This window comes from Salvelinus alpinus, chromosome 12 (assembly GCF_045679555.1).
Source record: "Salvelinus alpinus chromosome 12, SLU_Salpinus.1, whole genome shotgun sequence".
In the NCBI taxonomy this organism is placed as follows: domain Eukaryota; kingdom Metazoa; phylum Chordata; class Actinopteri; order Salmoniformes; family Salmonidae; genus Salvelinus; species Salvelinus alpinus.
Window position 1 is genome coordinate 59026826 of NC_092097.1, and position 72089 is coordinate 59098914.

The following is a 72089-nucleotide window of genomic DNA, read 5'->3' on the forward strand; positions in this document are numbered from 1 at the left end:
AAACACCTAAAGCCTATGGCTGCCTTAAATATGGCTCCCAATCAGAGACAACAATAACCAGCTGTCTCTGATTGAGAACCAAATCAGGCAACCATAGACTTTCCTAAACACCTACACTGAACACAACCCCATACATACTACAAAAACCCCTAAACAATACACACACCCTAAACTAGACAAAACACACAAACATCCCCCATGTCACACCCTGACCTAACTAAACTAATCAAGAAAATATATATAACAAAGGCCAGGGTGTGACAGTACCCCCCCCCAAAGGTGCGGACTCCGGCCGCAAAACCTGACACAGAAGGGGAGGGTCCGGGTGGGCCTTCCTATGGTGGCGGCTCGGGTGCGGGACTCCGGACTGAGGGGCAGCTCCGGACTGAGGGGCAGCTCCGGACTGAGGGGCAGCTCCGGACTGAGGGGCAGCTCCGGACTGAGGGGCAGCTCCGGACTGAGGGGCAGCTCATGACTGGCAGATGGCTCTGGCGGATCCTGGCTGGCTGACGGCTCTGGCGGATCCTGGCTGGCTGACGGCTCTGGCGGATCCTGGCTGGCTGACGGCTCTGGCGGATCCTGGCTGGCTGACGGCTCTGGCGGATCCTGGCTGGCTGACGGCTCTGGCGGATCCTGGCTGGCTGACGGCTCTGGCGGATCCTGGCTGGCTGACGGCTCTGGCGGATCCTGGCTGGCTGACGGCTCTGGCGGATCCTGGCTGGCTGACGGCTCTGGAGGATCCTGGCTGGCTGACGGCTCTGGAGGATCCTGGCTGACTGGCGGCTCTGGAAGATCCTGGCTGACTAAACAATACACACACCCTAAACTAGACAAAACACACAAACATCCCCCATGTCACACCCTGACCTAACTAAACTAATCAAGAAAATATATATAACAAAGGCCAGGGTGTGACACACCTTCAAATGAGTGGATTCTATTTCAGCCACACCCGTTGCTGACAGGTGTATAAAATCGAGCACACAGCCATGCAATCTCCATAGACAAACATCGGCAGTAGAATGGCCTAACTGAAGAGCTCAGTGACTTGCAATGTGACACCGTCACAGGATGAAACCTTTCCAGAAAGTCTGTTTGTAAAATGTCTGCCCTGCTAGAGCTGCCCCGGTCAACTGTAAGTGCTGTTATTGTGAAGTGGAAACGTCTAGGAGCAATAATGGCTCAGCCGCGAAGTGGTAGACCACACAAGCTCACAGAACGGGACCACCGAGTGCGTAACGTGTAAAAATCGTCTGTCCTCTGTTGCAACACTCACTACCAAGTTCTAAACTGCCTCTGGAAGCAACGTCAGCACAAGAACTGTTCATCGGGAGCTTCATGAAATGGGTTTCCATGGCCGAGCAGCCGCACACAAGCCTCAGATCACCATGCGCAATGACAATAGTCGGCTGGAGTGGTGTAAATCTCATCGCCATTGGACTCTGGAGCAGTGGAAATACGTTCTCTGGAGTGATGAATCACGCTTTATTATTTGGCAGTCCGATGGACAAATCTTGGTTTGGCAGATGCCAGGAGAACGCTACCTGTCCCAATGCAAAGTGACAACTGTTTGCAAGTTTGGTGGAGGAGGAGTAATGGTCTGGGGCTGTTTTTCATGTTTCAGGCCCCTTAGTTCCAGTGAAGGGAAATCTTAACACTACAGAATACAATGATATTCTAGACGATTCTGTGCTTCCAACTTTGTGGCAACAGTTCAGGGAAGGCCCTCTCCTGTTTCAGCATGACAATGCCCCTTTGATCAAAGTGAGGTCCATACAGAAATGGTTTGTCGACATCAGCGTGGAAGAACTTGACTGGCCTGCACTGAGCCCTGACCACAACCCCTCAACCTTCATATTAATGTCATGATTTTGGAATGAGATGTTCGATGAGCAGTTGTCTACATACCATTGGTCATGTAGTGTAGTTAGCAGACTGTCTACATACCGTTGGTTATGTAGTGTAGTTAGCAGACTGTCTACATACCGTTGGTCATGTAGGGTAGATAGCAGACTGTCTACATACCGTTGGTCATGTAGTGTAGTTAGCAGACTGTCTACATACCGTTGGTCATGTAGTGTAGTTAGCAGACTGTCTACATACCGTTGGTCATGTAGGGTAGATAGCAGACTGTCTACATACCGTTGGTCATGTAGTGTAGTTAGCAGACTGTCTACATACCGTTGGTCATGTAGTGTAGTTAGCAGACTGTCTACATACCGTTGGTCATGTAGGGTAGATAGCAGACTGTCTACATACCGTTGGTCATGTAGTGTAGTTAGCAGACTGTCTACATACCGTTGGTTATGTAGTGTAGTTAGCAGACTGTCTACATACCGTTGGTCATGTAGTGTAGATAGCAGACTGTCTACATACCGTTGGTTATGTAGTGTAGTTAGCAGACTGTCTACATACCGTTGGTCATGTAGTGTAGATAGCAGACTGTCTACATAACGTTGGTTATGTAGTGTAGTTAGCAGACTGTCTACATACCATTGGTCATGTAGTGTAGATAGAAGACTGTCTACATACTGTTGGTCATGTAGTGTAGATAGCAGACTGTCTACATACCATTGGTCATGTAGTGTAGGTAGCAGACTGTCTACATACCGTTGGTTATGTAGTATAGATAGCAGACTGTCTACATACCATTGGTCATGTAGTGTAGTTAGCAGACTGTCTACATACCGTTGGTCATGTAGTGTAGATAGCAGACTGTCTACATACCATTGGTTATGTAGTGTAGATGGCAGACTGTCTACATACCGTTGGTTATGTAGTATAGATAGCAGACTGTCTACATACCGTTGGTCATGTAGTGTAGTTAGCAGACTGTCTACATACCGTTGGTCATGTAGTGTAGATGGCAGACTGTCTACATACCGTTGGTTATGTAGTATAGATAGCAGACTGTCTACATACCATTGGTTATGTAGTGTAGATAGCAGACTGTCTACATACCGTTGGTCATGTAGTGTAGATAGCAGACTGTCTACATACCGTTGATCATGTAGTGTAGATAGCAGACTGTCTACATACCGTTGGTCATGTAGTGTAGTTAGCAGACTGTCTACATACCGTTGGTCATGTAGTGTAGTTAGCAGACTGTCTACATACCGTTGATCATGTAGTGTAGATAGCAGACTGTCTACATACCGTTGGTTATGTAGTGTCGTTAGCAGACTGTCTACATACTGTTGGTCATGTAGTGTAGATAGCAGACTGTCTACATACCATTGGTCATGTAGGGTAGATAGCAGACTGTCTACATACCGTTGATCATGTAGTGTAGATAGCAGACTGTCTACATACCGTTGGTCATGTAGTGTAGTTAGCAGACTGTCTACATACCGTTGGTCATGTAGTGTAGATAGCAGACTGTCTACATACCATTGGTTATGTAGTGTAGTTAGCAGACTGTCTACATACCGTTGGTCATGTAGGGTAGATAGCAGACTGTCTACATACCGTTGGTCATGTAGTGTAGTTAGCAGACTGTCTACATACCATTGGTCATGTAGTGTAGTTAGCAGACTGTCTACATACCGTTGATCATGTAGTGTAGATAGCAGACTGTCTACATACCATTGGTCATGTAGTGTCTTTAGCAGACTGTCTACATACCATTGGTCATGTAGTGTAGATAGCAGACTGTCTACATACCATTGGTCATGTAGTGTAGATAGCAGACTGTCTACATACCGTTGGTTATGTAGTGTAGTTAGCAGACTGTCTACATACCGTTGGTTATGTAGTGTAGTTAGCAGACTGTCTACATACCGTTGGTCATGTAGTGTAGTTAGCAGACTGTCTACATACCGTTGGTCATGTAGTGTAGTTAGCAGACTGTCTACATACCGTTGGTCATGTAGGGTAGTTAGCAGACTGTCTACATACCGTTGATCATGTAGTGTAGATAGCAGACTGTCTACATACCGTTGGTTAAGTAGTGTAGTTAGCAGACTGTCTACATACCGTTGATCATGTAGGGTAGTTAGCAGACTGTCTACATACCGTTGGTTATGTAGTGTCTTTAGCAGACTGTCTACGTGGCTTTAAAATAATACCCCACGCTACATTCATTCACTCTGTCATGCAAACTCTGCAACAGGAACATGATCAATATAAACTTTGAATTACTGTTTATTATATGAACACTTCAAATCGATATTTTGTATCAACAATGTAATAATTTGGAAGTACATGTCAATCTTTTTTTTATACAAATGCGGTCAGTCACTGTTCCAGACGATCCTAGCGAGTGTCGGTGACTTTGTTTCGGGGGCAGCAGCGGTGTGTCTCAGAGCTGGAGTCAGTGAGCTGCTGGTGCATGTGTTAGCAGCACGCCCTGATAGATATCAGAGATAGATACCATCGGCCCTGCAGGCGAGCACTCGGATCTGTTAGATATCTCTTTCTCTTACGCTACCGGAGACAGGCTGACCAATGCGACACAAACAACTCCAGATATACCCCCAGGATATTTCCGACGCGTTTGCAGAGGAACTTTCATTTGTTCCCCGGAGTCTTTTCTTTCTGTCGTCAATAAGTTTACCTGTAATTCCCGCCGGTCTACCGGCCCGGGCTGGGTGCAGACAGAAGAGAACACGGTCTGGTTGTAGCGGTCATATCAAACCCACTGGCTGGTGATCATGAGCATGAAAACGCGCTGCTGGATTTTCCACATGTTTCTCTGTTTGGGAATAGTGTATTTGAAAATAGGGTGAGTAGCACGTTGTGCATGTTGAGACCTGATAGCGTGGAATTAGGGATGAGAGCTGGGGAATGTTGTCAGGGGATAGCTATGAACACAGATCATATGGGACATGTGGGCAGGAAATAATACCTTCAGAATGGATTGTAAACGAAATAATATTAGCTAGACTAGTTTTTTATTTCATTGTCCCATTAATTGTGACACCTGTTTAAATGAGCTATTCGCCCTAATAGATATGTATTAGCCTACAGTCCTGCACAGTGGGATTTATATTATAGCTTAAATGGAGTTTTAACATTAAACAGAGAATGACACATGAAGAATAACAATAACTCGGATTGAAAATATGTTGAATGGTTTTGTGTTGTAATGTATGTATGATTCATAGTCCCTGTAAAAACGTCAATATACTCGCATGATTATCATTCTCCCCTATGTCCACATATTTTGAAACCATGTTGATGACAAGTATCCGACGCATTATTAATTATTTGACATAATTTAATGTAACTAATACAATTCACAGGGTTTTCTCGTCCGTGGTGGCATTAGGCGCGAGTGTCATCTGTAACAAGATCCCGGGTTTAGCTCCCCGACAGCGGACGATCTGTCAGAGCCGACCGGACGCCATCATAGTGATCGGAGAAGGAGCTCAGATGGGCATCAATGAGTGCCAGTTTCAGTTTAAAAACGGACGGTGGAACTGTTCTGCCCTGGGAGAGAGGACCGTATTTGGAAAAGAGCTGAAAGTGGGTATGTTACAATCATTTCAGTTTCACCACTTACAGAGATTAAATCGATATTATTAGGATACACCTGCCAAAGTGACAGCACTCCGTTCCCAATGTATTTGCCAAGTGCTCAGAAATGTTCTTCCCTTTTTTTGAATGTTATAACACGTGTTCAACCTCTCACTTTAGTTCAGTTTGACCATGACCATCATATGGCATTAGTCCAATTAAAAAGCTGTTTACACTCATCATGTCTGGTATCCTATATTATAGACATCAGATAGCTGAGCAGTGATAGACTTTAACATGTCTGGTATCCTATATTATGGGTATCAGATACCTGAGCAGAGATAGACTTTAATCATGTCTGGTATCCTATATTATGGACATCAGATAGCTGAGCAGTGATAGACTTTAATCATGTCTGGTATCCTATATTATGGACATCAGATACCTGAGCAGTGATAGACTTTAATCATGTCTGGTATCCTATATTATGGACATCAGATAACTGAGCAGTGATAGACTTTAATCATGTCTGGTATCCTATATTATGGACATCAGACATGAATTAATTCACCGATTTCTTCCTTTCATAGTTTTTATTCCTGAGATCAAAGTGTTAAGTAATCAGGTGATGTCAATGTCTATGCTATTGTAACAGTATAACTTTAAACCGTCCCCTCGCCCCGACACGGGCGCGAACCAGGGACCCTCTCCACACATCAACAACTGACACCCACGAAGCGTCGTTACCCATCACTCCACAAAAGCAGCGGTCCTTGCAGAGCAAGGGGAACCACTACTTCTAGGTTTCAGAGCAAGTGACGTAACCGATTGAAACGCTATTAGCGCGTACCCGCTAACTAGCTAGCCATTTCACATCCGTTACACTATAACCAACTTGACTTTTACTGAATGCTATTCCAAACGAATCTTTCCACCTGGCTCAATCTGTAGGTCTAGAATACAGAGGTATGAGAGGCTTCAAAAGCACAGGCAGCTTAAAGAGGCAATCAGTTTCACTGAAAAGCTGAGGGGTGGGCTAGGCGGAGTGCGTGGCTTCCGGGTGGGTAGAAGGATGCTGGTGGGTGGATGGGGACTAAGGGGAAATGAGTTATCTTTGTATGCATTTCTTTGATTGATTATTTTGTACCTGTAGCCCCCCACAAAACAAAATATTAATCACAAAAACAAACTGATGGATGATGGGGCTGGAGATACTGTATGTAACCACTCTCAGATTCATAGACTGTATGTGACCACTCTCAGATTCATAGACTGTATGTAACCACTCTCAGATTCATAGACTGTATGTAACCACTCTCAGATTCATAGACTGGTAGACTGTATGTAACCACTCTCAGATTCATAGACTGTATGTAACCACTCTCAGATTCATAGACTGGTAGACTGTATGTAACCACTCTCAGATTCATAGACTGTATGTAACCACTCTCAGATTCATAGACTGTATGTAACCACTCTCAGATTCATAGACTGTATGTAACCACTCTCAGATTCATAGACTGTATGTAACCACTCTCAGATTCATAGACTGTATGTAACCACTCTCAGATTCATAGACTGTATGTAACCACTCTCAGATTCATAGACTGTATGTGACCACTCTCAGATTCATAGACTGTATGTAACCACTCTCAGATTCATAGACTGGTAGACTGTATGTAACCACTCTCAGATTCATAGACTGTATGTAACCACTCTGAGATTCATAGACTGTATGTAACCACTCTCAGATTCATAGACTGTATGTGACCACTCTCAGATTCATAGACTGTATGTAACCACTCTCAGATTCATAGACTGTATGTAACCACTCTCAGATTCATAGACTGGTAGACTGTATGTAACCACTCTCAGATTCCTAGACTGGTAGACTGTATGTAACCACTCTCAGATTCATAGACTGTATGTAACCACTCTCAGATTCATAGACTGTATGTAACCACTCTCAGATTCATAGACTGGTAGACTGTATGTAACCACTCTCAGATTCATAGACTGTATGTAACCACTCTCAGATTCATAGACTGGTAGACTGTATGTAACCACTCTCAGATTCATAGACTGTATGTAACCACTCTCAGATTCATAGACTGGTAGACTGTATGTAACCACTCTGAGATTCATAGAATGTATGTAACCACTCTGAGATTCATAGACTGTATGTAACCACTCTGAGATTCATAGACTGTATGTAACCACTCTCAGATTCATAGACTGGTAGACTGTATGTAACCACTCTCAGATTCATAGACTGTATGTAACCACTCTCAGATTCATAGACTGTATGTAACCACTCTCAGATTCATAGACTGTATGTAACCACTCTGAGATTCATAGACTGTATGTAACCACTCTCAGATTCATAGACTGTATGTGACCACTCTCAGATTCATAGACTGTATGTAACCACTCTCAGATTCATAGACTGTATGTAACCACTCTCAGATTTATAGACTGTATGTAACCACTCTCAGATTCATAGACTGGTAGACTGTATGTAACCACTCTCAGATTCCTAGACTGGTAGACTGTATGTAACCACTCTCAGATTCATAGACTGTATGTAACCACTCTCAGATTCATAGACTGGTAGACTGTATGTAACCACTCTCATATTCATAGACTGTATGTAACCACTCTCAGATTCGTAGACTGTATGTAACCACTCTCAGATTCATAGACTAGTAGACTGTATGTAACCACTCTCAGATTCATAGACTGGTAGACTGTATGTAACCACTCTCAGATTCATAGACTGTATGTAACCACTCTCAGATTCATAGACTGTATGTAACCACTCTCAGATTCATAGACTGTATGTAACCACTCTGAGATTCATAGACTGTATGTAACCACTCTCAGATTCATAGACTGTATGTGACCACTCTCAGATTCATAGACTGTATGAAACCACTCTCAGATTCATAGACTGTATGTAACCACTCTCAGATTCATAGACTGTATGTAACCACTCTCAGATTCATAGACTGTATGTAACCACTCTCAGATTCATAGACTGGTAGACTGTATGTAACCACTCTCAGATTCCTAGACTGGTAGACTGTATGTAACCACTGAGATTCATAGACTGTATGTAACCACTCTCAGATTCATAGACTGTATGTGACCACTCTCAGATTCATAGACTGTATGTAACCACTCTCAGATTCATAGACTGTATGTAACCACTCTCAGATTCATAGACTGTATGTAACCACTCTCAGATTCATAGACTGTATGTGACCACTCTCAGATTCATAGACTGTATGTAACCACTCTCAGATTCATAGACTGGTAGACTTATGTAACCACTCTCAGATTCATAGACTGTATGTGACCACTCTCAGATTCATAGACTGGTAGACTGTATGTAACCACTCTCAGATTCATAGACTGTATGTGACCACTCTCAGATTCATAGACTGTATGTAACCACTCTCAGATTCATAGACTGTATGTAACCACTCTCAGATTCATAGACTGTATGTAACCACTCTGATTCATAGACTGTATGTAACCACTCTCATATTCATGGACTGTATGTAACCACTCTGATTCATAGACTGTATGTAACCACTCTCAGATTCATAGACTGTATGTGACCACTCTCAGATTCATAGACAGACTGACCATCAATGATATACACTCATAGTTTGAACCATGTTTTGAGGCTATACTGTGTTTGTTTATATTTACTTTGTTTACAAACATTGGCGTAAAACGAGGTTATATGTTGTGTTCTGATGAGGTAGCCAGTTGAACTAAGCTCATGAGGCATTTATCAGTTATATTCTTCAACAGTCAATGGGTACACATCAAGTATTCAATCAATGATTACACATCAAGTATTTAATCAATGATTACACATCAAGTATTTAATCAATGGGTACACATCAAGTATTCAATCAATGAGTACACATCAAGTATTTAATCAATGATTACACATCAAGTATTTAATCAATGATTACACATCAAGTATTTAATCAATGATTACACATCAAGTATTTTGAAGTCCACAAATGGACGTTGCAACTGCAGATTTCCCCTTTGATTGGCCTGTTTATGGATTATAAAGAAAATAGCCATAAATATAATAGAATTTACAATCAAATGTAGGCTATTCCTTCTATAGTATATATATTTTTTCAATGGCTTTGGTGCAAGTCTGTTCATAACTTTTAGTACAAAACTCCAAACAGATCATGGAAAATACAGCTACAAATCTGTAAACACATTTTCAATTGGTTTAGTACAACACACAACATCATACAGTCACTTTTTCACCCAACTTAAACAGTAATACACATTGCAATGCATGTTCATATATAGAGCATTTGCTTTTCACAATACAATGTCCAAATTACTGATTGTCTTCTCATTTGTTAAAATGTTTTTTTAAACTGGTTTGTCTAAAGCAGATTTTATAGCCCGGATCCGCTGTTCTTTTTCCCAACAGATGGCGCCCCACTGCTTGTTGTGAGAGAGAAAAAATATAGTTTGAAGGAAAACATGGGGGGTTTTGCTTAGCCATATCTGCTGGGCTGGCCTAGCCATATCTGCTGGGCTGGCCTAGCCATATCTGCTGGGCTGGCCTAGCCATATCTGCTGGGCTGGCCTAGCCATATCTGCTGGGCTGGCCTAGCCATCTCTGCTGGGCTGGCCTAGCCATATCTGCTGGGCTGGCCTAGCCATATCTGCTGGGCTGGCCTAGCCATATCTGCTGGGCTGGCCTAGCCATATCTGCTGGGCTGGCCTAGCCATATCTGCTGGGTTGGCCTAGCCATATCTGCTTGGCTGGCCTAGCCATATCTGCTGGGCTGGTTTAGCCATATCTGCTGGGCTGGCCTAGCCATCTCTGCTGGGCTGGCCTAGCCATCTCTGCTGGGCTGGCCTAGCCATATCTGCTGGGCTGGCCTAGCCATATCTGCTGGGCTGGCCTAGCCATATCTGCTTGGCTGGCCTAGCCATATCTGCTTGGCTGGCCTAGCCATATCTGCTGGGCTGGCCTAGCCATATCTGCTGGGCTGGCCTAGCCATATCTGGCCTAGCCATATCTGCTGGGCTGGCCTAGCCATATCTGCTGGGCTGGCCTAGCCATATCTGCTGGGCTGGTTTAGCCATATCTGCTGGGCTGGCCTAGCCATATCTGCTGGGCTGGCCTAGCCATCTCTGCTGGGCTGGCCTAGCCATATCTGCTGGGCTGGCCTAGCCATCTCTGCTGCGCTGGCCTAGCCATATCTGCTGGGCTGGCCTAGTCTGGAAACACGACGCCATAACGTGGTCTGGAAACACGACGCCATAACGTGGTCTGGAAACACGACGCCATAACGTGGTCTGCGGTTGCTCTCTAAATCGCCATTGGAGGTGGCTTATGGTAGTTTAAGATCTAAAGTGAACTAGATACACTGCGTGTACAAAACATTAGGAACAGATTACTAATATTGAGTTGCACCCCCTTTTGCCCTCAGAACAGCATCAATTTGCTGTGGCATGGACTCTACAACGTGTCAAATGACCCGTTTTCCACCACTGGCCTGCTGTTGGCTGGTTGTCCTCTGGGTGGCGGACCATTCTTGATACACACGGGAAACTGTTAACTAAAAGTTAACTAGATGTATCTAGCTGTTTAAGATCTAAAGTTAACTAGATCTATCTAGCTGTTTAGGATCTAAAGTTAACTAGATCTATCTAGCTGTTTAAGATCTAAAGTTAACTAGATCTATCTAGATGTTTAAGATCTAAAGTGAACTAGATCTATCTAGCTGCTTAGGATCTAAAGTTAACTAGATCTATCTAGCTGTTTAAGATCTAAAGTTAACCAGATCTATCTAGCTGTTTAAGATCTAAAGTTAACTAGATCTATCTAGCTGTTTAAGATCTAAAGTGAACTAGATCTATCTAGCTGCTTAGGATCTAAAGTTAACTAGATCTATCTAGCTGTTTAAGATCTAAAGTAAACTAGATCTATCTAGCTGTTTAAGATCTAAAGTGAACTAGATCTATCAGAACAATGTGCTGCATACCTGTAGCTATCGGTCCAGAACAATGTGCTGCATACCTGTAGCTATCGGTCCAGAACAATGTGCTGCATACCTGTAGCTATCGGTCCAGAACAATGTGCTGCATACCTGTAGCTATCGGTCCAGAACAATGTGCTGCATACCTGTAGCTATCGGTCCAGAACAATGTGCTGCGTACCTGTAGCTATCGGTCCAGAACAATGTCCTGCATACCTGTAGCTATCGGTCCAGAACAATGTGCTGCATACCTGTAGCTATCGGTCCAGAACAATGTGCTGCGTACCTGTAGCTATCGGTCCAGAACAATGTCCTGCGTACCTGTAGCTATCGGTCCAGAACAATGTGCTGCGTACCTGTAGCTATCGGTCCAGAACAATGTCCTGCATACCTGTAGCTATCGGTCCAGAACAATGTGCTGCGTACCTGTAGCTATCGGTCCAGAACAATGTGCTGCGTACCTGTAGCTATCGGTCCAGAACAATGTGCTGCGTACCTGTAGCTATCGGTCCAGAACAATGTGCTGCATACCTGTAGCTATCGGTCCAGAACAATGTTCTGCATACCTGTAGCTATCGGTCCAGAACAATGTGCTGCATACCTGTAGCTATCGGTCCAGAACAATGTGCTGCGTACCTGTAGCTATCGGTCCAGAACAATGTGCTGCGTACCTGTAGCTATCGGTCCAGAACAATGTGCTGCATACCTGTAGCTATCGGTCCAGAACAATGTGCTGCATACCTGTAGCTATCGGTCCAGAACAATGTGCTGCATACCTGTAGCTATCGGTCCAGAACACTGTGCTGCGTACCTGTAGCTATCGGTCCAGAACAATGTCCTGCGTACCTGTAGCTATCGGTCCAGAACAATGTGCTGCGTACCTGTAGCTATCGGTCCAGAACAATGTGCTGCATACCTGTAGCTATCGGTCCAGAACAATGTGATTGCCCTGTCAATCAATGTGCGCCTCCCGGGTGGCGCAGTGGTCTAGGGCACTGCATCGCAGTGCTAGCTGCGCCACCAGAGTCTCTGGGTTCGCGCCCAGGCTGGGCTGGGTTCGCGCCCAGGCTCTGTCGCAGCCGGCCGCAACCGGGAGATCCGTGGGGCGACGCACAATTGGCATAGCGTCGTCCGGGTTAGGGAGGGTTTGGCCGGTAGGGATATCCTTGTCTCAGTATGTATAAAAAAAATAAAAAAAAATGTAATAAAATGTATGCACTCTACTGTAAGTCGCTCTGGATAAGAGCGTCTGCTCTTGGCCAGTAGGGATATCCTTGTCTCAGTATGTAAAAATGTAATAAAATGTATGCACTCTACTGTAAGTCGCTCTGGATAAGAGCGTCTGCTAAATGACTAAAATGTAAATGTAATGTGCTGCATACCTGTAGCTATCGGTCCAGAACAATGTGCTGCATACCTGTAGCTATCGGTCCAGAACAATGTGCTGCGTACCTGTAGCTATCGGTCCAGAACAATGTGCTGCGTACCTGTAGCTATCGGTCCAGAACAATGTGCTGCGTACCTGTAGCTATCGGTCCAGAACAATGTGCTGCATACCTGTAGCTATCGGTCCAGAACAATGTGCTGCATACCTGTAGCTATCAGTCCAGAACAATGTGCTGCATACCTGTAGCTATCGGTCCAGAACAATGTGCTGCATACCTGTAGCTATCGGTCCAGAACAATGTGCTGCATACCTGTAGCTATCGGTCCAGAACAATGTGCTGCATACCTGTAGCTATCGGTCCAGAACAATGTGCTGCATACCTGTAGCTATCGGTCCAGAACAATGTGCTGCGTACCTGTAGCTATCGGTCCAGAACAATGTCCTGCGTACCTGTAGCTATCGGTCCAGAACAATGTGCTGCATACCTGTAGCTATCGGTCCAGAACAATGTGCTGCGTACCTGTAGCTATCGGTCCAGAACAATGTGCTGCATACCTGTAGCTATCGGTCCAGAACGATGTGCTGCATACCTGTAGCTATCGGTCCAGAACAATGTGCTGCATACCTGTAGCTATCGGTCTAGAACAATGTGCTGCATACCTGTAGCTATCAGTCCAGAACAATGTGCTGCATACCTGTAGCTATCGGTCCAGAACAATGTGCTGCGTACCTGTAGCTATCGGTCCAGAACAATGTGCTGCATACCTGTAGCTATCGGTCCAGAACAATGTGCTGCATACCTGTAGCTATCAGTCCAGAACAATGTGCTGCATACCTGTAGCTATCGGTCCAGAACAATGTGCTGCATACCTGTAGCTATCGGTCCAGAACAATGTCCTGCATACCTGTAGCTATCGGTCCAGAACAATGTGCTGCGTACCTGTAGCTATCGGTCCAGAACAATGTGCTGCGTACCTGTAGCTATCGGTCCAGAACAATGTTCTGCATACCTGTAGCTATCGGTCCAGAACTGTGAATCGCATAACGCTGGCAGACAGAACAATGTTCTGCATACCTGTAGCTATCGGTCCAGAACAATGTGCTGCGTACCTGTAGCTATCGGTCCAGAACAATGTGCTGCATACCTGTAGCTATCGGTCCAGAACAATGTGCTGCATACCTGTAGCTATCGGTCCAGAACAATGTTCTGCATACCTGTAGCTATCGGTCCAGAACAATGTTCTGCATACCTGTAGCTATCGGTCCAGAACTGTGAATCTCATAACGCTGGCAGACAGAACAATGTTCTGCATACCTGTAGCTATCGGTCCAGAACAATGTGCTGCGTACCTGTAGCTATCGGTCCAGAACAATGTGCTGCGTACCTGTAGCTATCGGTCCAGAACAATGTGCTGCGTACCTGTAGCTATCGGTCCAGAACAATGTGCTGCATACCTGTAGCTATCGGTCCAGAACAATGTTCTGCATACCTGTAGCTATCGGTCCAGAACAATGTGCTGCATACCTGTAGCTATCGGTCCAGAACAATGTGCTGCGTACCTGTAGCTATCGGTCCAGAACAATGTGCTGCATACCTGTAGCTATCGGTCCAGAACAATGTGCTGCATACCTGTAGCTATCGGTCCAGAACAATGTGCTGCATACCTGTAGCTATCGGTCCAGAACAATGTGCTGCATACCTGTAGCTATCGGTCTAGAACAATGTGCTGCATACCTGTAGCTATCGGTCCAGAACAATGTGCTGCATACCTGTAGCTATCGGTCCAGAACACTGTGCTGCGTACCTGTAGCTATCGGTCCAGAACAATGTCCTGCGTACCTGTAGCTATCGGTCCAGAACAATGTGCTGCGTACCTGTAGCTATCGGTCCAGAACAATGTGCTGCATACCTGTAGCTATCGGTCCAGAACAATGTGATTGCCCTGTCAATCAATGTGCGCCTCCCGGGTGGCGCAGTGGTCTAGGGCACTGCATCGCAGTGCTAGCTGCGCCACCAGAGTCTCTGGGTTCGCGCCCAGGCTGGGCTGGGTTCGCGCCCAGGCTCTGTCGCAGCCGGCCGCAACCGGGAGATCCGTGGGGCGACGCACAATTGGCATAGCGTCGTCCGGGTTATGGAGGGTTTGGCCGGTAGGGATATCCTTGTCTCAGTATGTATAAAAAAAAAAATAATAAAAAAAAAATGTAATAAAATGTATGCACTCTACTGTAAGTCGCTCTGGATAAGAGCGTCTGCTCTTGGCCAGTAGGGATATCCTTGTCTCAGTATGTAAAAATGTAATAAAATGTATGCACTCTACTGTAAGTCGCTCTGGATAAGAGCGTCTGCTAAATGACTAAAATGTAAATGTAATGTGCTGCATACCTGTAGCTATCGGTCCAGAACAATGTGCTGCATACCTGTAGCTATCGGTCCAGAACAATGTGCTGCGTACCTGTAGCTATCGGTCCAGAACAATGTGCTGCGTACCTGTAGCTATCGGTCCAGAACAATGTGCTGCGTACCTGTAGCTATCGGTCCAGAACAATGTGCTGCATACCTGTAGCTATCGGTCCAGAACAATGTGCTGCATACCTGTAGCTATCAGTCCAGAACAATGTGCTGCATACCTGTAGCTATCGGTCCAGAACAATGTGCTGCATACCTGTAGCTATCGGTCCAGAACAATGTGCTGCATACCTGTAGCTATCGGTCCAGAACAATGTGCTGCATACCTGTAGCTATCGGTCCAGAACAATGTGCTGCATACCTGTAGCTATCGGTCCAGAACAATGTGCTGCGTACCTGTAGCTATCGGTCCAGAACAATGTCCTGCGTACCTGTAGCTATCGGTCCAGAACAATGTGCTGCATACCTGTAGCTATCGGTCCAGAACAATGTGCTGCGTACCTGTAGCTATCGGTCCAGAACAATGTGCTGCATACCTGTAGCTATCGGTCCAGAACGATGTGCTGCATACCTGTAGCTATCGGTCCAGAACAATGTGCTGCATACCTGTAGCTATCGGTCTAGAACAATGTGCTGCATACCTGTAGCTATCAGTCCAGAACAATGTGCTGCATACCTGTAGCTATCGGTCCAGAACAATGTGCTGCGTACCTGTAGCTATCGGTCCAGAACAATGTGCTGCATACCTGTAGCTATCGGTCCAGAACAATGTGCTGCATACCTGTAGCTATCAGTCCAGAACAATGTGCTGCATACCTGTAGCTATCGGTCCAGAACAATGTGCTGCATACCTGTAGCTATCGGTCCAGAACAATGTCCTGCATACCTGTAGCTATCGGTCCAGAACAATGTGCTGCGTACCTGTAGCTATCGGTCCAGAACAATGTGCTGCGTACCTGTAGCTATCGGTCCAGAACAATGTTCTGCATACCTGTAGCTATCGGTCCAGAACTGTGAATCGCATAACGCTGGCAGACAGAACAATGTTCTGCATACCTGTAGCTATCGGTCCAGAACAATGTGCTGCGTACCTGTAGCTATCGGTCCAGAACAATGTGCTGCATACCTGTAGCTATCGGTCCAGAACAATGTGCTGCATACCTGTAGCTATCGGTCCAGAACAATGTTCTGCATACCTGTAGCTATCGGTCCAGAACAATGTTCTGCATACCTGTAGCTATCGGTCCAGAACTGTGAATCTCATAACGCTGGCAGACAGAACAATGTTCTGCATACCTGTAGCTATCGGTCCAGAACAATGTGCTGCGTACCTGTAGCTATCGGTCCAGAACAATGTGCTGCGTACCTGTAGCTATCGGTCCAGAACAATGTGCTGCGTACCTGTAGCTATCGGTCCAGAACAATGTGCTGCATACCTGTAGCTATCGGTCCAGAACAATGTTCTGCATACCTGTAGCTATCGGTCCAGAACAATGTGCTGCATACCTGTAGCTATCGGTCCAGAACAATGTGCTGCGTACCTGTAGCTATCGGTCCAGAACAATGTGCTGCATACCTGTAGCTATCGGTCCAGAACAATGTGCTGCATACCTGTAGCTATCGGTCCAGAACAATGTGCTGCATACCTGTAGCTATCGGTCTAGAACAATGTGCTGCATACCTGTAGCTATCGGTCCAGAACAATGTGCTGCATACCTGTAGCTATCGGTCCAGAACACTGTGCTGCGTACCTGTAGCTATCGGTCCAGAACAATGTCCTGCGTACCTGTAGCTATCGGTCCAGAACAATGTGCTGCGTACCTGTAGCTATCGGTCCAGAACAATGTGCTGCATACCTGTAGCTATCGGTCCAGAACAATGTGATTGCCCTGTCAATCAATGTGCGCCTCCCGGGTGGCGCAGTGGTCTAGGGCACTGCATCACAGTGCTAGCTGCGCCACCAGAGTCTCTGGGTTCGCGCCCAGGCTGGGCTGGGTTCGCGCCCAGGCTCTGTCGCAGCCGGCCGCAACCGGGAGATCCGTGGGGCGACGCACAATTGGCATAGCGTCGTCCGGGTTATGGAGGGTTTGGCCGGTAGGGATATCCTTGTCTCAGTATGTATAAAAAAAAAAATAATAAAAAAAAAAATGTAATAAAATGTATGCACTCTACTGTAAGTCGCTCTGGATAAGAGCGTCTGCTCTTGGCCAGTAGGGATATCCTTGTCTCAGTATGTAAAAATGTAATAAAATGTATGCACTCTACTGTAAGTCGCTCTGGATAAGAGCGTCTGCTAAATGACTAAAATGTAAATGTAATGTGCTGCATACCTGTAGCTATCGGTCCAGAACAATGTGCTGCATACCTGTAGCTATCGGTCCAGAACAATGTGCTGCGTACCTGTAGCTATCGGTCCAGAACAATGTGCTGCGTACCTGTAGCTATCGGTCCAGAACAATGTGCTGCGTACCTGTAGCTATCGGTCCAGAACAATGTGCTGCATACCTGTAGCTATCGGTCCAGAACAATGTGCTGCATACCTGTAGCTATCGGTCCAGAACAATGTGCTGCATACCTGTAGCTATCGGTCCAGAACAATGTGCTGCATACCTGTAGCTATCGGTCCAGAACAATGTGCTGCATACCTGTAGCTATCGGTCCAGAACAATGTGCTGCATACCTGTAGCTATCGGTCCAGAACAATGTGCTGCGTACCTGTAGCTATCGGTCCAGAACAATGTCCTGCGTACCTGTAGCTATCGGTCCAGAACAATGTGCTGCATACCTGTAGCTATCGGTCCAGAACAATGTGCTGCGTACCTGTAGCTATCGGTCCAGAACAATGTGCTGCATACCTGTAGCTATCGGTCCAGAATGATGTGCTGCATACCTGTAGCTATCGGTCCAGAACAATGTGCTGCATACCTGTAGCTATCGGTCTAGAACAATGTGCTGCATACCTGTAGCTATCAGTCCAGAACAATGTGCTGCATACCTGTAGCTATCGGTCCAGAACAATGTGCTGCGCACCTGTAGCTATCGGTCCAGAACAATGTGCTGCATACCTGTAGCTATCGGTCCAGAACAATGTGCTGCATACCTGTAGCTATCAGTCCAGAACAATGTGCTGCATACCTGTAGCTATCGGTCCAGAACAATGTGCTGCATACCTGTAGCTATCGGTCCAGAACAATGTCCTGCATACCTGTAGCTATCGGTCCAGAACAATGTGCTGCGTACCTGTAGCTATCGGTCCAGAACAATGTGCTGCGTACCTGTAGCTATCGGTCCAGAACAATGTTCTGCATACCTGTAGCTATCGGTCCAGAACAATGTTCTGCATACCTGTAGCTATCGGTCCAGAACTGTGAATCGCATAACGCTGGCAGACAGAACAATGTTCTGCATACCTGTAGCTATCGGTCCAGAACAATGTGCTGCGTACCTGTAGCTATCGGTCCAGAACAATGTGCTGCATACCTGTAGCTATCGGTCCAGAACAATGTGCTGCATCCCTGTAGCTATCGGTCCAGAACAATGTTCTGCATACCTGTAGCTATCGGTCCAGAACAATGTTCTGCATACCTGTAGCTATCGGTCCAGAACTGTGAATCTCATAACGCTGGCAGACAGAACAATGTTCTGCATACCTGTAGCTATCGGTCCAGAACAATGTGCTGCGTACCTGTAGCTATCGGTCCAGAACAATGTGCTGCATACCTTTAGCTATCGGTCCAGAACAATGTTCTGCATACCTGTAGCTATCGGTCCAGAACAATGTGCTGCATACCTGTAGCTATCGGTCCAGAACAATGTTCTGCATACCTGTAGCTATCGGTCCAGACGAATGTTCTGCATACCTGTAGCTATCGGTCCAGAACTGTGAATCTCATAACGCTGGCAGACAGAACAATGTTCTGCATACCTGTAGCTATCGGTCCAGAACAATGTTCTGCATACCTGTAGCTATCGGTCCAGAACTGTGAATCTCATAACGCTGGCAGACAGAACAATGTTCTGCATACCTGTAGCTATCGGTCCAGAACAATGTGCTGCGTACCTGTAGTTATCGGTCCAGAACAATGTGCTGCGTACCTGTAGCTATCGGTCCAGAACAATGTCCTGCGTACCTGTAGCTATCGGTCCAGAACAATGTGCTGCATACCTGTAGCTATCGGTCCAGAACAATGTGCTGCGTACCTGTAGCTATCGGTCCAGAACAATGTGCTGCGTACCTGTAGCTATCGGTCCAGAACAATGTCCTGCGTACCTGTAGCTATCGGTCCAGAACAATGTGCTGCATACCTGTAGCTATCGGTCCAGAACAATGTGCTGCGTACCTGTAGCTATCGGTCCAGAACAATGTGCTGCATACCTGTAGCTATCGGTCCAGAACAATGTGCTGCATACCTGTAGCTATCGGTCCAGAACAATGTGCTGCATACCTGTAGCTATCGGTCCAGAACAATGTGCTGCGTACCTGTAGCTATCGGTCCAGAACAATGTCCTGCGTACCTGTAGCTATCGGTCCAGAACAATGTGCTGCATACCTGTAGCTATCGGTCCAGAACAATGTGCTGCGTACCTGTAGCTATCGGTCCAGAACAATGTGCTGCATACCTGTAGCTATCGGTCCAGAACAATGTGCTGCATACCTGTAGCTATCGGTCCAGAACAATGTGCTGCGTACCTGTAGCTATCGGTCTAGAACAATGTGCTGCATACCTGTAGCTATCGGTCCAGAACAATGTGCTGCATACCTGTAGCTATCGGTCCAGAACAATGTGCTGCATACCTGTAGCTATCGGTCCAGAACAATGTGCTGCGTACCTGTAGCTATCGGTCCAGAACAATGTGCTGCATACCTGTAGCTATCGGTCCAGAACAATGTGCTGCATACCTGTAGCTATCGGTCCAGAACAATGTGCTGCATACCTGTAGCTATCGGTCCAGAACAATGTGCTGCATACCTGTAGCTATCGGTCCAGAACAATGTCCTGCATACCTGTAGCTATCGGTTCAGAACAATGTGCTGCGTACCTGTAGCTATCGGTCCAGAACAATGTGCTGCGTACCTGTAGCTATCGGTCCAGAACAATGTTCTGCATACCTGTAGCTATCGGTCCAGAACTGTGAATCTCATAACGCTGGCAGACAGAACAATGTTCTGCATACCTGTAGCTATCGGTCCAGAACAATGTGCTGCGTACCTGTAGCTATCGGTCCAGAACAATGTGCGGCATACCTGTAGCTATCGGTCCAGAACAATGTGCTGCATACCTGTAGCTATCGGTCCAGAACAATGTTCTGCATACCTGTAGCTATCGGTCCAGAACAATGTTCTGCATACCTGTAGCTATCGGTCCAGAACTGTGAATCTCATAACGCTGGCAGACAGAACAATGTTCTGCATACCTGTAGCTATCGGTCCAGAACAATGTGCTGCGTACCTGTAGCTATCGGTCCAGAACAATGTGCTGCATACCTTTAGCTATCGGTCCAGAACAATGTTCTGCATACCTTTAGCTATCGGTCCAGAACAATGTGCTGCATACCTGTAGCTATCGGTCCAGAACAATGTTCTGCATAACTGTAGCTATCGGTCCAGACCAATGTTCTGCATACCTGTAGCTATCGGTCCAGAACTGTGAATCTCATAACGCTGGCAGACAGAACAATGTTCTGCATACCTGTAGCTATCGGTCCAGAACAATGTTCTGCATACCTGTAGCTATCGGTCCAGAACTGTGAATCTCATAACGCTGGCAGACAGAACAATGTTCTGCATACCTGTAGCTATCGGTCCAGAACAATGTGCTGCGTACCTGTAGTTATCGGTCCAGAACAATGTCCTGCATACCTTTAGCTATCGGTCCAGAACAATGTTCTGCATACCTGTAGCTATCGGTCCAGAACTGTGAATCTCATAACGCTGGCAGACAGAACAATGTTCTGCATACCTGTAGCTATCGGTCCAGAACAATGTGCTGCATACCTGTAGCTATCGGTCCAGAACAATGTGCTGCATACCTGTAGCTATCGGTCCAGAACAATGTGCTGCATACCTGTAGCTATCGGTCTAGAACAATGTGCTGCATACCTGTAGCTATCGGTCCAGAACAATGTGCTGCATACCTGTAGCTATCGGTCCAGAACAATGTGCTGCGTACCTGTAGCTATCGGTCCAGAACTGTGAATCTCATAACGCTGGCAGACAGAACAATGTTCTGCATACCTGTAGCTATCGGTCCAGAACAATGTGCTGCGTACCTGTAGCTATCGGTCCAGAACAATGTGCTGCATACCTGTAGCTATCGGTCCAGAACAATGTGCTGCATACCTGTAGCTATCGGTCCAGAACAATGTTCTGCATACATGTAGCTATCGGTCCAGAACAATGTTCTGCATACCTGTAGCTATCGGTCCAGAACTGTGAATCTCATAACGCTGGCAGACAGAACAATGTTCTGCATACCTGTAGCTATCGGTCCAGAACAATGTGCTGCGTACCTGTAGCTATCGGTCCAGAATAATGTGCTGCATACCTGTAGCTATCGGTCCAGAACAATGTTCTGCATACCTGTAGCTGTCGGTCCAGAACAATGTTCTGCATACCTGTAGCTATCGGTCCAGAACAATGTGCTGCATACCTGTAGCTATCGGTCCAGAACTGTGAATCTCATAACGCTGGCAGACAGAACAATGTTCTGCATACCTGTAGCTATCGGTCCAGAACAATGTGCTCCATACCTGTAGCTATTGGTCCAGAACAATGTTCTGCATACCTGTAGCTATCGGTCCAGAACTGTGAATCTCATAACGCTGGCAGACAGAACAATGTTCTGCATACCTGTAGCTATCGGTCCAGAACAATGTGCTGCGTACCTGTAGCTATCGGTCCAGAACAATGTGCTGCATACCTGTAGCTATCGGTCCAGAACAATGTGCTGCATACCTGTAGCTATCGGTCCAGAACAATGTGCTGCGTACCTGTAGCTATCGGTCCAGAACTGTGAATCTCATAACGCTGGCAGACAGAACAATGTGCTGCGTACCTGTAGCTATCGGTCCAGAACAATGTGCTGCGTACCTGTAGCTATCGGTCCAGAACTGTGAATCTCATAACGCTGGCAGACAGATCATACATCATCTACTGGTGAGATACAGAAACATGGTGTACATTTCCTACAATTACATTTTCGGACAAAGACTACTTCCTCTCACCTGCAGGTGTTCAGACATGATTGGTCAGGATTAACAAGAGTAAACTAGTGAACCCTTTCCACTCCATCTGCTCCGGGTAGCAAGGGTTAGGATGTTATACACACAAAACAAATGGTTCTATATAATTCCAAATAAGAGTTATTTGGCTTGTAAGCAAAGGGGAACCATTTTTAGTGCTACTGTATATAGAAACTTGTTTTGAAGGTTCTATAAAGAACCGTTATTAAAATGTTCTATATATCACCAAAGAAGGGTTCTGCTATGATTAAAACCCTTTTTGGGGTTTTCAATCAAATTCAAATCAAATTGTGTTGGTCACATACACATGGTTAGTAGATGTTAATGCGAGTGTAGTAAAATGCTTGTGCTTCTAGTTCCGACCGTGCAGTAATATCTAACAAGTAATCTAACAATTTCACAACAACTACCTTATACACACAAGTGTAAAGGAATGAATAAAAATATATACATGAAAATATATGGATGAGCGATGGCCGAACGGCATAGGCAAGATGCAGTAGCTGGTATAGAGTACAGTATATACATATGAGATGAGTAATGTAGGTTATGTAAACATTTTATAAAGTGGCATTGTTTAAAGTGACTAGTGATACATTTATTACATCCAATTTTTTATTATTAAAGTGGCTAGAGATTTGAGTCAGTATGTTGGCAGCAGCCGCTCAATGTTAGTGATGGCTGTTTAACAGTCTGATGGCCTTGAGATAGAAGCTGTTTTTCAGTCTCTCGGTCCCTGCTTTGATGCACCTGTAATGATCTCGCCATCTGGGTGATAGCGGGGTGAACAGGCAGTGGCTTGGGTGGTTGTTGTCCTTGATGATCTTTTTGGCCTTCATGTGACATCGGGTGGTGAAGGTGTCCTGGAGGGCAGGTAGTTTGCACCCGGTGATGCGTTGTGTAGACCTCACTACCCTCTGGAGAGCCTTCTGGTTATGGGCGGAGCAGCTGCCGTACCAGGCGGTGATACAGCCCGACAGGATGTTCTCGATTGTGCATCTTTAAAAGTTTGTGAGTGTTTTTGGTGACAAGCCAAATTTCTTCAGCCTCCTGAGTCCGTCAACACACCAGCCAGCTGATCTGTGCATGCTCTGAGGACGCGGCTGGGGATGCCGTCTGGGCCTGCAGCCTTGCGAGGGTTAACACGTTTAAATGTTTTACTCACGTCGGCTGCAGTGAAGGAGGTTTTGGTAGCAGGCCGTGTCGGTGGCACTGTATTGTCCTCATAACGAGCAAAGAAGTTGTTTAGTTTGTCTGGGAGCAAGACATCATGGTCCGCGACGGGGCTGGTTTTCTTTTTTGTAATCCATGATTGACTGTAGACCCTGCCACATACCTCTTGTGTCTGAGCAGTTGAATTGCGACTACTTTGTCTCTACACTGACGCATAGCTTGTTTGATTGCCTTGCGGAGGGAATAGCTACACTGTTTGTATTCGGTCATGTTTCCGGTCGCCTTGCCCTGATTAATAGCAGTGGTTCGCGCTTTCAGTTTTGCGCGAATGCTGCCATCAATCCACGGTTTCTGGTTGGGGAAGGTTTTAATAGTCGCTGTGGGTACAAGATCACCGATGCACTTGCTAATAAACTTGCTCACCGAATCAGCGTATTCATCGATGTTATTGTCCGACGCTATGCGGAACATATCCCAGTTCATGTGATCGAAGCAATCTTGAAGTGTGGAATCAGATTGGTCGGACCAGCGTTGAACAGACCTGAGCACGGGAGCTTCCTGTTTTAGTTTCTGTCTATAGGCTGGGAGCAACAAAATGGAGTCGTGGTCAGATTTTCCGAAAGGAGGGCGGGGGAGAGCTTTGTCGTTGAAGTTAGAGTAACAATGATCCAGGTTTTTACCAGCCCGTGTCGCCCGTTCGATATGCTGATAAAATTTAGGGAGCCTTGTTTTCAGATTAGCCTTGTTAAAATCCCCAGCTACAATAAACGCAGCCTCAGGATATGTGGTTTCCAGTTTACATAGAGTCCAATGAAGTTCTTTCACAGCCGTCGATGTGTCTGCTTGGGGGGGGGAATAAACACGACTGTGATTATAATCGAAGAGAATTCTCTTGGTAGATAATGCGGTCGGCATTTGATTGTAAGGACTTCTATGTCAGGTGAGCAAAAGGACTTAGCTATAGAACCCTTTTTAATGGTTCTTTATAGAGAATGATTCTATAAAGAACCTTTCTCAATATGAAGGTTCTAGAAAGAACCTTTAGAAGAACCAAACAAAAAACAATTTTTTTCTGGTTAGCCATTTTATATTGTTACAATTTTGTTGGTTTTATTATTGTGTTAACTAAGTTGAATCAGGCATTCTAGGTCTGCAATGGCTAGGGGTCCTTGAGGAGAACCACTGGTTTAGACATCAGTTAACAATTGACTCAAGGCCATACGTGAGTCTTTCACTAGACACCGTCACGGGCCGTAGTCACATTTTAATTATCACTAAAAGAGCCAAGAACCCTTTTGTGAACTGCAAAGAACCAGTGAAGAGCTCTAATGGTTCTTTGAGTCATTATGGTTCCACATAGAACCATCAACCTTCCCAAAGAACCCTTGAGGAACCCTCTTTTCTTAGTGTTTAGGGGGGCTAGGGGCTGATTTGGAATACAGGGTCTGTTTCCTTGGTTGTAGGGTCAGAGTGTTGTAGGGTTAAGGTGTAAATGATTGATCGGGGGGAGAGTTGACCAGGCAAGCCAGTAACACTGCTTATCAATACTGTAATGATGATGATAGGACTCTGAAACTGCTGAGGCTACAGCATTCAATCAATCCCCCAAAAATGTACCCCTTACATCAGCTGATATCTCAAAGTGCTGTACAGAAACCCAGCCTAAAACTCCAAACAGCAAGCAATGCAGGTGTAGAAGCACGGTGGCTAGGAAAAACTCCCTAGAAAGGCCAAAACCTAGGAAGAAACCTAGAGAGGAACTAGGCTCTGAGGGGTGGCCAGTCCTCTTCTGGCTGTGCCGGGTGGAGATTATAACAGAACATGACCAAGATGTTCAAATGTTCATAGATGACCAGCAGGATCAACTAATATTAATCACAGTAGTTGTCGAGGGTGCAACAGGTCAGCACCTCAGGAGTAAATGTCAGTTGGCTTTTCATAACCGATCATTAAGAGTATCTCTACTGCTCCTGCTGTCTCTAGAGAGTTGAAAACAGCAGGTCTGGGACAGGTAGCACGTCCAGTGAACAGGTCAGGGTTCCATAGCCGCAGGCAGAACAGTTGAAACTGGAGCAGCAGCACGATCAGGTGGACTGGGGACAGCAAGGAGTCATCAAGCCAGGTAGTCCTGAGGCATGGTCCTAGGGCTCAGGTCCTCCGAGAGAGAGAAAGAAAGAAAGAAATAATTAGAGAGAGCATACTTACATTTACACAGGACACCGGATAAGACAGGAGAAGTACTCCAGATATAACAGACTGACCCTAGCCCCCCGACACATAAACGATTGCAGCATAAATACTGGCTTCAAATCTACTGAGATTTGTCCTGACAGGATGTGATTAGATTACAGTATGGTACTATCACTGACCAGTTCATGGGTGTTTTCATTTCCTGTGTATTTTATTTTCAATAGTATATAGACCTGGAAGTTGTTACCTGCATTTTAATTAACAATGAGGCTAACCTGGTAGTGGTGTATGGGGTGGAACCCTGTGGTATCAGAACCATGTGGTATCACAACCCTGTGTTATCACAACCCTGAGTTATCACAACCCTGTGGTATCAACCCTGTGTTATCACAACCCTGAGTTATCACAACCCTGAGTTATCACAACCCTGTGTTATCACAACCATGAGTTATCACAACCCTGTGGTATCACAACCCTGTGTTATTAGAACCCTGTGGTATCAGAATCTAGTGGTATCTGAACAGAACCCTGTGGTATCAGAACCCTGTGGTATCAGAACCCTGTGGTATCAGAACAGAACCCTGTGGTATCAGAACCCTGTAGTATCAGATCAGAACCCTGTGGTATCAGAACAGAACCCTGTGGTATCAGAACATAACCATGTGGTATCAGAACCCTGTGGTATCAGAACAGAACCTTGTGGTATCAGAACCCTGTGGTATCAGAACAGAACCTTGTGGTATCAGAACCCTGTAGTATCAGAACAGAACCCTGTGGTATCAGAACCCTGTGGTATCAGAACCCTGTGGTATCAGAACAGAACCCGGTGGTATCAGAACCCTGTGGTATCAGAACAGAACCTTGTGGTATCAGAACCCTGTGGTATCAGATCGGAACCCTGTGATATCAGAACCCTGTGGTATCAGAACCCTGTGGTATCAGATCAGAACCCTGTGATATCAGAACCCTGTGGTATCAGAACCCTGTGGTATCAGAACCCTGTGGTATCAGAACAGAACCTTGTGGTATCAGAACCCTGTGGTATCAGATCAGAACCTTGTGGTATCAGAACCCTGTGGTATCAGAACCCTGTGGTATCAGAACAGAACCCGGTGGTAACAGAACCCTGTTGTATCAGATCAGAACCTTGTGGTATCAGAACCCTGTTGTATCACAACCCTGTGGTATCAGAACCCGATGGTGTCAGAACAGAACCCTGTGGTATCAAACCTGTGGTATCAGAACCCCATGGTGTCAGAACAGAACCCTGTGGTATCAAAACCTGTGGTATCAGAACCCTATGGTGTCAGAACAGACCCCTGTGGTATCAGAACCCTATAGTGTCAGAACAGACCCCTGTGGTATCAGAACTCTGTGGTATCAGAACAGAAATCTGTGGTATCAGAACAGATCCCAGGTCTGATCAGAACCTTGTGGTACTGTATTAGTGCGGGGTGTAATGGTGTGGTATCAGGCGGTCCATCTAGGGAGGGTCTGCATGCTTCTCAGCCCTCAGGCTCACCTCAAGGAGCTGCCAGCTGTGTGACAGGAGCTGGGCTGCGGGCCAGATCATCACAACACTATCTCTCCCTCTGGGTGCACCGTTACATACACCTCTGACCATTGTATTACTGCAATACATGGACGATGCTGCAATACATGCTGTCTGTCTGTCTGTCTGTCTGTCTGTCTGTCTGTCAGTCTAGAGACTGGTGGTGGCTGTCTGTCTGTTTGTCAGTCTAGAGACTGGTGGTGGCTGTCTGTCTGTCTGTCTGTCTGTCTAGAGACTGGTGGTGGCTGTCTGTCTGTTTGTCAGTCTAGAGACTGGTGGTGGCTGTCTGTCTGTCTGTCTGTCTAGAGACTGGTGGTGGCTGCCTGTCTGTCTGTCAGTCTAGAGACTGGTGGTGGCTGTCTGTCTGTCTGTCTAGAGACTGGTGGTGGCTGCCTGTCTGTCTGTCTGTCTGTCTGTCTGTCTGTCTGTCTGTCTGTCTGTCTGTCTAGAGACTGGTGGTGGCTGCCTGTCTGTCTGTCAGTCTAGAGACTGGTGCTGCCTGTCTGTCTGTCTGTCTGTCTTAGAGACTGGTGGTGGCTGTCTGTCTGTCTGTCTGTCTAGAGACTGGTGGTGGCTGCCTGTCTGTCTGTCTGTCTAGAGACTGGTGGTGGCTGCCTGTCTGTCTGTCAGTCTAGAGACTGGTGCTGCCTGTCTGTCTGTCTGTCTGTCTAGAGACTGGTGGTGGCTGTCTGTCTGTCTGTCAGTCTAGAGACTGGTGCTGCCTGTCTGTCTGTCTGTCTGTCTAGAGACTGGTGGTGGCTGCCTGTCTGTCTGTCTATCTAGAGACTGGTGGTGGCTGCCTGTCTGTCTGTCAGTCTAGAGACTGGTGGTGGCTGTCTGTCTGTCTGTCAGTCTAGAGACTGGTGGTGGCTGCCTGTCTGTCTGTCAGTCTAGAGACTGGTGGTGGCTGTCTGTCTGTCTGTCTGTCTAGAGACTGGTGGTGGCTGCCTGTCTGTCTGTCTGTCAGTCTAGAGACTGGTGGTGGCTGTCTGTCTGTCTGTCAGTCAGTCTAGAGACTGGTGTCTGTCTGTCTGTCTGTCTGTCTGTCTGTCTGTCTGTCTGTCAGTCTAGAGACTGGTGGCTGCCTGTCTGTCTGTCTCTCTGTCAGTCTAGAGACTGGTGGTGGCTGCCTGTCTGTCTGTCAGTCTAGAGACTGGTGGTGGCTGCCTGTCTGTCTGTCTGTCTGTCTAGAGACTGGTGGTGGCTGCCTGTCTGTCTGTCAGTCTAGAGACTGGTGTGGCTGTCTGTCTGTCTGTCAGTCTAGAGACTGGTGGTGGCTGCCTGTCTGTCTGTCGGTCTAGAGACTGGTGGTGGCTGCCTGTCTGTCTGTCAGTCTAGAGACTGGTGGTGGCTGCCTGTCTGTCTGTCTGTCTATCTATCTAGAGACTGGTGGTGGCTGCCTGTCTGTCTGTCTATCTATCTAGAGACTGGTGGTGGCTGCCTGTCTGTCTGTCTGTCAGTCTAGAGACTGGTGGTGGCTGCCTGTCTGTCTGTCGGTCTAGAGACTGGTGGTGGCTGCCTGTCTGTCTGTCAGTCTAGAGACTGGTGGTGGCTGCCTGTCTGTCTGTCTGTCTGTCTGTCTATCTATCTAGAGACTGGTGGTGGCTGCCTGTCTGTTTGTCTGTCAGTCTAGAGACTGGTGGTGGCTGCCTGTCTGTCTGTCTGTCAGTCTAGAGACTGGTGGTGGCTGCCTGTCTGGACTAATGATTCCTCTGTCTGACAGCAGAATAAAGGACAGTGTCTGTAGTACCTCTAGTATGCCCTCTGAGATTGACACTTTCTCTTCTGCATAGTACATTTGGATTCTCTCTCCTACAGATATCTGTGAGCTCACAATACTCAGAGCCCCTCAGGTGCATTTGTCTCCCCCTTTTCCCTCCTCTCCTCCTTTCCCTGCCCTCCTGCTCCTCCTCTCCTCTCCCCCTTTTCCTGCCCTCCTCTTCTCCTCCTCCTCTTCTCCTCCCCCCTTTCCCTGCCCTCCTCCTCCTCTTCTCCTTCCCCCCTTTCCCTGCCCTTCTCTCCTTCTCTCCTTCCTCCTTCCCCCTGCAGCCCTCCCCCTGCCCTTCACCCCCCTACCGTCATTAATCTGTTTAAAGCAGCTGTGATAAATGAACTGAACTTGGCTTGCCTCGCACATTTTATGATTTGGTTTGAACAAGCTATGTCAGGTATGTGAGGAGGCTTGATACCGCCCAAACAGAGGGTCATGTTGTCAGCGATTCTGATTCAAAATGTTCTTTCTTTATATATTTCATTGCTGAGCAAAACAAATTCCCTTCATGGTAATGGTTTCAATCAATCAACCTATCAACCAATCAAATCCTCTCTCCTGTCTCCCAGGTAGTAAGGAGGCAGCGTTTACCTATGCCATCATCGCCGCAGGTGTGGCCCATGCCATCACAGCAGCGTGCACCCAGGGGAACCTGTCCGACTGCGGCTGTGATAAGGACAAGCAGGGGACCTACAGCCAGGACGAGGGCTGGAAGTGGGGAGGCTGCTCGGCCGACGTGAGCTATGGCCTGGGGTTCTCTAAGGTCTTCGTAGACGCGAGAGAGATCAAAAAGAACGCCAGGACCTTAATGAACCTCCACAACAACGAGGTGGGACGCAAGGTATGTAGATACCTCAACATCCTGTAGGAAGTCATGTCAATGTTTCCCCTCACTAACAATGTCAAACAGGAAGATCATTTTATCATATTGAGACACGGTATAACACACCTTTATAGTAGTCTGATAGACCACCATAGCATGAGGTAGAGCAACAAACAGAGTCTCCTCTCATGTAATCATTATAACCTGGAAGACTGGAAGACAGGTTATAATGAGAGAGCTGATTGGGGATATGATATGATATGACCCTACCGAGCTGATTGGGGATATGATATGATATGACCCTACAGAGCTGACTGGGGATATGATATGATATGACCCTACAGAGCTGACTGGGGATATGATAGGATATGATATGATATGACCCTACAGAGCTGACTGGGGATATGATAGGATATGATATGATATGACCCTACCGAGCTGGTTGGGGATATGATATGATATGACCCTACAGAGCTGATTGGAGATATGATAGGATATGATATGATATGACCCTACAGAGCTGATTGGAGATATGATAGGATATGATATGATATGACCCTACAGAGCTGATTGGAGATATGATATGACTCTACAGAGCTGGTTGGGGATATGATATGATATGACTCTACAGAGCTGGTTGGGGATATGATATGATATGACTCTACAGAGCTGGTTGGGGATATGGTATGATATGACTCTACAGAGCTGGTTGGGGATATGGTATGATATGACCATACAGAGATGGTTGGGGATATGATATGATATGACTCTACAGAGCTGGTTGGGGATATGATATGATATGACCCTACATGGCTGGTTGGGGATATGATATGACCCTACAGAGCTGGTTGGGGATATGATATGATATGACCCTACATGGCTGGTTGGGGATATGATATGACCCTACAGAGCTGATTGGGGATGTGATATGACTCTACAGAGCTGTTTGGGGAAATGGTATATGGCCCTACAGAGCTGATTGGGGATATGATATGATATGATATGACCCTACAGAGCTGGTTGGGGATTTGCTATGATATGGTATGATATGACCCCACAGAGCTGGTTGGGGATATGATATGATATGACCCTACAGAGCTGGTTGGGGATATGATATGATATGACCCTACACAGCTGATTGGGGATATGATATGACTCTACGGAGCTGGTTGGGGATATGATATGATATGACATGACCCTACAGAGCTGGTTGGGGATATGACAGGATATGATATGATATGACCCTACAGAGATGGTTGGGGATATGATATGATATGACCCTGCAGAGCTGGTTGGGGATATGATATGATATGACCCTGCAGAGTTGGTTGGGGATATGATATGATATGATATGACCCCACAGAGCTGGTTGGGGATATGATATGATATGACCCTACAGAGCTGGTTGGGATATGATATGATATGATATGACCCTACAGAGCTGGTTGGGATATGATATGACCCTACAGAGCTGACTGGGGATATGCTATGATATGACCCTACAGAGCTGGTTGGGATATGATATGACCCTACAGAGCTGACTGGGGATATGCTATGATATGACCCTACAGAGCTGGTTGGGATATGATATGACCCTACAGAGCTGACTGGGGATATGATATGATATGACCCTACAGAGCTGACTGGGGATATGATATGATATGACCCTACAGAGCTGGTTGGGGATATGATATGACCCCACAGAGCTGGTTGGGATATGATATGACCCTACAGAGCTGGTTGGGGATATGCTATGACCCTACAGAGCAGGTTGGGATATGATATGATATATGACCCTACAGAGCAGGTTGGGATATGATATGACCCTACAGAGCTGGTTGGGATATGATATGATATAACCTTATAGAGCTGGTTGGGGATATGATATGATATGACCTTATAGAGCAGGTTGGGATATGATATGACCTTATAGAGCAGGTTGGGATATGATATGACCTTATAGAGCTGGTTGGGGATATGATATGATATGACCTTATAGAGCAGGTTGGGATATGATATGACCTTATAGAGCAGGTTGGGATATGATATGACCCTGCAGAGCTGGTTGGGATATGATATGATATGACCTTATAGAGCTGGTTGGGGATATGATATGACCTTATAGAGCTGGTCGGGGATATGATATGACCTTATAGAGCTGGTTGGGGATATGATATGACCTTATAGAGCTGGTTGGGGATATGATATGATATGACCTTATAGAGCTGGTTGGGGATATGATATGATATGACCTTATAGAGCTGGTTGGGGATATGATATGATATGACCTTATAGAGCTGGTTGGGGATATGATATGACCTTATAGAGCTGGTTGGGGATATGATATGACCTTATAGAGCTGGTTGGGGATATGATATGACCTTATAGAGCTGGTTGGGGATATGATATGACCTTATAGAGCTGGTTGGGGATATGATATGACCTTATAGAGCAGGTTGGGATATGATATGACCTTATAGAGCTGGTTGGGGATATGATATGACCTTATAGAGCTGGTTGGGGATATGATATGATATGACCTTATAGAGCTGGTTGGGATATGATATGACCTTATAGAGCTGGTTGGGGATATGATATGATATGATATGACCTTATAGAGCAGGTTGGGATATGATATGACCTTATAGAGCTGGTTGGGGATATGATATGACCTTATAGAGCTGGTTGGGGATATGATATGATATGATATGACCTTATAGAGCTGGTTGGGGATATGATATGATATGACCTTATAGAGCTGGTTGGGGATATGATATGATATGACCTTATAGAGCTGGTTGGGGATATGATAGGATATGATATGACCTTATAGAGCTGGTTGGGGATATGATATGATATGATATGACCTTATAGAGCTGGTTGGGGATATGATATGATATGATATGACCTTATAGAGCTGGTTGGGGATATGATATGATATGATATGACCTTATAGAGCTGGTTGGGGATATGATATGACCTTATAGAGCTGGTTGGGGATATGATATGATATGACCTTATAGAGCTGGTTGGGATATGATATGACCTTATAGAGCTGGTTGGGGATATGATATGATATGATATGACCTTATAGAGCAGGTTGGGATATGATATGACCTTATAGAGCTGGTTGGGGATATGATATGATATGACCTTATAGAGCTGGTTGGGGATATGATATGATATGATATGACCTTATAGAGCTGGTTGGGGATATGATATGATATGACCTTATAGAGCTGGTTGGGGATATGATATGATATGACCTTATAGAGCTGGTTGGGGATATGATAGGATATGATATGACCTTATAGAGCTGGTTGGGGATATGATATGATATGATATGACCTTATAGAGCTGGTTGGGGATATGATATGATATGATATGACCTTATAGAGCTGGTTGGGGATATGATATGACCTTATAGAGCTGGTTGGGGATATGATATGATATGACCTTATAGAGCAGGTTGGGATATGATATGACCTTATAGAGCTGGTTGGGGATATGATATGATATGACCTTATAGAGCTGGTTGGGGATATGATATGATATGACCTTATAGAGCTGGTTGGGGATATGATATGACCTTATAGAGCTGGTTGGGGATATGATATGATATGACCTTATAGAGCAGGTTGGGATATGATATGACCTTATAGAGCTGGTTGGGGATATGATATGATATGATATGACCTTATAGAGCTGGTTGGGGATATGATATGATATGATATGACCTTATAGAGCTGGTTGGGGATATGATATGACCTTATAGAGCTGGTTGGGGATATGATATGATATGACCTTATAGAGCTGGTTGGGATATGATATGACCTTATAGAGCTGGTTGGGGATATGATATGATATGATATGACCTTATAGAGCAGGTTGGGATATGATATGACCTTATAGAGCTGGTTGGGGATATGATATGATATGATATGACCTTATAGAGCTGGTTGGGGATATGATATGATATGATATGACCTTATAGAGCTGGTTGGGGATATGATATGATATGACCTTATAGAGCTGGTTGGGGATATGATATGATATGACCTTATAGAGCTGGTTGGGGATATGATAGGATATGATATGACCTTATAGAGCTGGTTGGGGATATGATATGATATGACCTTATAGAGCTGGTTGGGGATATGATATGATATGACCTTATAGAGCTGGTTGGGGATATGATATGATATGACCTTATAGAGCTGGTTGGGGATATGATATGATATGATATGACCTTATAGAGCTGGTTGGGGATATGATATGATATGACCTTATAGAGCTGGTTGGGGATATGATAGGATATGACCCTACAAAGGTGGTTGGGGATATGATATGATATGACCTTATAGAGCTGGTTGGGGATATGATATGATATGATATGACCTTATAGAGCTGGTTGGGGATATGATATGATATGACCTTATAGAGCTGGTTGGGGATATGATATGACCTTATAGAGCTGGTTTGGGATATGATATGACCTTATAGAGCTGGTTGGGGATATGATATGACCTTATAGAGCTGGTTTGGGATATGATATGACCTTATAGAGCTGGTTGGGGATATGATATGACCTTATAGAGCTGGTTTGGGATATGATATGATATGACCTTATAGAGCTGGTTGGGGATATGATATGACCTTATAGAGCTGGTTGGGGATATGATATGATATGATAATCCCTGAAGGGTTCTACTTCCGCCTCTCTGCAACAACAAATTAATTCACTGGCCTCATTACGGACAAAAATGCCATCAGTGATGCATTTAATCACTATTTGTGTTCACCATTTTATTTATCTCTTTTAAATAACTAATTCTATTTACAATGAAACTGGGCTGGATGCTGACAGGGGAAACCTTGATGAATGATGAACGTACAGCTATTTACAGAGAAAGAGGTCCTGGATGCTGACAGGGGAAACCTTGATGAATGATGAAAGTACAGCTATTTACAGAGAAAGAGGTCCTGGATGCTGACAGCGGAAACCTTGATGAATGATGAAAGTATAGCTATTTACAGAGAAAGAGGTCCTGGATGCTTTGCTAGCAGTAGACAACAAGACATCCAGAGGGGTTGGCCCATTGGATCCTAGTCTACTTAAGTGTGCAGTGCCCATCATTGTTGGCTCAAAAACCCACCATTTTTTATTTAGCATTATACTGTGTGGTTCGAGCCCTGAATGCTGATTGGCTGAAATCTGTGGTATATCAAACCGTATACCATCCCCAATTTTTTACTGCCCTAATTACTTTGGTAACCAGTTTATAATAGCAATAAGGCACCTCGGGGGGGTGTGATATATGAACAATATACCACGGCTAAGGGCTGCTCTTAGGCACGCAACACCTAGGTCTATTATACACATTATACACATTAAAACACAGAAACACAGCCATGGGAAGCACAAATAAACATCACACATCACCCACAAAAACAGTTACATTTCTCCACAAATAAATCCCCAATCAATACTTTAAATTGCCCGAACGGCACCAGAACATCAAGATGAAATGTATTTAGAATTTTGTTACAGTAATAATATGGTGCATTAAAACTAAAAGCAGATTTACCTAGCTCGGTTGAGACCCTAGGATTCTCAAGAGTTAACAAATCCTGTGAACGGGCTAGGAACCTCAAGAGTTAACCAATCCTGTGAACACGTTAGGAACCTCAAGAGTTAACCAATCCTGTGAACAGGTTAGGAACCTCAAGAGTTAACCAATCCTGTGAACACGTTAGGAACCTCAAGAGTTAACCAATCCTGTGAACACGTTAGGAACCTCAAGAGTTAACCAATCCTGTGAACAGGTTAGGAACCTCAAGAGTTAACCAATCCTGTGAACACGTTAGGAACCTCAAGAGTTAACCAATCCTGTGAACAGGTTAGGAACCTCAAGAGTTAACCAATCCTGTGAACACGTTAGGAACCTCAAGAGTTAACCAATCCTGTGAACAGGTTAGGAACCTCAAGAGTTAACCAATCCTGTGAACAGGTTAGGAACCTCAAGAGTTAACCAATCCTGTGAACGGGTTAGGAACCTCAAGAGTTAACCAATCCTGTGAACGGGTTAGGAACCTCAAGAGTTAACCAATCCTGTGAACAGGTTAGGAACCTCAAGAGTTAACCAATCCTGTGAATGGGTTAGGAACCTCAAGAGTTAACCAATCCTGTGAACGGGTTAGGAACCTCAAGAGTTAACCAATCCTGTGAACAGGTTAGGAACCTCAAGAGTTAACCAATCCTGTGAACAGGCTAGGAACCTCAAGTTAACCAATCCTGTGAACAGGCTAGGAACCTCATGAGTTAACCAATCCTGTGAACAGGCTAGGAACCTCAAGAGTTAACCAATCCTGTGAACAGGTTAGGCACCTCATGAGTTAACCAATCCTGTGAACAGGCTAGGAACCTCAAGTTAACCAATCCTGTGAACAGGCTAGGAACCTCAAGTTAACCAATCCTGTGAACAGGTTAGGAACCTCAAGAGTTAACCAATCCTGTGAACAGGTTAGGCACCTCAAGAGTTAACCAATCCTGTGAACAGGCTAGGAACCTCTAGTTAACCAATCCTGTGAACGGGCTAGGAACCTCAAGAGTTAACCAATCCTGTGAACAGGTTAGGAACCTCAAGAGTTAACCAATCCTGTGAACAGGCTAGAAACCTCAAGAATTTTTTTTATTTATTTATTTATTTTACCGTTATTTTACCAGGTAAGTTGACTGAGAACACGTTCTCATTTGCAGCAACGACCTGGGGAATAGTTACAGGGGAGAGGAGGGGGATGAATGAGCCAATTATAAACTGGGGATTATTAGGTGACCATGATGGTTTGAGGGCCAGATTGGGAATTAACCAATCCTGTGAACAGGCTAGGAACCTCAGGAGTTAACCAATCCTGTGAACACGTTAGGAACCTCAAGAGTTAACCAATCCTGTGAACGGGCTAGGAACCTCAAGAGTTAACCAATCCTGTGAACAGGCTAGGAACCTCAAGAGTTAACCAATCCTGTGAACACGTTAGGAACCTCAAGAGTTAACCAATCCTGTGAACGGGCTAGGAACCTCAAGAGTTAACCAATCCTGTGAACGGGCTAGGAACCTCAAGAGTTAACCAATCCTGTGAACAGGTTAGGCAACTCCGGTGCCTTCGGAAAGTATTCAGACCCCGTGACTTTTTCCACATTTTGTTTTGTTAGCCTTATTCTAAAATTGATTCAATAATATTTTTCCCCCTCATCAATCTACACACAATACCCCATAATGACAAAGCAAAAACAGGTTTTTAGAAATGTTTGCTCATAAAAAACTGAAATATCACATTTACATAAGTATTCAGACCCTTTACTCAGTACTTTGTTGAAGCCCTTTTGGCAGCATTACAGCCTTGAGTCTTCTTGGGTATGACGCTACAAGCTTTGCACACCTGTATTTGGGGAGTTTCTCCCATTCTTCTCTGCAGATCCTCTCAAGCTCTGTCAGGTTGGATGGGGAGCGTTGCTACACAGCTATTTTCAAGTCTCTCCAAGTCCGGGATCTGGCTCTGGCTGGCCCACTAAAGGACATTCAGAGACTTTTCCCGAAGCCACTCCTGCATTGTCTTGGCTGTGTGCTTAGGGTTGTTGTCCTGTTGGAAGTTGAACCTTCGCCCCAGTGGAGGTCCTGAGCGCTCTAGAGCAGGTTTTCAACAAGGATCTCTCTATACTTTGTTCCATTCATCTTTCCCTCAATCCTGACTAGTCTCCCAGTACCTGCCGCTGAAAAATACCCCTACAGCATGATGCTGCCACCACCATGCTCCACCGTAGGGAAGTTCCCAGGTTTCCTCCAGACGTGATGCTTGGCATTCAGGCCAAAGAGTTGAATCTTGGTTTCATCAGACCAGAGAATCTTGTTTCTCATGGTCTGAGAGTCCTTGAGGTGCCTTTTGGCAAACTCCAAGCGGGCTGTCATGTGCCTTTTAGTGAGGAGTGGCTTCCGTCTGGTCACTCTACCATAAAGGCCTGATTGGTGGGGTGCTGTAGAGATGGTTGTCCTTCTGGAAGGTTCTCCACAGAGGATACCATCGGATTCTTGGTTACCTCCCTGACCAAGGCCCTTCTCCTCCAATTGCTCAGTTTGGCCGGGTGGCCAGCTCTAGGAAGAGTCTTGGTGGTTCCAAACTTCTTCCATTTAAGAATGATGGAGGCCACTGTGTTCTTGGGGACCTTCAATGCTGCAGAAATGTTTTGGTACCCTTCCCCAAATCTGTGCCTCAACACAATCCTGTCTCGGAGCTCTACGGACATTTCCTTCGACCTCATGGCTTGGTTTTTTCTCTGACATGCACTGTCAACTGTGGGACCTTATATAGACAGGTGTGTACCTTACAATTTACCACAGGTGGACTCCAATCAAGTTGTAGAAACATCTCAAGGATCTTCAATGGAAACAGGACGCACCTGAGCTCAATTTCGAGTCTCATAGCAAAGGGTCTGAATACTTATGTAAATAAGGTATTTCTGTTTTGTTTTTTTTAGCAAGAAAATCTACAAACCTGTATTCGAAATGTCATTATGGGGGTATTGCTGAGGATTTTTTTTTAATTCAATTCATTTTAGAATAAGGTTATTACGTAACAAAGTTGAAAAAGTCAAGGGGTCTGAATACTCTCTGAAGGCTCTGTACTTCAACATCAAAGTTAGATAAGACGGAAGTTTATATTGTAGGGCCTTGTGAACAAAAAGAGAGTAATGTAGGGATCTATGGGTCTTTAGTGAAGTCCAGCCAACCTATAGATACAGGATGCAGTGATGAGTATCAAACCTGTCACCTGTAACAAAACAAAGGGCATTATGGGAGATGGCATCTAAAGGTTTAAGAGTAGTAGCAGCTGCACTTTGATTAATAATATCACCATAATCAACAACAGATAAAAAGGTTGACTGAATAATCTGCTTCCTACTGAGAAAGGCACCATCTGTTTCTGTAGAAAAAGACAACTTTAAATCTTAGTTTCTTATCCAGATCATCTATATGTTTGATAAACATCAAATCCATATCAATCCAAATGCCTCAGTGTTTATATGTGGGAACACGTTTCATTGGAGAACCATCTAATGAGTGAACATGCAGTTAATCTGGAACCTTCTCGCTAGAGTTTAACATGATACGATATAATATGACGTGGCCCTACAGTCCTGGCACCAGGTACCCTCCAGACTGGCACTATACTGGCACCAGGTACCCTCCAGACTGGCACTATACTGGCACCAGGTACCCTCCAGACTGGCACTATACTGGCACCAGGTACCCTCCAGACTGGCACTATGCTGGCTGCTGGCACCAGGTATCCTCCAGACTGGCACTATGCTGGCACCAGGTACCCTCCAGACTGGCACTATGCTGGCACCAGGTACCCTCCAGACTGGCACTATGCTGGCTGCTGGCACCAGGTACCCTCCAGACTGGCACTATGCTGGCTGCTGGCATCAGGTACCCTCCAGACTGGCACTATGCTGGCTGCTGGCACCAGGTACCCTCCAGACTGGCACTATGCTGGCTGCTGGCACCATGTACCCTCCAGACTGGCACTATGCTGGCTGCTGGCACCAGGTACCCTCCAGACTGGCACTATGCTGGCTGCTGACACCAGGTACCCTCCAGACTGGCACTATGCTGGCTGCTGGCACCAGGTACCCTCCAGACTGGCACTATGCTGGCTGCTGGCACCAGGTACCCTCCAGACTGGCACTATGCTGGCTGCTGGCACCAGGTACCCTCCAGACTGGCACTATGCTGGCACCAGGTACCCTCCAGACTGGCACTATGCTGGCTGCTGACACCAGGTACCCTCCAGACTGGCACTATGCTGGCTGCTGGCACCAGGTACCCTCCAGACTGGCACTATGCTGGCTGCTGGCACCAGGTATCCTCCAGACTGGCACTATGCTGGCTGCTGGCACCAGGTACCCTCCAGACTGGCACTATGCTGGCTGCTGACACCAGGTACCCTCCAGACTGGCACTATGCTGGCTGCTGGCACCAGGTACCCTCCAGACTGGCACTATGCTGGCTGCTGGCACCAGGTATCCTCCAGACTGGCACTATGCTGGCTGCTGGCACCAGGTACCCTCCAGACTGGCACTATGCTGGCTGCTGGCACCAGGTACCCTCCAGACTGGCACTATGCTGGCACCAGGTACCCTCCAGACTGGCACTATGCTGGCTGCTGGCCTCGGGTACCCTCCAGACAGGCACTATGCTGGCACCAGGTACCCTCCAGACTGGCACTATGCTGGCTGCTGGCACCGGGTACCCTCCAGACTGGCACTATGCTGGGTGCTGCCACCAGGTACCAGGGCTTTTGTGACCCATCAAGACTGGCACTATGCTGGGTTAATGATCTGAGAATCCCTGTAGTTTGGCCTCATTAGAAACATCCTGCATACTCAGTATTTCTCCGCTTGGCCAGCGTAGTCTGTCATCTGGGCCCAGACTGGCCAAGTCATTTCTCCGCTTGGCCAGCGTAGTCTGTCATCTGGGCCCAGACTGGCCAAGTCATTTCTCCGCTTGGCCAGCGTAGTCTGTCATCTGGGCCCAGACTGGCCAAGTCATTTCTCCGCTTGGCCAGCGTAGTCTGTCATCTGGGCCCAGACTGGCCAAGTCATTTCTCCGCTTGGCCAGCGTAGTCTGTCATCTGGGCCCAGACTGGCCAAGTCATTTCTCCGCTTGGCCAGCGTAGTCTGTCATCTGGGCCCAGACTGGCCAAGTCATTTCTCCGCTTGGCCAGCGTAGTCTGTCATCTGGGCCCAGACTGGCCAAGTCATTTCTCCGCTTGGCCAGCGTAGTCTGTCATCTGGGCCCAGACTGGCCAAGTCATTTCTCCGCTTGGCCAGCGTAGTCTGTCATCTGGGCCCAGACTGGCCAAGTCATTTCTCCACTTGGCCAGCGTAGTCTGTCACCTGGGCCCAGACTGGCCAAGTCATTTCTCCGCTTGGCCAGCGTAGTCTGTCACCTGGGCCCAGACTGGCCAAGTCATTTCTCCGCTTGGCCAGCGTAGTCTGTCATCTGGGCCCAGACTGGCCAAGTCATTGCTCTGCGACAGAGCATAGCTTTGATGACATCAAAGGGCTTTGAGCTTGTGTCTACGACTGTCTTCCTACTTGAGCTTCCAGGGGGTCTGAATGTTAAACTGACAACAACATCTTCATGGGCATGTAGCTTCAATGTAGCTTCAATCAGATCCATGAATGTAATGTATCTCAGGAGTCTGAGGCATTACCGTACTAAGCTGTTGTGCTCCCATGGCTCCTGATGATTACCCACCTGACTCCAGCCTGTCTGAGGGGAGGAGAGGGGGTGGGGGGGGGGGGGGGCAGAGAGGGAGGGGGGATGGAATCATTAAGAATAGGGTGAGGGTAGAGAGAGACAGAGAGAGAGAGAGGGGATGGAATCATTAAGAATAGGGTGAGGGTAGAGAGAGACAGAGAGAGAGAGGGGATGGAATCATTAAGAATAGGGTGAGGGTAGAGAGAGACAGAGAGGGAGGGGGGATGGAATCATTAAGAATAGGGTGAGGGTAGAGAGGTGAGTGAGCAAGAGAGGGAGGGATTTTTATTTTACCTTTATTTAACTAGGCAAGTCAGTTAAGAACAAATTCTTATTTTCAATGACGGCCTACTGGGGAACAGTGGGTTAACTGCCTTGTTCAGGGGGCAGAACAACATATTTTTACCTTGTCAGCTTAGGGATTCGATCTTGCGATTTTTCAATTACTGGCCCAACGCTCTAACCACTAGGCTACCTGCCGCCCCAAGATGGGGGTAGAGAGAGAGAGATGGGGAGAGAGAGAGGGAGGGAGAGAGAGAGAGAGTTGTGAGTGAGAAGGAGAGAGAGAGAGGTGAGTGAGAAGGAGAGAGAGAGGTGAGTGAGAGGGAGAGAGAGAAGGAGAGAGAGAGAGGTGAGTGAGAAGGAGAGAGAGAGAGGTGAGTGAGAAGGAGAGAGAGATAGGTGAGTGAGAAGGAGAGAGATAGGTGAGTGAGAAGGAGAGAGAGATAGGTGAGTGAGGAGGAGAGATAGATAGGTGAGTGAGAAGGAGAGAGAGAGAGGTGAGTGAGAAGGAGAGAGAGAGGTGAGAAAATGAGGGAGAGAAATAGTGTAATGAATAAAAGGGGTGCGGCTTCTGTCTGGATAGAGAAAGATGATGTCATTCAGTGGATGGTGGGGTAGACTGAAAGAGAGAGATGGAGACAGACTGAAAGAGAGAGATGGAGACAGACTGAAAGAGAGAGATGGAGACAGACTGAAAGAGAGAGATGGAGACAGACTGAAAGAGAGAGATGGAGACAGACTGAAAGAGAGAGAATGCAGAGAGACTGAAAGAGAGAGATGGAGACAGACTGAAAGAGAGAGATGGAGACAGACTGAAAGAGAGAGATGGAGACAGACTGAAAGAGAGAGAGATGGAGACAGACTGAAAGAGAGAGAGATGGAGACAGACTGAAAGAGAGAGAGATGGAGACAGACTGAAAGAGAGAGATGGAGACAGACTGAAAGAGAGAGATGGAGACAGACTGAAAGAGAGAGATGGAGACAGACTGAAAGAGAGAGATGGAGACAGACTGAAAGAGAGAGATGGAGACAGAAAGAGAGAGAATGCAGAGAGACTGAAAGAGAGAGATGGAGACAGACTGAAAGAGAGAGATGGAGACAGACTGAAAGAGAGAGATGGAGACAGACATATAAACACACCCACATATAAACACTACACACCCACATAAACACACCCACATAAACACTCCCACATATAAACACACCCACATATGAACACACCCACATATAAACACACCCACATATAAACAATCCCACATATGAACACACCCACATATGAACACACCCGCATATAAACACACCCGCATATAAACACACCCACATATAAACACACCCACATATAAACACACCCACATATAAACACAACCACATATAAACAATCCCACATATAAACACACCCACATATAAACACACCCACATATAAACACACCCACATATAAACAATCCCACATATGAACACACCCACATATGAACACACCCACATATAAACACACCCACATATAAACACACCCACATATAAACACACCCACATATAAACACACCCACATATGAACACTCCCACATGCCTGTTGTTTTAGGCACAAGGTGCTCATCATTCATACTGTGTTCAAATCAAATGTTATTTGTCGCATACACATGTTTAGCAGATGTAATTGCAGGTGTAGATACATTTTTGTTCCTAGCTCCAACAGCGCAGTAATATCTAACAATTCACAACAATACACACAAATCTACAAGTAAAATAATGGAAGTAATAAATATATCAATATTAGAATGAGCAATGTCTGAGTCCGGAGTATAAAAAATACATGTATTATTTTTATTTTATTTAAATATGAACAAATTCTTATTTACATTGATGGCCTACCAAAAGGCAAAAGGCCTCCTGTGGGGATGGGGGCTGGAATTAAAAATAAACACACAAACACACATCACGACAAGAGAGACACCCCAACACTACATAGAGACCTAAGACAACAACACAGCATGGTAGCAACACATGACAACACAGCATGGTAGCAACACATGACAACACAGCATGGCAGCAACACATGACAACACAGCATGGTAGTAACACATGACAACACAGCATGGTAGAAACACAACATGGTAGCAGCATAAAACATGGTACAAACATTATTGGGCACAGACAACAGCACAAAGGGCAAGAAGGAAGAGACAACAATACATCACACACAGCAGCCACAACTGTCAGTAAGAGCGTCCATGATTGAGTCTTTGAATGAAGAGATTGAGATAAAACTGTCCAGTTTGAGTGTTTGTTGCAGCTCGTTCCAGTTGCTAGCTGCAGCGAACTGAAAAGAGGTGCGACCCAGGGATGTGTGTGCTTTGGGGACCTACGAGTAAGGCCTGAGCACAAATGACAGATGATTGATTAAAGAGTATGGATGACAGGAAGTTAGTTGGTGCGGTGTTGCTAGATTTCAGTGCTGCTGTTGATGTAATTGATCATGAACTGTTACTCTCAAATGTTATGTTCTTTAATGGTAGCTTTTCAAACAGTAAAGATATACACTGTGGTGTTCCTCAAGGAAGCTGCCTAGGCCCACTTCTCTACTCTTATCTTTACTAATGATTTACCTTCAGTAATGAACAAAGCAAGAGTGGTCATGTATGCTGATGCCTCTACAACGTATAGCGCAGCATCAGAATGTAATGAGCTAACAGATGTACTGAGCAGTGAACTAAGAATGGTGTCTGAGTGGGTTGATGTGAACAAATTGGTGTTGAACATTTCTCAAACTGAATGTATTCTATTTGGTTGAAGATATATGCTTGATGATGATCCCCAGTTGAATTTGGTTGAAGATGTATGCTTGATGATGATCCCCAGTTGAATTTGTCGATGAACAGAACCCATGTAGAGCAAGTGAAAAAACTAAACTACTAGACGTCATGTTGGACGCAGCTTTATCATGGTCAGAACACATAGATAATATCGTTATTAAGATGGGTAAGGGAATCGCTGTTATGAGAAAATGTTCAGAGTATGTAACATCTAGCACTCTGAATCAGGTGATTCAATCCCTGGTCCTATCACACTTAGAGTACTGTCCAGTTATATGGTCAATCCCTGGTCCTATCACACTTAGAGTACTGTCCAGTTATATGGTCAATCCCTGGTCCTATCACACTTAGAGTACTGTCCAGTTATATGGTCAATCCCTGGTCCTATCACACTTAGAGTACTGTCCAGTTATATGGTCAATCCCTGGTCCTATCACACTTAGAGTACTGTCCAGTTATATGGTCAATCCCTGGTCCTATCACACTTAGAGTACTGTCCAGTTATATGGTCAATCCCTGGTCCTATCACACTTAGAGTACTGTCCAGTTATATGGTCAATCCCTGGTACTATCACACTTAGAGTACTGTCCAGTTATATGGTCAATCCCTGGTCCTATCACACTCTCTCTCTCTGTCTCTCTCTCTTCTCTCTATTCTCTCTCTCTCTTCTCTCTCTCTCTCTCCTCTCTCTTCTCTCTCTTCTCTCTCTTCTCTCTCTTCTCTCTCTTCTCTCTCTCTCTCTTCTCTCTCTCTCACTAAAGCATAGTCTAAATTGAAATCAAATCAAAACTTATTGGTCTCTTACACAGATTTGCATATGTAATCGCAGGTGCAGCGAAATGCTTGTGTTTGTATCTCCAACAGTGTATATGACCCTGTGTTCCTCTCTCTGTGTGTCCCAGATCCTGGAGAAGAGTATGCGTTTGGAGTGTAACTGTCATGGAGTGTCAGGGTCCTGCACCACGAGGACGTGTTGGACCACGCTGCCTATGTTTCGCCAGCTGGGGTACACGCTGAGGGACAAGTACAACCAGGCCGTGCACGTAGAACCGGTACGCGCCACGCGACACAAACGACCCACCTTCCTGAAGGTCAAGAAGGTCCACTCCTACAGGAAGCCCATGGACACGGACTTGGTGTACGTAGAGAGGAGCCCTAACTACTGCGAGGCCGACCTGGTCACGGGCAGCATGGGTACCCACGGGAGGGCATGCAACAAGACTAATGGCTGTGACCTGATGTGTTGTGGACGAGGTTACGACACTCACCAGTACTCTAGAGTCTGGCAATGCAACTGCAACTTCCTCTGGTGCTGCTATGTGAAGTGTAATACCTGCAGAGAGAGGACAGAGGTATACACCTGTAAATAAGAGTTATATGTGGGTTACAGTGTCTTATCATTTAGGGGGTGGAGACTTCACTAGTCTCTTTAGTATCTTATCATTTAGGGGGGGTGGAGACTTCACTAGTCTCCTTAGTATCTTATCATTTAGGGGGGTGGAGACTTCACTAGTCTCCTTAGTATCTTATCATTTAGGGGGGGTGGAGACTTCACTAGTCTCCTTAGTATCTTATCATTTAGGGGGTGGAGACTTCACTAGTCTCTTTAGTATCTTATCATTTAGGGGGTGGAGACTTCACTAGTCTCTTTAGTATCTTATCATTTAGGGAGGTGGAGACTTCACTAGTCTCCTTAGTATCTTGTCATTTAGGGGGGTGGAGACTTCACTAGTCTCCTTAGTATCTTGTCATTTAGGGGGTGGAGACTTCACTAGTCTCTTTAGTATCTTAATTTTTAGGGGGTGGAGACTTCACTAGTCGCTTTAGTATCTTATCATTTAGGGGGGTGGAGACTTCACTAGTCTCCTTAGTATCTTATCATTTAGGGGGTGGAGACTTCACTAGTCTCCTTAGTATCTTATCATTTAGGGGGGTGGAGACTTCACTAGTCTCCTTAGTATCTTATCATTTAGGGGGTGGAGACTTCACTAGTCTCTTTAGTATCTTATCATTTAGGGAGGTGGAGACTTCACTAGTCTCCTTAGTATCTTGTCATTTAGGGGGGTGGAGACTTCACTAGTCTCCTTAGTATCTTATCATTTAGGGGGTGGAGACTTCACTAGTCTCTTTAGTATCTTAATTTTTAGGGGGTGGAGACTTCACTAGTCGCTTTAGTATCTTATCATTTAGGGGGGTGGAGACTTCACTAGTCTCCTTAGTATCTTATCATTTAGGGGGTGGAGACTTCACTAGTCTCCTTAGTATCTTATCATTTAGGGGGGTGGAGACTTCACTAGTCTCCTTAGTATCTTATCATTTAGGGGGTGGAGACTTCACTAGTCTCCTTAGTATCTTATCATTTAGGGGGTGGAGACTGCACTAGTCTCCTTAGTATCTTATCATTTAGGGGGGGGTGGAGACTTCACTAGTCTCCTTAGTATCTTATCATTTAGGAGGGTGGAGACTTCACTAGTCTCCTTAGTATCTTATCATTTAGGGGGGTGGAGACTTCACTAGTCTCCTTAGTATCTTATCATTTAGGGGGGTGGAGACTTCACTAGTCTCCTTAGTATTTTATAATTTAGGGGGTGGAGACTTCACTAGTCTCCTTAGTATCTTATCTCATACATATCTCCCCAGAACCTAATTCAGCATCTGTCACAATTAAGTGTTCATAAGTCTGAGAGAGAGAGGCTTATTTCAGTGACAGGGATGTCTGTGGCTGACATGGATGTTACAATGATAGGAGTGGAGAGTAAGAGATGTATGGTATCTTCTGGTCTGTTCATGGACATACTGTTTACTATGATGACTTCCTGTGCTACTGGACTACCACAACACTGGACTACTATTGCACAAACTCCCTGCTCCTTCAGTCACAAGCTGGTCCTTCGAGCCGGATGATAGACTTCCCTTATCACTGCTTTGATGGCCCAGAACTGGACAATAGAACTACAATAGAAATGGACGTAGAAATAGAAATACAATAGAATACAATAGCAATACATCTAGCATGGCCCAGAACTACTGCTCTACTACCTGGATATCTACAGTGCCATGGCCCAGAACTACTACTCTACTGACTGGATATCTACAGTGCCATGGCCCAGAACTACTGCTCTACTGACTGGATATCTACAGTGCCATGGCCCAGAACTACTGCTCTACTGACTGGATATCTACAGTGCCATGGCCCAGAACTACTGCTCTACTGACTGGATATCTACAGTGCCATGGCCCAGAACTACTGCTCTACTACCTGGATATCTACAGTGCCATGGCCCAGAACTACTACTCTACTGACTGGATATCTACAGTGCCATGGCCCAGAACTACTGCTCTACTGACTGGATATCTACAGTGCCATGGCCCAGAACTACTGCTCTACTGACTGGATATCTACAGTGCCATGGCCCAGAACTACTGCTCTACTGACTGGATATCTACAGTGCCATGGCTCAGAACTACTGCTCTACTGACTATACATCTACAGTGCCATGGCCCAGAACTACTGCTCTACTGACTATACATCTACAGTGCCATGGCCCAGAACTACTGCTCTACTGACTGGATATCTACAGTGCCATGGCCCAGAACTACTGCTCTACTGACTATACATCTACAGTGCCATGGCCCAGAACTACTGCTCTACTGACTGGATATCTACAGTGCCATGGCCCAGAACTACTGTTCTACTGACTATACATCTACAGTGCCATGGCCCAGAACTACTGCTCTACTGACTGGATATCTACAGTGCCATGGCCCAGAACTACTGCTCTACTGACTGGATATCTACAGTGCCATGGCCCAGAACTACTGCTCTACTGACTGGATATCTACAGTGCCATGGCCCAGAACTACTACTCTACTGACTGGATATCTACAGTGCCATGGCCCAGAACTACTGCTCTACTGACTATACATCTACAGTGCCATGGCCCAGAACTGGACAGAGCTGCCTCTGTGGATGACAGTGACTGTTGTAGCTTGTAATTGATCCCTACCTGTTCAGTGAGTCTTTGGCAGGTGGATTGACATTATCCATGTCTGAAGTCTGGTTTGCCTACTACCTACTTAAACTACGTACTAATCATACGACATACTATTTACAACAAAAAGAAAGGAGGACCAAGGCACTCTTCATATAATTAATTAAAATGCCTTTATTAGTATGGCATGTTCAATAGAAACAAAGTTGTTTTAAAAACCGACGCGTTTCGGCTGCATGGCCTTCGTACTCCCTGACGAAGGCCATGCAGCCGAAACGCGTCGGTTTTTAAAACAACTTTGTTTCTATTGAACATGCCATACTAATAAAGGCATTTTAATTAATTATATGAAGAGTGCCTTGGTCCTCCTTTCTTTTTGATGACCAATTTACACCTTTTACCAAAGAGCACCTTCTATCTACCAAAATATACTATAGTGTACCTTAGTAGCGCTTCCCTTCCTCCTCTTTCTAATACTATTTACAACATTTAGCAAAAAGGTATGCAGTAAGCAACAAATATCAGCATGCTAGGCACCTCCTACTGAGAATATCAGCATGCTAGGCTCCTCCTACTGAGAATATCAGAGTGCTAGGCTCCTCCTAATGAGAATATCAGAGTGCTAGGCTCCTCCTACTGAGAATATCAGCATGCTAGGCTCCTCCTACTGAGAATATCAGAGTGCTAGGCTCCTCCTACTGAGAATATCAGAGTGCTAGGCTCCTCCTACTGAGAATATCAGAGTGCTAGGCTCCTCCTACTGAGAATATCAGAGTGCTAGGCTCCTCCTACTGAGAATATCAGCATGCTAGGCTCCTCCTACTGAGAATATCAGAGTGCTAGGCTCCTCCTACTGAGAATATCAGCGTGCTAGGCTCCTCCTACTGAGAATATCAGAGTGCTAGGCTCCTCCTACTGAGAATATCAGCATGCTAGGCTCCTCCTACTGAGAATATCAGCATGCTAGGCTCCTCCTACTGAGAATATCAGAGTGCTAGGCTCCTCCTACTGAGAATATCAGCATGCTAGGCTCCTCCTACTGAGAATATCAGAGTGCTAGGCTCCTCCTACTGAGAATATCAGCATGCTAGGCTCCTCCTACTGAGAATATCAGAGTGCTAGGCTCCTCCTACTGAGAATATCAGCATGCTAGGCTCCTCCTACTGAGAATATCAGCATGCTAGGCTCCTCCTACTGAGAATATCAGAGTGCTAAGCTCCTCCTACTGAGAATATCAGCATGCTAGGCTCCTCCTACTGAGAATATCAGAGTGCTAGGCTCCTCCTACTGAGAATATCAGCATGCTAGGCTCCTCCTACTGAGAATATCAGCATGCTAGGCTCCTCCTACTGAGAATATCAGCATGCTAGGCTCCTCCTACTGAGAATATCAGAGTGCTAGGCTCCTCCTACTGAGAATATCAGCATGCTAGGCTCCTCCTACTGATAATATCAGAGTGCTAGGCTCCTCCTACTGAGAATATCAGAGTGCTAGGCTCCTCCTACTGAGAATATCAGAGTGCTAGGCTCCTCCTACTGAGAATATCAGAGTGCTAGGCTCCTCCTACTGATAATATCAGCATGCTAGGCTCCTCCTACTGAGAATGCATAATCTAATGCTGAATTCTGTTGATTCCTGCCATTCATTCATTTTGGTACAGCGTGTCACTTTATGTGATTATCAGCTGTTGTCAGACACACGTCGGTCTTGAAAGACGATTATCTCCCTCAATAGAGTGCAGTGAATTCTACTAGATGAAAAGCCTAACGGAGTATGACATCCTGGCATTTAAAGCATACTACATTTTTGAAATTTCACATACTATAAACCTTTTTTCCCCCCCGCCTACTATTTAGAAGAAGCAAGTACGGTTATTCACACACACGTTATGATCTTCTGTTATGAATCAACTGAAGCAGGATTGCAATATCTAACTTTATTTTTTAGGAACCACTAGACTAAAATGTATTTATTTAAATGAGCAAACTACTGATGTTTGTCAGAATTCTTTGGTCAGATCTGGTATATCTGGTATGATCTGGTCAGATCTGGTATGATCTGGTATATCTGGTCAGATCTGGTATGATCTGGTATGATCTGGTATATCTGGTCAGATCTGGTATGATCTGGTATGATCTGGTATGATCTGGTCAGATCTGGTATGATCTGGTATATCTGGTATGATCTGGTCAGATCTGGTATGATCTGGTATATCTGGTATGATCTGGTCAGATCTGGTATGATCTGGTATATCTGGTCAGATCTGGTATGATCTGGTATATCTGGTATGATCTGGTCAGATCTGGTATGATCTGGTATATCTGGTCAGATCTGGTATGATCTGGTCAGATCTGGTATGATCTGGTATATCTGGTCAGATCTGGTATGATCTGGTATGATCTGGTATGATCTGGTCAGATCTGGTATATCTGGTCAGATCTGGTATGATCTGGTATATCTGGTATGATCTGGTATGATCTGGTATGATCTGGTCAGATCTGGTATGGTCTGGTATGATCTGGTATGATCTGGTCAGATCTGGTATGGTCTGGTATGATCTGGTCAGATCTGATCCCTGTGATGTCTGTCAGTGTTGTTTTAGGACGGAATACTAAATACCCACTCTCTCATATGCTACCTGCCAAATGATACACGCTGTGATTTACTGGAGCTAGCTATGTGAACTCAAGTTTATACACTGGACCTGTACTTACTGTAAGAGTGGGAGATGATTTGTGTCAACGTTTGTGCAACTAGCTACATCACATTAAAACTTGAAAAATCTAACGTTCTTAAATTAATTTAACAGAATACACCACGGCCAATCAGATGCAGCTTCTTTTTGAAGGATGATAGTTCTGAGAATCTGATCGATTCACAGAAAATAAATAGTTTTTGGACAATTTGACTTCCATTCACAAGAGCAACAAGATTGTTACCTGCTGAATTAAGCCAGCAGAATTAAGGCAGTTTATACCATTTTTAAAATATTACAATACATTCAGGCCCCTACTCCACCACTACCACATATATACAGTACAAAATCCATTGTGTATGCTATCGTGTGTGTGTGTATGCGCCTATGTTTGTGTTGCTTCACAGTCCCCGCTGTTCCATAAGCTGTTTTTGTATCTGTTTTTTAAATAAAATGTTACTGCTTGCATGAGTTACTTGATGTGGAATAGCGTTCCATGTAGTACTGTGCACCTCCCATAGTCTGTTCTGGACTTGGGGACTGTGAAGAGACCTCTGGTGGCATGTCTTGTGGGGTATGCATGGGTGCATGAGACAGCTCGGTCTGTCTGTTTGAACTAGAGATGTCTCTACCATGTCTTAACCCCCTGTTTGCTGCTAGTAGTCTGCAGAATCATACAGGTTGAGATGACCAACCTTACTGACCAGAACGATGTCTCTGATCTTACTTACTGTTACCTTTGGGACTGTTACCTGAGGGTTAGTCTTACTTACTGTTATCTTATTACCTGAGGGTCAGTCTTACTGACTGTTACCTTAGATTTACCTGAATGTCACTCTTACTGACTGTTACCTTACTGACTGTTACCTTTGGGACTGTTACCTGAGGGTTAGTCTTACTGACTGTTACCTTATTACCTGAGGGTCAGCCTTACTGACTGTTACCTTACTGACTGTTACCTGAATGTCACTCTTACTGACTGTTACCTTACTGACTGTTACCTGAATGTCACTCTTACTGACTGTTACCTTACTGACTGTTACCTTTGGGACTGTTACCTGAAGGTTAGTCTTAATGACTGTTACCTTAGATTTACCTGAGGGTCAGCCTTACTGACTGTTACCTTACTGACTGTTACCTGAATGTCACTCTTACTGAATGTCACTCTTACTGACTGTTACCTTACTTACTGTTACCTTTGGGACTGTTACCTGAGGGTCAGCCGTACTGACTGTTACCTTACTGACTGTTACCTGAATGTCACTCTTACTGACTGTTACCTTACTGACTGTTACCTTTGGGACTGTTACCTGAGGGTTAGTCTTACTGACTGTTACCTTAGATTTACCTGAGGGTCAGCCTTACTGACTGTTACCTTACTGACTGTTACCTGAATGTCACTCTTACTGACTGTTACCTTACTGACTGTTACCTTTGGGACTGTTACCTGAAGGTTAGTCTTAATGACTGTTACCTTAGATTTACCTGAGGGTCAGCCTTACTGACTGTTACCTTACTGACTGTTACCTGAATGTCACTCTTACTGACTGTTACCTTACTGACTGTTACCTTTGGGACTGTTACCTGAAGGTTAGTCTTAATGACTTTTACCTTAGATTTACCTGAGGGTCAGCCTTACTGACTGTTACCTTACTGACTGTTACCTGAATGTCACTCTTACTGACTGTTACCTTACTGACTGTTACCTTACTGACTGTTACCTTACTGATGGTTACCTGAATGTCACTCTTACTGACTGTTACCTTACTGACTGTTACCTTACTGACTGTTACCTGAATGTCACGCTTACTGACTGTTACCCTACTGACTGTTAACTTACTGACTATTACCTGAGGGTCAGTCTTACTGACTGTTACCTTACTGACTGTTACCTTACTGACTGTTACCTTACTGACTGTTACCTTACTGACTGTTAACTTACTGACTATTACCTGAGGGTCAGTCTTACTGACTGTTACCTAACTGACTGTTACTTTTCTGACTGTAACCGTACTGAGTGTTTCCTTACTGACTGTTTACTGAGGGTCAGCTTTACTGACTGTAACCTTACTGACTGTTACCTTACTGATTTTACCTTCCTGCTTGTTACCTTACGGTCAGCCTTACTGACTGTTGCCTTAGTGACTGTTGCCTTAGTGACTGTTACCTGTCCACAAAGACTAAACCATTCTTATTCCAAAACACGTTTTTTCCCGTTGTTGACATTGTTTAATAGAATATATTTTGTAAGAGATTATTTTTATATGAATATTTTATTTATTTTATTTCTTTGTGTAATATACCCTCCTCTCAGCCCTTGTTTTAACGGTTGGAGTTCAGTAAAGACAGGACAATAAGGTAGGTAGTTTCGTTAGGTAATGTTTTGTCATGTCAGATGGTGACAAAGTTTGACCAAAGACCAACTGAAACACAAAATGTCTGACTCTAAAGAACCTGCAAACAGGATGTCACATCCTGTTTACAGGAAGCTTCATACTGAACTGATATTTTGCCAAACTGATAATAGTTGATGTCTGTATTGTCGTGTCTGATCTAACAGACATATGATGTTCTGTTTCAGTGTTAATAAACCAACAGATAAAGGTTATTTCCTGTGTTTGTCATTAAACTGTTAGAGTTGACCTAGGGCTTGACCAATCTGTATTGCTGAAGATCTGCATTACATGACAAGTTAAATGTAAAGGTAATTTCCGACAAATGAAGCGTTTACTTCAATGCGAACGCAGGAACATTGCCTTTGCCTTTCAACCACGCTACAGTGTGTATCTTCAGCACTACGGATTCAATCTAGACTGTAGATAGCAATAGTACTTCTCAATGCACTATTGCTCAAATGAGGTTGCAATGTGTTATTGGTATAAAAAAAACAGTTGTTAAATACCTTGTTATTGTTGTCTGTTTGGTTCGACAGGTTTTACTAGCTATGTGAATAATCTCAGAACAAGAGTTTAAAAGCTATGTGTTTAATCTAAGAACAATAATTTACTAGCTATGTGAATAATCTCAGAACAAGAGTTTACTAGATATAGAATAATCTCAGAACAAGAGTTTACTAGATATAGAATAATCTCAGAACAAGAGTTTACTAGATATGTGTATAATCTCAGAACAAGAGTTTACTAGCTATGTGTATAATCTCAGAACAAGAGTTTACTAGATATAGTATAATCTCAGAACAAGAGTTTACTAGATATGTGTATAATCTCAGAACAAGAGTTTACTAGCTATGGGTATAATGTCAGAACAATAGTTTACTAGATATGTGAATAATCTCAGAACAAGAGTTTACTAGATATAGAATAATCTCAGGACAAGAGTTTACTAGATATGTGAATAATCTCAGAACAAGAGTTTACTAGATATAGAATAATCTCAGAACAAGAGTTTACTAGATATAGAATAATCTCAGGACAAGAGTTTACTAGATATAGAATAATCTCAGGACAAGAGTTTACTAGATATGTGAATAATCTCAGAACAAGAGTTTACTAGATATAGAATAATCTCAGAACAAGAGTTTACTAGATATAGAATAATCTCAGAACAATAGTTTACTAGATATATAATAATCTCAGAACAATAGTTTACTAGATATAGAATAATCTCAGAACAAGAGTTTACTAGATATAGAATAATCTCAGGACAAGAGTTTACTAGATATAGAATAATCTCAGGACAAGAGTTTACTAGATATGTGAATAATCTCAGAACAAGAGTTTACTAGATATGTGAATAATCTCAGAACAAGAGTTTACTAGATATGTGAATAATCTCAGAACAATAGTTTACTGTATGTATGACTAGAGGGCAGGAAAGCAGATGAGGAAAGTGGGAGAGTTGTAATGGTAGGCTGAAGTAGAGAGTTGTAATGGTAGGCTGGAGTAGAGAGTTGTAATGGTAGGCTGGAGGAGAGAGTTGTAATGGTAAACTGGAGGAGAGAGTTGTCATGGTAATCTGGAGGAGAGAGTTGTCATGGTAGGCTGAAGTAGAGAGTTGTCATGGTAAACTGGAGAAGAGAGTTGTCATGGTAAACTGGAGGAGAGAGTTGTCATGGTAAACTGGAGGAGAGAGTTGTCATGGTAGGCTGGAGGAGAGAGTTGTCATGGTAAACTGGAGGAGAGAGTTGTCATGGTAGGCTGGAGGAGAGAGTTGTCATGGTAAACTGGAGGAGAGAGTTGTCATGGTAAACTGGAGGAGAGAGTTGTCATGGTAAACTGGAGGAGAGAGTTGTCATGGTAAACTGGAGGAGAGAGTTGTAATGGTAGGCTGAATTAGAGAGTTGTAATGGTAGGCTGGAGGAGAGAGTTGTAATGGTAGGCTGGAGGAGAGAGTTGTAATGGTAAACTGGAGGAGAGAGTTGTCATGGTAATCTGGAGGAGAGAGTTGTCATGGTAGGCTGGAGGAGAGAGTTGTCATGGTAAACTGGAGGAGAGAGTTGTCATGGTAATCTGGAGGAGAGAGTTGTCATGGTAGGCTGGAGGAGAGAGTTGTAATGGTAAACTGGAGGAGAGAGTTGTAATGGTAGGCTGGAGTAGAGAGTTGTAATGGTAGGCTGGAGTAGAGAGTTGTAATGGTAGGCTGGAGGAGAGAGTTGTAATGGTAGGCTGGAGGAGAGAGTTGTAATGGTAGGCTGGAGGAGAGAGTTGTCATGGTAAACTGGAGGAGAGAGTTGTCATGGTAGGCTGGAGGAGAGAGTTGTCATAGTAAACTGGAGGAGAGAGTTGTCATAGTAATCTGGAGGAGAGAGTTGTCATGGTAATCTGGAGGAGAGAGTTGTCATGGTAAACTGGAGGAGAGAGTTGTCATGGTAAACTGGAGGAGAGAGTTGTCATGGTAATCTGGAGGAGAGAGTTGTCATGGTAAACTGGAGGAGAGAGTTGTAATGGTAGGCTGGAGGAGAGAGTTGTAATGGTAGGCTGAAGTAGAGAGTTGTAATGGTAGGCTGGAGTAGAGAGTTGTCATGGTAAACTGGAGGAGAGAGTTGTCATGGTAAACTGGAGGAGAGAGTTGTCATGGTAATCTGGAGGAGAGAGTTGTCATGGTAGGCTGGAGGAGAGAGTTGTCATGGTAATCTGGAGGAGAGAGTTGTCATGGTAGGCTGGAGGAGAGAGTTGTCATGGTAAACTGGAGGAGAGAGTTGTCATGGTAAACTGGAGGAGAGAGTTGTAATGGGAGGCTGGAGGAGAGAGTTGTCATGGTAAACTGGAGGAGAGAGTTGTAATGGTAGGCTGGAGTAGAGAGTTGTAATGGTAGGCTGGAGTAGAGAGTTGTAATGGTAGGCTGGAGGAGAGAGTTGTAATGGTAGGCTGGAGGAGAGAGTTGTAATGGTAGGCTGGAGGAGAGAGTTGTCATGGTAAACTGGAGGAGAGAGTTGTCATGGTAGGCTGGAGGAGAGAGTTGTCATAGTAAACTGGAGGAGAGAGTTGTCATAGTAATCTGGAGGAGAGAGTTGTCATGGTAATCTGGAGGAGAGAGTTGTCATGGTAAACTGGAGGAGAGAGTTGTCATGGTAAACTGGAGGAGAGAGTTGTCATGGTAATCTGGAGGAGAGAGTTGTAATGGTAGGCTGGAGGAGAGAGTTGTAATGGTAGGCTGAAGTAGAGAGTTGTAATGGTAGGCTGGAGTAGAGAGTTGTCATGGTAAACTGGAGGAGAGAGTTGTCATGGTAAACTGGAGGAGAGAGTTGTCATGGTACTCTGGAGGAGAGAGTTGTCATGGTAGGCTGGAGGAGAGAGTTGTCATGGTAATCTGGAGGAGAGAGTTGTCATGGTAGGCTGGAGGAGAGAGTTGTCATGGTAAACTGGAGGAGAGAGTTGTCATGGTAAACTGGAGGAGAGAGTTGTAATGGGAGGCTGGAGGAGAGAGTTGTAATGGTAGGCTGGAGTAGAGAGTTGTAATGGTAGGCTGGAGTAGAGAGTTGTAATGGTAGGCTGGAGGAGAGAGTTGTCATGGTAAACTGGAGGAGAGAGTTGTCATGGTAAACTGGAGGAGAGAGTTGTCATGGTAAACCCCAGAAGAGAGTTGTCATGGTAAACTGGAGGAGAGAGTTGTAATGGTAAACTGGAGGAGAGAGTTGTCATGGTAAACTGGAGGAGAGAGTTGTCATGGTAAACTGGAGGAGAGAGTTGTCATGGTAAACTGGAGGAGAGAGTTGTCATGGTAAACTGGAGGAGAGAGTTGTCATGGTAAACTGGAGGAGAGAGTTTTCATGGTAAACCCCAGAAGAGAGTTGTCATGGTAAACTGGAGGAGAGAGTTGTCATGGTAAACTGGAGGAGAGAGTTGTCATGGTAATCTGGAGGAGAGAGTTGTCATGGTAGGCTGGAGGAGAGAGTTGTCATGGTAGGCTGGAGGAGAGAGTTGTCATGGTAGGCTGGAGGAGAGAGTTTTCATGGTAATCTGTAGGAGAGAGTTGTCATGGTAGGCTGGAGGAGAGAGTTGTCATGGTAATCTGGAGGAGAGAGTTGTCATGGTAGGCTGGAGGAGAAAGTTGTCATGGTAAACTGGAGGAGAGAGTTGTCATGGTAAACTGGAGGAGAGAGTTGTAATGGGAGGCTGGAGGAGAGAGTTGTAATGGTAGGCTGGAGTAGAGAGTTGTAATGGTAGGCTGGAGTAGAGAGTTGTAATGGTAGGCTGGAGGAGAGAGTTGTCATGGTAAACTGGAGGAGAGAGTTGTCATGGTAAACTGGAGGAGAGAGTTGTCATGGTAAACTGGAGGAGAGAGTTGTCATGGTAAACTGGAGGAGAGAGTTTTCATGGTAAACCCCAGAAGAGAGTTGTCATGGTAAACTGGAGGAGAGAGTTGTCATGGTAAACTGGAGGAGAGAGTTGTCATGGTAATCTGGAGGAGAGAGTTGTCATGGTAGGCTGGAGGAGAGAGTTGTCATGGTAGGCTGGAGGAGAGAGTTGTAATGGTAGGATGATGTGGGGTGATATTCCTGCATTAGGAGAGGATGATGTGGGGTGATATTCCTCATTAGGAGAGGATGATGTGGGGTGATATTCCTGCATTAGGAGAGGATGATGTGGGGTGATATTCCTGCATTAGGAGAGGATGATGTGGGGTGATATTCCTCATTAGGAGAGGATGATGTGGGGTGATATTGCTCATTAGGAGAGGATGATGTGGGGTGATATTGCTCATTAGGAGAGGATGATGTGGGGTGATATTGCTCATTAGGAGAGGATGATGTGGGGGGATATTCCTCATTAGGAGAGGATGATGTGGGGTGATATTCCTCATTAGGAGAGGATGATGTGGGGTGATATTACTCATTAGGAGAGGATGATGTGGGGTGATATTGCTCATTAGGAGAGGATGATTTTGGGTGATATTCCACATTAGGAGAGGATGATATGGGGTGAAATTCCTCATTAGGAGAGGATGATGTGGGGTGATATTCCTCATTATGAGAGGATGATGTGGGGTGATATTCGTCATTAGGAGAGGATGATGTGGGGTGATATTCCTGCATTAGGAGAGGATGATGTGGGGTGATATTCCTCATTAGGAGAGGATGATGTGGGGTGATATTCCTGCATTAGGAGAGGATGCTGTGGGGTGATATTCCTCATTAGGAGAGGATGATGTGGGGTGATATTCCTCATTAGGAGAGGATGATGTGGGGTGATATTCCTCATTAGGAGAGGATGATGTGGGGTGATATTCCTCATTAGGAGAGGATGATGTGGGGTGATATTCCTGCATTAGGAGAGGATGATGTTGGGTGATATTAGCCATTAGGAGAGGATGATGTGGGGTGATATTCCTCATTAGGAGAGGATGATGTGGGGTGATATTCCTCATTAGGAGAGGATGATGTGGGGTGATATTCCTGCATTAGGAGAGGATGATGTGGGGTGATATTCCTCATTAGGAGAGGATGATGTGGGGTGATATTCCTCATTAGGAGAGGGTGATGTTGGGTGATATTCCTCATTATGAGAGGATGATGTGAGGTGATATTCCTGCATTAGGAGAGGATGATGTGGGGTGATATTCCTCATTAGGAGAGGATGGTGTGGGGTGATATTCCTCATTAGGAGAGGATGATGTGGGGTGATATTCCTGCATTAGGAGAGGATGCTGTGGGGTGATATTCTTCATTAGGAGAGAATGATGTGGGGTGATATTCCTCATTAGGAGAGGATGATGTGGGGTGATATTCCTCATTAGGAGAGGATGATGTGGGGTGATATTCCTCATTAGGAGAGGATGATGTGGGGTGATATTCCTCATTAGGAGAGGATGATGTGGGGTGATATTCCTCATTAGGAGAGGATGATGTGGGGTGATATTCCTGCATTAGTAGAGGATGATGTTGGGTGATATTCCTCATTAGGAGAGGATGATGTGGGGTGATATTCCTCATTAGGAGAGGAAGATGTGGGGTGATATTCCTCATTAGGAGAGGATGATGTGGGGTGATATTCCTGCATTAGGAGAGGATGATGTGGGGTGATATTCCTCATTAGGATATGATGATGTGGAGTGATATTCCTCATTAGGAGAGGATGATATGGGGTGATATTACTCATTAGGAGAGGATGATGTGGGGTGATATTCCTCATTAGGAGAGGGTGATGTTGGGTGATATTCCTCATTATGAGAGGATGATGTGGGGTGATATTCCTCATTAGGAGAGGATGATGTGGGTTGATAATACTCATTAGGAGAGGATGATGTTGTGTGATATTCCTCATTATGAGAGGGTGATGTTGGGTGATATTCCTCATTATGAGAGGATGATGTGGGGTGATATTCCTCATTAGGAGAGGATGATGTGGGGTGATAATACTCATTAGGAGAGGATGATGTTGTGTGATATCCCTCATTAGGAGATGATCCTGTGAGGGCTGTTACTATTTCAGTAAGTGGTGGGAGTTGTTGGGACCTGAGCTTGGGTTAATGAAGCCGGGTGCTGTAATACTGGGAGGCAGAAGGACTGGAGAAGCAGTAGCTGATTGGTGGGGTTTCACTCCTGTAGAAGATAGATGCGGTTGGGGCGCTGAGCTGCATTGTGTAGAGCTGAGAGGAGCAGAGCTTTGCTAAGCTGAAGTGTGAATTACTCTGACATCTGCTTTCATCACTGCTCACCCTGGTTGCCACAACAACTGCTAATCACCCTCAAAAATGCTAAATGTTAACTGTGTTAAACCATGGGGGGGAGTAAGAGAGAAGGAGGGGAGGGGGAGAAAGAGAGAAGGAGGGGGGGAAGATAGAGCAGGGGGGAGAAAGAGAGAAGGAGGGGAGGGAGAGAGAGGAGGAGGGGGGAAGAGAGAAGACGGGGCGGAAGAGAGGAGGAGGGGGAGAAAGAGAGACGGAGGGGAGGGGTACAAAGAGAAGGGGGAGATGGAAAGGGGGGGAGAAAGAGAGAAAGAGGGGAGAAAGAGAGGAAGAGGGGGAGAAAGAGATGGATAAAGGGGGGGAAAGAGAGAAAGAAGGATAGGAAGCGAGAAAGGGGGAGAAAGAAGAAAAAGAAAGCTTTACAATGGTGAAAGATATTGTGTAGAAGAAGAGAGGATCTTAACTTCCTGAATAATCCTCAGCTCTTCTTCATTAGGGTTAGGGTATGGGCGCTTGGAGAAAACAGCTGGCCAAACAGACTAACAGACACCATGACTGGTTAGAGTAGGAACACCCAGGCTCTGTCTCTGTTGGTCTCTCAGATGAATTACATTATATTTCCAAGATGAGCTGTGAATGAGATGCACAATGCTACTTAATTTAACAGATCTGGGCCTGTACTCAAAACGTGGCTCAGAGTAGGACTGCTACATAGGATCAGCTTTACCCCCACCCCCCTCCCCGGATGAATGGTTGGAAAATTCTGATAACCTTCCCAAAATTACCAGGTTTTCCAGAAAACGCGGTGGGAATATTCCTGGAATCAGAAGAGATTTAGCACGAAATCCGGAAGCCTTCAACCAGGAGTACCAGAATGTTGCATCCCTACACTCTTCGAAGAAAAGGACTAAAGTAGAACCATACAGGGATCTTCGGTTTGTCCCCTGCTACCACACAAGACATACCATTCCATTCTGCTACCACACAAGACATACCATTCCATTCTGCTACCACACAAGACATACCATTCCATTCTGCTACCACACAAGACATACCATTCCGTTCTGCTACCACACAAGACATACCATTCCGTTCTGCTACCACACAAGACATACCATTCCGTTCTGCTACCACACAAGACATACCATTCCATTCTGCTACCACACAAGACATACCATTCCATTCTGCTACCACACAAGACATACCATTCCGTTCTGCTACCACACAAGACATACCATTCCATTATGCTACCACAAAAGACATACCATTCCGTTCTGCTACCACACAAACATACCATTCTATGCTTCTACCACACAAGACATACCATTCCGTTCTGCTACCACACAAACATACCATTCCGTTCTGCTACCACACAAGACATACCATTCCATTCTGCTACCACACAAGACATACCATTCCGTTCTGCTACCACACAAGACATACCATTCCATTCTGCTACCACACAAGACATACCATTCCATTCTGCTACCACACAAACATACCATTATATTCTGCTACCACACAAGACATACCATTCCGTTCTGCTACCACACAAGACATACCGGAGAGGTAAATACTTTGATTAAAAATCACATTGATTAACTCTTTGGTCCTATCACAGTTTACTTATTTACTAATGGCACTGCCTACTCCAGATGACTCATTTATTTTTTAAATCATATGAGCAAAAAATATTTCATTTCATTTGGAATGCAAAGCCAGACAAAATTAAACTTGTCTATTTATATGAGTTTGGAGGGCTAAAATTATTGAATTTTAAAGCTTTAAACCTCTCACTAGAAGCTTCACTCATACATAAGTTCTCCAGTAGCATATTTTGTAAAAAAATTGCCTTTTTGCCTTTATACAGATTACAGATCACACATTTCTGACATATTGAAAATGAAATGTTGTTTAAAGTATCGCCCTTTCTTAAACAAGCCGTACAAAGCTGGCTACAATTTCAGCTTTATGCTCCAGAAAAGATAGAACAAATATTACAACAAATGTTATGGTTAAACTGAAATATACTGATTAATGTTAAACATTCTTTATGGATTTCTTTCTTAAGAATCGGCGTCCCCTCAACGGGACAGTTGTAAATCATGCAGAGCGTTATGTCAAGATTGCAGAATTTAGAGAAACCACACATTTCAGTTCATATACGTGTCTTATATCGGCTGAAAGCTTAAATTCTTGTTAATATAACTGCACTGTCCAATTTACAGTAGCTATTACTGCGAAAAAAAATACCATGCTATTGTTTGAGGAGAGCTCCTAACAACAAAACAGTATTTTCCCCGCAATAGGTTTGATAAATTCACCTCTGAAGGTGAAATACTTACATTCTGAAATCTTGCTCTGATTTATCATCCAAAGGGTCCCAGAGATAACATGAAGTGTCGTTTTGTTAGATAAAATCATTTTTCATATCCTAAAAATGTCCATATTGCACGATCGATTTTATATTTCCACTCGTTCAATTTGCAAAGACTTATATCTCCCTCACTAACTTTAAACATCAGCTATCTGAGCAGCTAACCGATCACTGCAGCTGCACACAGCCCATCTGTAAATAGCCCATCCAATCTACCTACCTCATCCCCATATTGTTTTTATTTGTTTATTTATTTTATTAACTTTTTTGCTCTTTTGCACACCAGTATTTCTACTTGCACATCATCATCTGCACATCTATCATTCCAGTGTTAATTTGCTAAATTGTAATTATTTCGCTACTATGGCGTATTTATTGCCTCACCTCCTTACCTCATTTGCACACACTGTATATAGATTTTTCTATTGTGTTATTGATTGTACGTTTGTTTATTCCATGTGTAACTCTGTGTTGTTGTTTGTGTCTGCTTTGCTTTATCTTGGCCAGGTCGCAGTTGTAAATGAGAACTTGTTCTCAACTGGCCTACCTGGTTAAATAAAGGTGAAATAATAAAGAAAAAAAAGAAAAAAGAAAGGAATCTGTGAAAATCTCACCCTAAACGTTGCTTCAACGAGTCAAATCACGTTCGTATCTACTCCTCAGAAATCCTAGAAGGTAACAAGACTTCACTATTTCATTAGGGGTGTAGTATATCCTATAGGACACCATATTTAGTCAGAGAGCGACGCCGTCATGGCACGCCGATGAACGACTGTATCTTTGTCACATAAGCACCAATCGGGGTCAAACTAAGCTAGCTAGCTAGCCAATGAGCTGGGCTTTCCGGGAGTATGCGGAAACCATGTATATGTCGTAAAATGTAGCTACTAACCTTGTACGACAGCCTGCCTTTTCATTTTGTACAAAAATTATAAGGATACAGAGTTATGAAGTTATGAAAACTGGTTGTTTTGCAAATGTTGAACTTATAATATGGCTACTAATACTTGAAAAGCTAAATCAAAGTCCAAGTATACAGATTTGATGATATTCTTGCAGAAAAATGGAATATGAATGTGAATGTCTCCTTCACGATTTGCCCAAATGCAACTGGGGACTTCACACTAAATGTCTTGAGGTTCAGTCACACTTCAAGTTATCCATCATACACTGCTTCCATCTTGTGGACACTATCGGAATTACAACGAGAGTAATGGCTATTACTGTGACCTTTCTCTTGTATTTCAAAGAGAAAAAAATAGAAAAAAAAGTATTTTATTTTACTAGATCTAAAGTGCTATATTCTCCTATATTAATTTCACATTTCCACAAACTTCAAAGTGTTTCCAGTCAAATGGTATCAAGAATATGCGTATCCTTGCTTCAGGTCCTGAGATACAAGCAGTTAGATTTCGGTATGTCATTCAGGCGAAAATTGAAAAAAAGAGGGCTATCCCTAAGATTAAATGGTATTAAATGTATTAATGATATTATGAATAGAAGTAGTTAAGTCACATACTATGTAGCTATGGAAATATATGGAAACATCAGTTCAATCCAAACGTACAACCAACTGATTGCAGCTCCACAAAATGGAGGAGGCAAGTGGAGAAGGGAGGGAACTTGGTTCCCTACCATTTATTACATATAAAAATTGGCTGAAAGGAACTGGCATAAATAGAAAAATATACCAGTTTCATTTGAGGACAAAAATGTTCACAGCTGCGCCATACAGGTTTCAAAATAAATGGTAAGATTTCCATGGCACATGGTTTATGAACTGGTACAAAATCTACACTTGATTCAACACGTAGACTTTTCACCAACAGAATGCTATATATATGCAACAATCTCAGCTCTGTAGATGTTGCTGCGAAGGACAGATAATTTATTCTGGTATTGCCCCTATATAGCTTGTTTCTGGTCACAGGTTCGGGAATGATTAAAAAATCACAACATGCACTTAGAATTTACCTTACAAATAGCAGTGTTGGGCGATTTAGAAAGCCATAGTCAGTCAATAAATAATATAATAATACTCGTAGGAAAGGTTTTCGTCTTTTGCTCACAATCTGTGGATAATATACGATTAGAAAGGTAAAAAACATCACAGCACAGTTAGAAAATATAAGGCACATGGAAACCAAACTATCTACGATGATGGGACGGGCTGAGAGTGGTTGAGGGGTGGAATTAAAGAACTTATGTTTGGTAAAGTATTATTGGTATGGGACTGCTTTATATAAAAGTACCGTGTATGTAAAATGTGTGTATATGTAGCAAATAAAGCTGTAAATCTTTTTAAAGATATTTGTCCTCTGATGGGGGGGGGGGGGGGTTGATGGAAGTGCAACATCGAAGATCCTGTGGATTGAGACACATTCCAATTCAAACACCAGATATCTCTAGCTTAAACTGACGGCTTTGATGGGGATCTTTGTGTTATGTTACATAGAATGACGCACCGGTGCGCCAATCGACTCGAGGGGGTTAAAAACAACCAAACAATCAAGAGCCCTGGTGGTAGAGGTGACCTGAACAAGAAGTGATATTCTAACATCGGGTCTGCTTTTCATTTGTTTATGCACTATAGTTTCAGGTGGTGTCAGAGGAAGGCCCTAAAAAATGTCAAAGACCCCAGCCACCCAAGTCATCAACTGTTCTCTCTGCTATCGCACGGCAAGCGGTACCGGAGAACTAAGTCTAGGACCAAAAGGCTCCTGAACAGCTTCTATCCCAAAGCCAATAAGATTCAAAAACAGTTAATAATTTGGCTACCCAGACGATTTATATTGACCTCCCCTTTTTAACACAGACATTCTTAGATTAGCTATATGCACAGTCACCGGACTATACCCACACACTGACTGGACTCTACCCACACACTGTATGGTACCACTGGGTCTGTCCTAAAGGTATGGTTACACTGGGTCTGTACTAAAGGCTTTAGCTCAGTGGGCTCAAACAGTCTTGTGATGCACAGGAGACCCAGCTTCAAACACAGACAGTCAAACATGGATGTCACTACCCACCTGTCTGAGTTTCTGGTAAAACAGTGCATTGGGGTCTGGGTGAATTGTGGTCTGGGTGAATTGGGGTCTGGGTGAATTGGGGACTGGGTGAATTGGGGTCTGGGTGAATTGGGGACTGGGTGAATTGGGGTCTAGGTGAATTGGTGTCTGGGTGAATTGGGGACTGGGTGAATTGGGGTCTGGGTGAATTGGTGTCTGGGTGATTTGGGGTCTGGGTGAATTGGGGTCTGGGTGAATTGGGGACTGGGTGAATTGGGGTCTGGGTGAATTGGGGTCTGGGTGAATTGGGGTCTGGGTGAATTGGGGACTGGGTGAATTGGGGTCTGGGTGAATTGGGACGAGACAGTTGAAGTTCAACAACAATAAAGGTATGCCACTTGTGTGGCCTGTTCTAACAGACACACCTCTCAATGGAAGAATATTTTTTCCGTTCGTCATGCCATCTTCTGTCACGGTGCCCAGGAACTCCCTCCTTCTCCTGATGTGTCAATTTGTGGTTCAGTATCAGGTCACAGCTCTAGCAGCGACAGAATGGAAACTAGGAAATCAGGGATACATCCCTGATTTCCTAGTTGTACAGACGGGAAAATAAATAAACAGAAATATGTGTTGTATTTACAATGATGTCTGTTCTTCAATGGCTGCTCTTTTCTTACGGCAATAGGTCACAAATCTTGTTGCTGTGATGTCACGGCAGTGAGATCTGCTCTTAAATTCAGGATTAAGGGCCGAGAGAAGCCTTGGTTTACTAAGGAATTTACTAAAATCATAAGGGAACGAAATGCTATGTGGGCTAATGCAAGAGGGACTGGTTTGTCAGATGATTGGATGGCTTTTAAACATCGTTGAAATATGGCTGTGGCTATGATCCGTAAACTGAAAGTAGACCACTACCTGTAATCTACTTCACATAATTTAAATAATCCATCCAAATTTTGGAAAGTAGTGAAGGGTTTGGAGTGCCAAAAAGATACACAGCTTCCTAAACAATTGTTGTTCAACACACAGATTGTAACTGAGAGAACCTCCATTCTGAAAGCCTTGAATACGCATTTTTTAAATGGAGGCAGTTTATTTGAAAAGGTCAAAGGTATAATTGAGCCCCCTATGAATTTACCTGACACCCCTGTGCACTCCTTCACCAGGTTCTCCTTTTCATCCTTCTCTGTTTCAGAAGTGTGTAAAGCCCTGAAAGAAATTTATTTAAAACAATCCCCAGGCCCTGATAAACTAGACCCCCACTTCCTACAACTAGCTGCAGACATCATTGCTCCCCCTTAACATGAATTTATAAACTCACGCTTGATGTTAAGGAAATCCCCAAGTTATGTAAATCTACTTTTGTACTGCCTCTCCTGAAAGGTGGAGATCCTTCGCTACTTGACAACTAGCGACCCATATCAACATCGTATGTACTGTCAAAGGTACTGGAGTCCTTAGTTAGTAGGCAGCTAAAGACCTACTTCCAAGAAAACAACATCTGAAATGGAATCAGGTTTTAGGTCTGGCCACAGCACTGTTTCAGCAACATTGAAGGTTTTAAATGACATCCACTGTGCTCTTGATAAGAAGTTACATTGTGTGTCTGTCTTTATTGATTTGTCGAAGGCTTTTGACACAATGGACCATGTTGTTTTAGTGCAAGGGTTCAAATGTTGTGGAATTACTGGTCATGCTCTGAATTGGTTTATAAATTACCTATCAAATTGTACACGATGTGTAATGGGGGATGGTTGTAAATCTGAGTCCATAGAGGTGTGCTCAGGTGTTACGCAAGGTTCTATTTTGGGCCCACTGTTGTTCCTTTTGTATGTCAACAACATTGAGGATCTTAATGAAACAGCGGATGTTCATTTTTATGCAAATTATACTGTTCTTTATTCAAGTGGTAGTAGTTTATCTTTAGCTTTTGAAAATGGCCAAAGAGCATTTAACATCATACAACAGAATCTGTATGATTTAAAGCTGGTTCTAAACTCAAAATGCCAGGCATGTTACAAATCATGTCATTGCTACATTGGCTGGACATTCTATAGAGCAAGTTAAAGTGTACACATATTTGGGTGTGTGGGTTGATGATAAGCTGAGCTTCACTGTGCATGTCGAGAACTTGATAAGGAGCTCGAGCCTTAAATAGGTTTTTATTACCGGCATAAGGCTTGTTTTTCTCTGGAGGCCAGGAAGGAGCTGGTACGATGTACATTACTGTCGGTTTTAGATTTTAGTGATGTTATGTATATGCAGGCCTCAGCCACTACCCTGAGAGCACTTGATTCAGTGTATCATGCAGCCCTCAGCCACTACCCTGAGAGCACTTGATTCAGTGTATCATGCAGCCCTCAGCCACTACCCTGAGAGCACTTGATTCAGTGTATCATGCAGCCCTCAGCCACTACCCTGAGAGCACTTGATTCAGTGTATCATGCAGCCCTCAGCCACTACCATGAGAGCACTTGATTCAGTGTATCATGCAGCCCTCAACCACTACCCTGAGAGCACTTGATTCAGTGTATCATGCAGCCCTCAGCCACGACCCTGAGAGCACTTGATTCAGTGTATCATGCAGCCCTCAGCCACTACCCTGAGAGCACTTGATTCAGTGTATCATGCAGCCCTCAGCCACTACCCTGAGAGCACTTGATTCAGTGTATCATGCAGCCCTCAGCCACTACCCTGAGAGCACTTGATTCAGTGTATCATGCAGCCCTCAGCCACTACCTTGAGAGCACTTGATTCAGTGTATCATGCAGGCCTCAGCCACTACCCTGAGAGCACTTGATTCAGTGTATCATGCAGCCCTCAGCCACTACCCTGAGAGCACGTGATTCAGTGTATCATGCAGCCCTCAGCCACTACCCTGAGAGCACTTGATTCAGTGTATCATGCAGGCCTCAGCCACTACCCTGAGAGCACTTGATTCAGTGTATCATGCAGCCCTCAGCCACGACCCTGAGAGCACTTGATTCAGTGTATCATGCAGTCCTCAGCCACTACCCTGAGAGCACTTGATTCAGTGTATCATGCAGCCCTCAGCCACTACCCTGAGAGCACTTGATTCAGTGTATCATGCAGCCCTCAGCCACTACCCTGAGAGCACTTGATTCAGTGTATCATGCAGGCCTCAGCCACTACCCTGAGAGCACTTGATTCAGTGTATCATGCAGCCCTCAGCCACTACCCTGAGAGCACTTGATTCAGTGTATCATGCAGCCCTCAGCCACTACCCTGAGAGCACTTGATTCAGTGTATCATGCAGGCCTCAGCCACTACCCTGAGAGCACTTGATTCAGTGTATCATGCAGCCCTCAGCCACGACCCTGAGAGCACTTGATTCAGTGTATCATGCAGTCCTCAGCCACTACCCTGAGAGCACTTGATTCAGTGTATCATGCAGCCCTCAGCCACTACCCTGAGAGCACTTGATTCAGTGTATCATGCAGCCCTCAGCCACTACCCTGAGAGCACTTGATTCAGTGTATCATGCAGCCCTCAGCCACTACCCTGAGAGCACTTGATTCAGTGTATCATGCAGCCCTCAGCCACGACCCTGACAGCACTTGATTCAGTGTATCATGCAGCCCTCAGCCACTACCCTGAGAGCACTTGATTCAGTGTATCATGCAGCCCTCAACCACTACCCTGAGAGCACTTGATTCAGTGTATCATGCAGCCCTCAGCCACTACCCTGAGAGCACTTGATTCAGTGTATCATGCAGCCCTCAGCCACTACCCTGAGAGCACTTGATTCAGTGTATCATGCAGCCCTCAGCCACTACCCTGAGAGCACTTGATTCAGTGTATCATGCAGGCCTCAGCCACTACCCTGAGAGCACTTGATTCAGTGTATCATGCAGCCCTCAGCCACGACCCTGAGAGCACTTGATTCAGTGTATCATGCAGGCCTCAGCCACTACCCTGAGAGCACTTGATTCAGTGTATCATGCAGCCCTCAGCCACTTCCCTGAGAGCACTTGATTCAGTGTATCATGCAGCCCTCAGCCACTACCCTGAGAGCACTTGATTCAGTGTATCATGCAGCCCTCAGCCACGACCCTGACAGCACTTGATTCAGTGTATCATGCAGCCCTCAGCCACTACCCTGAGAGCACTTGATTCAGTGTATCATGCAGCCCTCAGCCACTACCCTGAGAGCACTTGATTCAGTGTATCATGCAGCCCTCAGCCACTACCCTGAGAGCACTTGATTCAGTGTATCATGCAGGCCTCAGCCACTACCCTGAGAGCACTTGATTCAGTGTATCATGCAGCCCTCAGCCACTACCCTGAGAGCACTTGATTCAGTGTATCATGCAGCCCTCAGCCACTACCCTGAGAGCACTTGATTCAGTGTATCATGCAGGCCTCAGCCACTACCCTGAGAGCACTTGATTCAGTGTATCATGCAGCCCTCAGCCACGACCCTGAGAGCACTTGATTCAGTGTATCATGCAGCCCTCAACCACTACCCTGAGAGCACTTGATTCAGTGTATCATGCAGCCCTCAGCCACTACCCTGAGAGCACTTGATTCAGTGTATCATGCAGCCCTCAGCCACTACCCTGAGAGCACTTGATTCAGTGTATCATGCAGCCCTCAGCCACTACCCTGAGAGCACTTGATTCAGTGTATCATGCAGGCCTCAGCCACTACCCTGAGAGCACTTGATTCAGTGTATCATGCAGGCCTCAGCCACTACCCTGAGAGCACTTGATTCAGTGTATCATGCAGCCCTCAGCCACTACCCTGAGAGCACTTGATTCAGTGTATCATGCAGCCCTCAGCCACTACCCTGAGAGCACTTGATTCAGTGTATCATGCAGGCCTCAGCCACTACCCTGAGAGCACTTGATTCAGTGTATCATGCAGCCCTCAGCCACGACCCTGAGAGCACTTGATTCAGTGTATCATGCAGCCCTCAACCACTACCCTGAGAGCACTTGATTCAGTGTATCATGCAGCCCTCAGCCACTACCCTGAGAGCACTTGATTCAGTGTATCATGCAGCCCTCAGCCACTACCCTGAGAGCACTTGATTCAGTGTATCATGCAGCCCTCAGCCACTACCCTGAGAGCACTTGCTTCAGTGTATCATGCAGGCCTCAGCCACTACCCTGAGAGCACTTGATTCAGTGTATCATGCAGCCCTCAGCCACTACCCTGAGAGCACTTGATTCAGTGTATCATGCAGCCCTCAGCCACTACCCTGAGAGCACTTGATTCAGTGTATCATGCAGGCCTCAGCCACTACCCTGAGAGCACTTGATTCAGTGTATCATGCAGCCCTCAGCCACGACCCTGAGAGCACTTGATTCAGTGTATCATGCAGCCCTCAACCACTACCCTGAGAGCACTTGATTCAGTGTATCATGCAGCCCTCAGCCACTACCCTGAGAGCACTTGATTCAGTGTATCATGCAGCCCTCAGCCACTACCCTGAGAGCACTTGATTCAGTGTATCATGCAGCCCTCAGGTTCATTACAAATCAGAAACGTCTAACACATCATTGTGATCTCTACAGCGCTGGTCGTCATTGACCTTGCGTAGGCTTAAATACTGTTTTACACTGAATTATAAGGCCATATTGTGTAAAATGCCATTTTATCGCTGTTCTTTTTTAATCAGGTCGGTAAATAAATATCAATTACGGTCCCATTCTGATTTAAAAATTAGAACAGGTCATGGTAGAAATAGTTTTAGTTACTCAGCTCCGTGGTCCTGGAATTCTCTCCTGAACATTTTAAAATGTGAGGAACTAGTTTCGTTGGTGTCATCGAATGGGGCCACAGTGTCTCCTGACCCCTCCTGTCTCAGCCTCCAGTATTTATGCTGCAGTAGTTTATGTGTCGGGGGGCTAGGGTCAGTCTGTTCTATCTGGAGCACTTCTCCTGTCTTATCCGGTGTCCTGTGTGAATTTAAGTATGCTCTCTCTATTTCTCTCTTTCTCTCTTTCTTTCTTTCTCTCTCTCGGAGGACCTGAGCCCTAGGACCATGCCTCAGGACTACCTGGCATGATGACTCCTTGCTGTCCCCAGTCCACCTGGCCGTGCTGCTGCTCCAGTTTCAACTGTTCTGCCTGCGACTATGGAACCCTGACCTGTTCACCGGACGTGCTACCTGTCCCAGACCTGCTGTTTTCAACTCTCTAGAGACAGCAGGAGCGGTAGAGATGTAACGGATGTGAAATGGCTAGCTAGTTAGCGGTGGTGCGCGCTAATAGCCTTTCAATCGGTGACGTCACTTGCTCTGAGACCTTGAAGTAGTGGTTCCCCCGCGGCTTTTGTGGAGCGATGGGTAACGATGCTTCGTGGGTGACTGTTGTTGATGTGTGCAGAGGGTCCCTGGTTCGCGCCCGGGTCGGGGCGAGGGGACGGACTAAAGTTAAACTGTTACAGAGATACTCTTAATGATCGGCTCTGAAAAGCCAACTGACATTTACTCCTGAGGTGCTGA

General features: G+C 45.0%; 1 protein-coding gene across 1 annotated transcript; it reads left to right on the forward strand.

The window, feature by feature from the left end:
• The first annotated feature begins 4327 nt into the window (after nucleotides 1–4327).
• Nucleotides 4328–45899, forward strand: wnt7aa (wingless-type MMTV integration site family, member 7Aa). Its single transcript, XM_071336961.1, has 4 exons — nucleotides 4328–4723; nucleotides 5244–5470; nucleotides 29787–30058; nucleotides 45358–45899. Exons 1-4 carry the CDS (start codon nucleotides 4653–4655, stop codon nucleotides 45823–45825), a joined length of 1038 nt encoding a protein of 345 aa, XP_071193062.1. The 5' UTR covers nucleotides 4328–4652; the 3' UTR covers nucleotides 45826–45899.
• The last annotated feature ends 26190 nt before the right edge of the window (nucleotides 45900–72089 follow it).

What these genes read in the sequence shown, in the direction of transcription:
- wnt7aa (XM_071336961.1), top strand. Translation starts at nt 4,653, where the DNA reads ATGAGCATGAAAACGCGCTGCTGGATTTTCCACATGTTTCTCTGTTTG. An exon ending in TGGAAAAGAGCTGAAAGTGG is followed by an intron (nt 5,471 to 29,786) that starts GTATGTTACAAT and finishes CCTGTCTCCCAG; the next exon opens with GTAGTAAGGAGGCAGCGTTT. An exon ending in ACAACGAGGTGGGACGCAAG is followed by an intron (nt 30,059 to 45,357) that starts GTATGTAGATAC and finishes TGTGTGTCCCAG; the next exon opens with ATCCTGGAGAAGAGTATGCG.